Source organism: Nyctereutes procyonoides, unplaced genomic scaffold (genome assembly GCF_905146905.1).
Source record: "Nyctereutes procyonoides isolate TBG_1078 unplaced genomic scaffold, NYPRO_anot_genome, whole genome shotgun sequence".
NCBI lineage: Eukaryota > Metazoa > Chordata > Mammalia > Carnivora > Canidae > Nyctereutes > Nyctereutes procyonoides.
In genome coordinates, this window is record NW_026575155.1 from 14,263,377 (window position 1) to 14,316,805 (window position 53,429).

The 53,429-nt window shown below is 51.4% G+C and overlaps 2 protein-coding genes across 2 annotated transcripts in view; one reads left to right on the plus strand and one right to left on the minus strand.

The window, feature by feature from the left end:
- LOC129502020 (uncharacterized) overlaps positions 1 to 4,404 on the minus strand; it is an 8,268-nt gene extending 3,864 nt beyond the window's left edge. The window contains exons 1-2 of the mRNA XM_055313370.1: positions 4,393 to 4,404; positions 846 to 1,396 (exon numbers count right to left, since the gene is read on the minus strand). Coding sequence (XP_055169345.1) covers positions 846 to 1,396; positions 4,393 to 4,404 — 563 coding nt within the window. The remainder of the gene's footprint in view (positions 1 to 845; positions 1,397 to 4,392) is intronic.
- A 13,441-nt stretch (positions 4,405 to 17,845) lies between these two features.
- On the plus strand, positions 17,846 to 49,127 carry FAM3B (FAM3 metabolism regulating signaling molecule B). The gene is made up of 8 exons (XM_055313721.1): positions 17,846 to 17,974; positions 24,098 to 24,241; positions 30,965 to 31,088; positions 39,646 to 39,704; positions 40,622 to 40,672; positions 41,722 to 41,809; positions 43,360 to 43,492; positions 49,038 to 49,127. Exons 1-8 carry the CDS (start codon positions 17,956 to 17,958, stop codon positions 49,125 to 49,127), a joined length of 708 nt encoding a protein of 235 aa, XP_055169696.1. The 5' UTR covers positions 17,846 to 17,955.
- The last annotated feature ends 4,302 nt before the right edge of the window (positions 49,128 to 53,429 follow it).

A 53,429-nucleotide genomic window follows, 5' to 3' on the forward strand; every position in this document is an offset into this window, starting at 1 on the left:
CCCCAAGCACCTAATCTGCAGGCGCTTTGATCTTGGACCTCTAAGCCTCTAGGACTGTGAAGAAGATGAACTGGGACTGTTTACGCCACCCAGTCTGTGGCATTTTGTATTTTGTTACAGCCTGAGCTGGCTGATACAACCTTTTTGGGGGAGAAAATGCTCTGAGGGAGCTGAGTGATGTGAAGCCTGGACTTTTCACCAGTTCCTCATTTTAACAGGCCCTCATTCAGCGCACAGGCCAGGGCTGAGCGCTTGCTGGGTCCCCCCACCCCCACCCCAGGGCTGTGGCCGAGGGACAGAGAAAACACAGGCCCCGCCTACCAGGGCCCCGCAGGACCGCAGGTGCGTCTGCAGGCAAAGAAGTCATTAACCCGCTTCGTTCATTAACCCGCTTCACGCCAACTCTTCAGAAGTCCTGCGGGCCAGGGCAGGAGAACGGACTCAGCATTTCCACAGGAATATTTCAATATGGGGATTCGTTCTAAAGGCCTCCCTGGGGGGTCCTCATACTTTCAAAAAATGAATCACGATTACAAGGGGCCGAGGGGAGCAGAGAGGAAGCCAAACGCTGGCTTGCAGGAGCGGGAGCAGGTGTGGGCCAGGGGAGAGCTGGAGCCTGGGCAGGAGAGTTGACACCTGACCCACAGGGGCCCTCCCCTAAGGCCTGTCCTTTCCTGCAAGCCCCTGTCCGCCTCAGTACTGCCCTGTGGGGCCTCCTGCAGGGGCGGCGAGCTGGGCAGTGTCAGCACCCGCCTCCGGAAAGCCTAAGGCAGTTTGCGGGGTGCCCCGTGGCAGGGCCTCCACGGGAAGGCGGCTGAGGTCTCCCGGTGCCTCCCCCGGTCCACCTAGCCCGGGAGGTGGTGATGGGGCCCCGGGACTCGGGGCAGAGGGGCGGGGAGATGGTGGGGTCCCCGGGGCACGGGGTGCAGAGGGGCGGGGGGATGGTGGGGTCCCCGGGGCACGGGGTGTAGAGGGGCGGGGAGATGGTGGGGTCCCCGGGGCACGGGGTGCAGAGGGGCGGGGAGATGGTGGGGTCCCCGGGACACGGGGTGTAGAGGGGCGGGGAGATGGTGGGGTCCCCGGGGCACGGGGTGTAGAGGGGCGGGGAGATGGTGGGGTCCCCGGGACACGGGGTGCAGAGGGGCGGGGAGATGGTGGGGTCCCCGGGACACGGGGTGTAGAGGGGCGGGGAGATGGTGGGGTCCCCGGGGCACGGGGTGTAGAGGGGCGGGGAGATGGTGGGGTCCCCGGGGCACGGGGTGCAGAGGGGCGGGGGGATGGTGGGGTCCCCGGGGCACGGGGTGCAGAGGGGCGGGGGGATGGTGGGGTCCCCGGGGCACGGGGTGCAGAGGGGCGGGGAGATGGTGGGGTCCCCGGGGCACGGTGGGAGGGGTGCCTGGGCGGGGAGATGGTGGGGTCCCCGGGGCACGGGGTGCAGAGGGGCGGGGAGATGGTGGGGTCCCCGGGACACGGGGTGTAGAGGGGCGGGGAGATGGTGGGGTCCCCGGGGCACGGGGTGTAGAGGGGCGGGGAGATGGTGGGGTCCCCGGGACACGGGGTGCAGAGGGGCGGGGAGATGGTGGGGTCCCCGGGACACGGGGTGTAGAGGGGCGGGGAGATGGTGGGGTCCCCGGGGCACGGGGTGTAGAGGGGCGGGGAGATGGTGGGGTCCCCGGGGCACGGGGTGCAGAGGGGCGGGGGGATGGTGGGGTCCCCGGGGCACGGGGTGCAGAGGGGCGGGGGGATGGTGGGGTCCCCGGGGCACGGGGTGCAGAGGGGCGGGGAGATGGTGGGGTCCCTGGGGCACCGGGTGCAGAGGGGCGGGGGGATGGTGGGGTCCCCGGGGCACGGGGTGCAGAGGGGCGGGGAGATGGTGGGGTCCCCGGGACACGGGGTGTAGAGGGGCGGGGAGATGGTGGGGTCCCCGGGGCACGGGGTGCAGAGGGGCGGGGAGATGGTGGGGTCCCCGGGGCACGGTGGGAGGGGCGGGGAGATGGTGGGGTCCCCGGGGCACGGTGGGAGGGGCGGGGAGATGGTGGGGTCCCCGGGGCACGGGGTGCAGAGGGGCGGGGGGATGGTGGGGTCCCCGGGGCACGGTGGGAGGGGCGGGGAGATGGTGGGGTCCCCGGGGCACGGTGGGAGGGGCGGGGAGATGGTGGGGTCCCCGGGGCACGGTGGGAGGGGTGCCTGGGCGGGGCAGGAGCGCGGCGGTGGGGTCCCCGGGTGGGGGCGGGGGTCGGAGAGGGCGCCCCCAGCGGCGGGCGGGGTGGGCGCGTGCGCAGTGGGCGGGATGGCGCGGGCCGGACGGCGCGCACGGACCCCCGCGGGCGGAGAGGAGCGGCGGCGGCTGGGTGAGGGGGCCGGGCCGGGCCGGGGCGGGTGACCGGGGATGGGGGAACCCGGGATGGGGGGACCCGGGAAGGGGGGACCCGCCCGTTGTCGCGGGGACCCGCACCTCACGTCGGGGACGTGGCGCGAGGGACGGGCGACCCGGGCCGGCCTCTTCTCAGCCGCCGGGGGGCGCTGGCCGCGACCCGGGCCCCGGGCTGCCCCCACGTGCCCGACCCCACCGGGCAGCCAGGGACGCGCCCGGCCGGGGGGAGCGGGGGGGGGGGGGGTCAGGCCCGGCCACCTCGGCTTCCCCCTGACAGCGGGGCACCGCCGTGGGGACTGGATGCTCCGTCCCGGCGGGCGGGGGCGGGGGTGACGTCATCGGGGCCGGGGGGGGGGGGCGGGGGTCGTGTTGGGGGGTCGTGTTGGGCCGTGTCGGGCGGGCCCCCGTGTCGGGCGGGGGCGTCCTGTTGGGCGGGTGGTGGGGCGCCCGGAGGGCAGGGACTTCCCTTCACTCCTTTCAGCACAAGGGCCTGCGCTGCTCCGAGGACCCCCAAAAGGAAGTGCTGGGAATGACCCCGACCCGCCCCAGGCAGGGCGGTGGGTCGTCAGGAGGTGCGGGAGGGAGCGGGGTGCTGCGGGTGCCAGTGGGGTCCGGCCAGGGCAGCCCTGCACAGCTCGGGCCGCCTCCTTGCGGCAGCTGGTCCAACTTGGAAATCACTGAGTTTCACGAATAGTCTGTTTCCTTGCATTTAGCATTTGGGGACAGTTAATGCGCGTGTGGTTGAGATGGTTTGTTTTGTTTTCTTTCCCAAGGGACTCGCCTTTAAGAAACAGCCTTTCTCGGGGAGCCTAGGCGGCTCGGCCAGCTAAGCGGTCAGCTAAGCATCCGGTTCTTGATTTATGCTCAGGTCATGATCTCCTGGCGGTGAGGCAGGGCCCTGGGTCATCCAGTCTGTGAGGGGAGCCTGCTTAGGGTTCTCTCCCCCTCTCTCTCTGACTCCCTGCCCCTTCTTCCCCTGCTCATGCACTCTCTCTCTCAAAAAAAAAAAAAAAAAAAAAAGAAAGAAAGAAAAGAAAAGAAAGAGAAAGAAAGAGAAAAAGAAAGGGAGAAAGAAAGAAAGAAAGAAAGAAAGAAAGAAAGAAAGAAAGAAGAAAGAAAGAAAGAAAGAAAGAAGAAAGAAAGAAAGAAAGAAAGAAAGAAAGAAAGAAAGAAAGAAAGAAAGAAAGAAAGAAAGAAAATAGAGAAAAAGAATGAAAGATCTTTTCTCATTGGAATATCCGAGGACAGGTATCATACAGTGTCTGTGATAGGCCCTTACTTAACTTTTTTCTAAATCAGAGCTGAAATTCAGCTAGTTTTTCTCGTGATTGCTTATGACAGTGAGAGACCAAATAACCCATTGAAATAATAATAGTGACTGTGGATAGGGTGCTTTTTTTTTTTTTTTTTTACATCCCGCAGTGTTCTGGTACCTTGTCTGTATCTTCTCACCTCTGACGTGGGTGTTGTGGGCCCTCCTCCCCCCTCATTAGCTCACACCCAGCTGCTGAGAGACAGAACCAGGGGATCAGAGTCCATCTGATCCAATCTCCATGCTCTTCGTCTTGAGAGTTTTAGCCACTGCAGCCAGCAAAAATTGTTTCATAAAAAGTGAAAACCAGCAGCAAAGGGATTGAGTTTGGGTGTTGGTTTGCTTGTTTTTATTTCTCAGGGATCTTGTATTCTGGGTAAGGTGCAAGTAAACAGATCACACCGGGGATAAAGGTGAGGAGGAAGAGACGCGGGGGTCACACAGAGTCTAGGAGGTCATTGTGAGTGTGTGCGCACTCTGCCCTGGGCCCTCAAAGACCCTGGTGACCTCTCAGTTTGTATACACCTTCAGGAAAGGAGGCATGGCCCTCCAGGAAGGTGGGACACCTGACTACGGGGCCGGGGTGCTGAGACCCGGGTTCCAGCTTGGTGCTGTGTGCTACTAAGTTTATCCTATTTGTACTTTGGCTGTCACGCTGAGCAAGTGGGGCAACCACGGATCTGGGATTGAGCTCAAGGGAGCGTACGGCATCATCCATCTCCCGCACCAACTACTTAATATTGGTTTATGTTACTGGTTTATATTGCACTTGTGGCCAAAACCTCTTTTCCAGTCCCCACATGGACCCTCTCTTCTGACGAGTATGCTCCAACCTACCCTTGGAGCTGTTCTCACACTTTTGTGTCACTCGAGTGCATGAAAATCGGGTGTCTTTTCTCCCCACAAATGATTCATTCCCTGCATGAGGGCCTCTTCCAGGAGATGCGTGACTTCTGCTACAGTTCTTCCCTGTCCCAGGATGCTGACCATGACCAACATGATGACGCACGAAACGTGTAAGAAGCATTTTGTACGATGGGATATAAAACTCTGCAGTCACAACTAGGAGAAACACACTTCAAAAATTTGGACTCTTCCTCACACCGTAAGTGTCCATTTCAGGGTGGATTTGTGTAGTGAAGCATGTGACTCAACTCTTGGTTTCTGCGGGAAATGCCTTTTCAAATGAAAACCCCAAAGTCAACATGGATTATCTGCACAAAAGGATCTGGCACCTTTGAGATACTTGCAGAGAAACAGTCTGCAAGTAACAACTTGACAAGCAGAAAAGATGAAACCAGTTCAGAAGCTTAGACGTACTGCCCTGGACCCTCACCCACCAGTCCTACCCAAGAGCAATGACTGTTCATGAACAAGTGGCTGTGTGGTCAGCGTGAGACCTTCATGTGTGCGTTACATCCGGCCCACCAGGTCACTCCCAGAATAAAAGGGGCGCAGCCCAGAATGGCAGCTGAAAGAAGGGCAGACGGCCCCTCAATCTATATGCTCCTTTCACCTCTCCCAGTTGCTTCTGACCCCATTCAGATTCAGAGATTTCTAAACTGAAATCTGCCAACCCAGAGTTCACAGTCCCTGGATTTCTCCTCTCAACCTCTTGGAGACAAGGAAGCTTCTGACAAAGTTATGGTTTAGAAAAGGGTTGAGAGTTTTCACCCAAGAGTTGCCCTCTCCAACCTCAGGCTTCTTTTCCCTCCGGGGAAGCCTCATGTCCTGCTTGTCATCACCTCTACCATCCCTGGCCCCCCCAGCATCACCAGTGCCTTTCCGTATGACTCCTGGTACAAGAGCCTTGGGGGCCTTCCTGCGCACGCTCTGCTCCTCTTGGTTGCAGAGGGTTTTCCACTGGCATGCTCCTGACTGCCCGTCAGTCCTCCCTAGGGATCTGTGTTGTTATGAAAAGCTGCTTTGCTTTTCATAAATTTGCACTGGAAGGTGAGCTGCCTAAGTCCTGGGTCCTTGTCAGTTTTGTTCTCTGATGTATCTCTGGGGCTTAAATAGTGCCTGGTATCTAGGAGGTGCTTAATAAATGTTTTGTGAATTGAATTGAATTGAACTTAGACTTGCATCTTCCCTGGAGATCCTCTGTCTGGGTTTCTGGCCCTGTGAAAGATGGTGAACACCTCTTCCCCCAAGGTTGGAAGAGCTTGGAAGGGTAAGCCCTTCCACTGTCCTGTGGCCTTCCTAGGGGGCCTCCCAGGATGTGGAGAGCCTTTACTTTTCTTGTAGTTGGTCAGCTGGCCACGATTCTGAACAACTTCACCACCAACTCAGCAGAGTCTCTGGCTGCCTCAGAGCCTTATAGGACGAAGTGCAGAGTCCATAAGTAATGCAGTGTCTCAGCTTCAGGCTGTCTGTGCTAGAACACTCCAGATATTAGTTCATTTAATCTTAGCAGTTCTAAAAATGTTATAATACCGTTTAATTAGCAACCCCCCCAAATGAAATACGTAGGTGGAAATCTAACAAAATATGTACAAGATCTATATGAGGAAAACTACAAAGTGCCGTTGAACAAAATCAAAGAAACACTAAATAAATGGGAGAGATATTCCACGTTCATGGATAGGAAGATTCAATGTTATCAAGATGCTAGTTCTTCCCAACTTGGTCTGTAGTTTCAATGCCATCCCGATCAAAATCCCAACAAGTTATTTTGTGGATCTTGACAAACTGATTCTAAAGTTTATATGGAGAGGAGGAAGACCCAGAATCGCCAGCACAGTATTAGAGGAGAACGAAGTTACCAGACTAGGATTACCCAACTTGAAAACTTAAATATAAAATTATAGTGATTAAGACAGCATGGTATTGGTGTCAGAATAGACAAGCAGGGGCAGCCTGGGTGGTTCAGTGGTTTAGTGCTGCCTTCAGCCCAAGGCGTGATCCTGGAGACCCGGGATCGAGTCCCACGTCGGGCTCCCTGCATGGAGCCTGCTTCTCTCTCTGCCCGTGTCTCTGCCTCTCTCTCTCTGTCTTTCTCATGAATAAATAAATAAAATATTAAAAAAAAAGAATAGACAAACAGATCAATGGAACAGAATAAAAAGCTCAGTAATAGACCCACATAGCTCTAGTTAACTGATCTTTGACAGGGAGCAAAGGCAATACAATTGAACAAAGACAGCCTTTTCAACAGATGGTCTTGGAAGACTAGAACATCCACATGCGAAAAATGAATCTAGAAACAGACCTTATACCTTTTACCAAAATTGAGTCAGAACTGATCCCAGACATAAATGTAAAATGCAAAACTATAAAACCCCTAGAAGATAACCTACATGACGCTGGGTGTAGTGATGACTTTTTAAATACAGCATGAAAGGCGTGGTCCTGAAAGAAATCATTGATGAGCTGGGCTTCATTTAAAGTTAAAAATGGGAAAAAAATTAAAAAATAAATAAAAATAAAGTTAAAAATGTCTGCTCTTCAAAGTGTCAAGAGAATGAGAAGACAAGCCATAGTCCAGGAGAAAATACTTGCAAAAGATACATCTGGTAGGGATCTGTTAGCCAAAATGCACAAAGAACTCTTAAAACTCAACAAGAAGAAAACAAACAACTAATTTAAAAATGGACCAACGGCTTTAACAGACACTTCACCAACGAAGATATACAGATGTCAGATAAGCGGATGAAAAGATATTCCACATCATATGTCTCACAAGAGAAATGGGAGTTAAAACAATGACACCACTGCACATCTATTGGAATAGGCAAGATCCAGAACACTGACAACCCCAGATGCTGGTGAGGATGTGGAGCGAGAAGAACTCCCAGTCACTGTTGGTTGGAAATGCAAAAATGGTACAGCCACTTTGGCTGGTTTGGAGCATTTCTCACAAAACTAACTCATTCTAACTATTGTTACGTACGATCCAGCAAGCACGCTCCTTGGTATTACCCAAAGTTGTTAAAAGCTTATGTCCACATGAACACCTGCACATAGATGTTTATAAGGCTTTAAAGATAATAGTCAAAGCTTGGAAGAAACCAAGCTGTTCCTCCATAGGTGAAGAGGCGAATGGGTGCATCCAAACCATGGGTTACTCAGTCCTGGAAGAAATGAGCCCTCAAGTTGTAAAAAATGTGGAGGGAAGTTAAATGCATATTGTTAAGGGCTATTAACTGTATGATTACAGCTGTATGACATTCTGGAAAAGCCCAAACCATGGAGACACTACAGAGATCAGTGGTTGCCAGGGGCTGGGGTGAGGGAGGGATGAACAAGCAGAGCACAGAGGATTTTTAGGGCAGTGAAATTACTCTGTAGGACACTATAATGGTGGAAACCTGTGGTTGCACATCTATCTAAAGGCATAGAATTTACAACCTCATGAATAAATTCTAGTGTAAACTGTGGACTCTGGGTGATTATGACATGTCAGTGAAGATTTATGCATTTGTAAAAAAATGTGCCCTCTGGTGGGTGATGTTGATGGAGAGGCTCTGCGTGGGGTAGGGCAGGGGGTGAATGGCTATCCTCTGCTCTCCCTTCATTTTTTTGCTATGAATCTAAAACTACTCTAAAAAAAAAGTGGTTAATTAAAATAAAAAGACACCTAGTATCTACTCTGGCTCTAAGACATTGAGGTGTGGTTGCAATCATCATCTGCTGTGAATGTCCATTCGTGGCCCGAGTGTTGTAAGAAGAAAACCAAGGTGTGCCTTTATCAGCTTTAGTTGGATGGCTCCTTTCCTGTTTCTGACCCTCCTTCCTTCCCTCCCGTTGATGGGCTGTGTCCCTTGGGCAACACTCAGTGTGTAAACCAGACTCCTGACACTTCCCCTTGCAGTCTGCCTCCCCTCCTGACCTGTGTCTCCTTCAGTGGAATCATCGGTTCTCACATTAGTTCATGTACGCACGTGTTCACCAGAGATGTGTTGAGAAAGCCTTTGGCGTCGGGCTCTGTGCAAAGGCACTGGGGCCTGGCAGTGTGCAGGGTGACGCCCTGCCTTGGTAGAGCCTATATTCTCCTGAAGGAGGCAGACATAAACAGCTCCTTAGACGCGGAGGGGGGCCTGATTGGTGCTAAGGGCATAAAGAAGAGTAATAGGGGGAGGGGGTGAGGCTCTGGGTTTATTCTCCTAGTGTCCAGGGAAGGCCTCTCTGGAGAGTCCCCTTTGTGTGCAGGCGTAGATGTCGTGAAGGAGGCCTCATTATCCTCAGCTACCAGTCACAGGGGTAAACTCATCTTCCCCTTATCTTTTGTATCCCCTGCTTGCTGTGCATTACAGTCGACAGCACCCCTGTTGAAAATGCATTACTCCCTGTTTACCATAATACGCCTCTCACATCCCAGCCGCCTTTTGCCCCCTACTCCCAACTGAGCTCACCATCTGCCTTTGCTCCCCAAAGAGGCACCTCTGGGGTGGGGAGCATACCAGGAAACCGCATTTTATCCAAGGGCAATTGTTAATCCCCCAAATGAGCTCTGAAGATTAGGACAGTAGACCCTCCATGCAAAAAAATTGGGAGCCCAACTCCATCAGGGTAGACACTGACTTCAAATGAACAGCTCATGTTGAATTATAGCCTGTTTTTAATTGGCTGGGTCATCCATGAGTTTTCAAACCTTGACTGTATATATATTTTTATATATGTATATATATTTTTATAGATGGCCCCAGAGTGGTAATGACTCAGGCCCTGGTGAAGGCAAACACAGATTTCAGGACTAATTACTAAATTACTTTCACTGGCCTCAAGACATTTCTTTATATATATATAATTTTTTTCCCCAAATGCAATGCCCCATGCATAGCCAGTCGAGAAAAAAAAAAAAAGCAAAAAACTCCATGATCTAGAGTCAGGAACATAACTTGCAAAGATTTCAGACAAATTGTAATTGGCAGATTCAACTGTCAACAGACTAATTATGGTTAGCAAAAATAAAAGCAGGCTTTAGGATATCCTTAGGAAACAGAAAATTGTGAAAAACAATATAGCAGCTTTGTAAAAGAACCAAATTGAATTTCTAGAAATAAAAACGTGTACAGTAACAACAACAAATTCAAATGAACAGGTTCAACATCAAATCACATAGCGCTGAATATGTAATTAGTGAACTGGAGGGTAAAGTCAGAAAAGGCTCAATACAGTGCAGCACAGAGGAACACAAAGTTGGAAAATAAAGGGTAAGTGGCACTGAGACAGAATGATAGAGGTCTGACACCTGCGGAAGGAGAAGAAGGGAAGTTGGTTTCCAGAGATTTCCAGGCATTTTAACACATTTAGTCTCTAGCTTTGCGATAAATAGGAAAAACACTCGGCTTAGTTGTGAAGAAGCCAAATCTAGTTCTATAAAAGAACATTTAAAAAGTCTTAGCATTTTATGTGCTATGGATTTTTGAGACGGAGAATTAAAGTTAGCAGCCAGGTCATTCTGCAGATCCGAGTAGAGAGAACTTGGGGGTCGTGACTATAGAATATGGCCTTTGGGAGGCCTCAGTTGTCCTGTTGCTGTGATTTCAGCGAGCAGAACATCTGCTTGGACTCACGTGGACCCCTAGCTCGCTGACTGATGGCCTTTGTGACAATTTGATGCTTCACCTCACCATCTGTAAGATGGTTAAGGTGACTTCCCTTGGGGCACCTGGGTGGCTCAGTCGGTGAGGCATCTGCCTTCTGCTCAGGTCATGATCCTGGGGTCCTGGGATCGAGCTCTGTGCCAGGCTCCAGCTCACCAGGGAGCCCGCTTCTCCCTCTGTCCCTCCCCCTCCTCATGTTCTCTCTCTCTCTCTCTCTCTCTCTTGCTATCTCTCTCTCAAATAAAATTTAATATATATGGCTTCCCTTTAGGCTGTTGTGAGAGCAGGAAAAGATCTCTCTGTAGGGCCTCCAGAACAGTGTGTCCCATGCTGGGGCTCTGGGGCCATGAGCCGTGACCACGGAATCCCAAGTTAGCGTGTAAGGTGAAGATGCAAGGATCACTAAGAAATACCTGAGCAGGAGATGAGGCAGAGAAAACAGAATTTAAAGTCCAGACATCAAAACAAGTACACACGGGCCTTTGTATGATGAGGGGGCAGTTGAGTCAATGCTGGGAAACGATCCTTCCACAAATAGCGAGCCACTGGCTAGCCAGCTGGAAGAAAATAAGTTTGGATCGCCATGGAAATCTAGTATCAAGGGATCCAGTGTTTCAATCAAGAACTGAGAAACTAGGAGGAAGGGAACTGAGGCCTTTCCGAGCAAGATGAAACTCAAAAGCTGCAAAAAGAAAAATCACATAATTTTTTTAATCGTGCAAGGGGGAAACAGCCACGCTCAAAAATGGGGAGAATTTTTATTACCTATGATAAGGGACTAATTAATACAGAATTGTAAGAGCTGTCATATGCAATTTAGAATTGTGTAGCGATGTGTATAGTAGCAGGTGTCCATTAGTGTGAAGGGGGGGGTCTTACACCACATGTAGGTGTGTAAGAGCGCCCCCTCCATCCTCCACTCCTTGTTATTCTGGTTGCTTTGCATTTGAGTGTATCTTTTTTTTTTTGATTATTTATTTATTCATGAGTGATAGAGAGGGAGAGACACAGGCAGAGGGAGAAGCAGGTTCCATGCAGGGAGCCTGACGTGGGACTCGATCCTGGGTCTCCAGGATCACACCCTGAGCTGCAGGTGGTGCTAAACCGCTGCACCACCGGGGCTGCCCATTTGAGTGATCTTAAGGGGAGATCCATTTTAAATGGCAGTGCTTTCCCAAGTAAACAAGTAAGGTAAAAATCAACAAGAATAAAAATTAGGGAAGCCTGGGTGGCTCAGTGATTGAGCACCTGCCTTTGGCTCAGGGCGTGATCCCAGGGTCCTGGGATCAAGTCCCACATCCAGTTCTCCACCCAGAAAGCCCTTAAGATGAAACAAGTATGTGCAAGTGTTGCTGGAGGCACATCACTGAGTGCAGCAGCCATCCAGGTCTGTTTCGGCAAACTCTTTTTTTTTTTTTTTTTTTTTTTTTTTTTTAAGATTTTATTTATTTTAGAGAAAGAGAGAGACCATAGAGGAAGTGAGACCATAGAAGCAGACTCCCCACTGAGGAGAGCCTGACTCAGGGCTTGGTCCCAGGACCCTGAGATTATGACCCGAGCCGAAGGCAAACAACACTCCACCAAATGAGCCACCCAGGTGCCCTTGTTTTGGCAAATTGTTATCAAAATTATAGATAATACAAGCTCAGCAGTTCTAGGAATTTGTTTTATTTATTTATTTTTTTAGGGTCAGCGTGGGGCTTGAACTGACAACCCCAAGACCACGTGCTCCACCGACTTAGCCAGCCAGGTGCCCCCACACTGAAGAGGAGTAGTAGTAGTAGTAGTAGTAGTAGTAGTAGTAGTGTTATTCATTTCACATAAGTGAAACATTCTATGTGAAAGATTTTTGTCACAGTGTTAGTCCTAACAAGAAGTGGAAAAAGAATCCAGTGTCTATAGTAAGGAGCCAGCTTGAAAGAATATGGAAGAGCTCTGGCTACACAAATGACAGACTCTCCGAGATATCTTGACAAGCCAGATGTGGGGCAGGGTGAGAATATGCACCGGTTTGTTAAACACGTGTGTGTGTGTGGCGGAGGGATAGATTCTTATTTGGTTGGGTATTGTACAAAGAAGTTCTGGAAGGACATCCAAGAAATGAATAATTCTGGTTTTCTAATAGGTAAAGAGGATATGGGGATAGGAGGTGATTATGACCATTTACTTTTTAATACATTTTTTTAAAAAATTGGACTATATATATATATATATATATATATATATAAACCTACAAAAATATGCCCAAGCCATCACTTTAATGAAAGAGGCCTGCTTCTCCCTCTGCCTGTCTCTGCCTCTCTCTCTGTATGTCTCTCATGAATAAATAAAATCTTTAAAAAATAAACAAATAAAAAAATAAAAGTGTTGAATTTAAGCAGATGTTCACTCAGCAGGAAAATAACCATAACCAATCCCCTCTTCATTAAAAAAAAAAAAAGAGGCAATTAAAATAACACTAAGACTTTCTCCCCCATGCTACAGATTAGCACAGATCAAGGAGTTGGATGATGTGGTGCGTTAGGAACGGACACATAGGCATTCTCCGGTGCTGCTGGCGGGCATGTAAACTGCTGTCACTTCTCTGGAGATACCCATTAAATCAAGAATTCACACACTCTCTGATTCAGTAATTCACTTCCAGGCGTCTATTTTAAATCCGCCTCAGTATTTATTGCCCAGGTGGGTGCATGAAGGTGTGTATTCGTTGCAACGTCGTTAATAGTGCAAAAGGCTCAAAATGACCCAAGCTGCCCTCCGCACCTATTTTAAAGATATGTTCAACCAACAGTGTTAAAAAAAAAAAAAAAAGAAAAGAAAAAAAGAAATCCTGGGTGTGTTTATGTACGAAGCTTTCTAAGATGTTACAGCACAAAAGGTAGGTTGTGAAACACCATGCACAATCTGTCTTTTGTGTAAAAGGGCTGCGGGAAACACATTCAGGTCTGCACACGCAGAGGCTGGCTCTGAGGGCTGGGAACTGCTAGTAGTGACAGTGGCTGTCCCTGGGGAGGAGACCCTCGGTGCCGGGTGAGGGGAAGAGCTGGGAAGATGAGCTGGTGGCCCAGGGACCCACGAGTGAATTGAGGGGGGACCACGTAGTGTCAGTTTCACGTGTGCGCCCTAGAGATTCAGCGGCTGCGCGCCTTGCTGGGAGTTAGACCGCGCTCCCCACCGCCGGTTACCGGCTGCCGCCCTACAGAGGTAGTAAACTGTACCTTTCATCCCTGGGCCTTACTTATTTTACACGTAGACGTTTGTGCCTCTTCATCCCCTCCACCTATTTCCCCCCTCCTCCACCCCCCACACCCCTCCGGCGCCCAGCAGTTTGTTCTCTGTATTTATGAGTGCTTCTGTTTTTGTTCGTTTTGTTGGTTTTTTTTTTTTTTTTTTTTTTTTTTAGATTCCACATAGACGTGAAATCATATGGGATTTGTTTTTCTCTAACTTCACTTCACTGAGCATAAATATTCTCTAGGTCCATGTTGTCCCAGATGGCAAGATTTCAATCTTTTTTTATAGCTGAGGGTATTCCATTGTACACTCACACACACACACACCACATCTTCTTTATCCACTCCTCTACCGATCAACACTATGTAGCTTCCATATCTCGTAGTGCTTGTTTATTTAAAAGATTTGTTAAACGAATGTGACTTTATAGTTTGCTCAGGTAAATGCAGCCTTTTTGGTTTTTTTTTTTTTTTTTGCTTTCTATGTTTCCTTCTAGCCTTCGTATATGCATAAATGTGCACTTCTATTCCCACTTCTTCACTTAATGTGCATTTCATATATGTTTCCCATGTATATTACGAGTAATATATAATTTTTTAAAGATTTATTTCTTTTGGAGGGGGAGACAGTGCATGAGAGCACTAACGGAGGGACAGGGCAGAAGTGGGGAGAGAGAGAATCTTTAAGCAGACTCCCCGCCCAGCAGGAAGCCCAACGCAGGGCTCAGTCCCAGGACCCTGAGATCATGACCTGAGCCACAGTCCAGATCGGCCGCTCAATCAACTAAGCCACCCAGGCGTCCCTGTGATATGTAATCTCAGTAACAATAATTTTAAGTTCCTGAGTAGAGTTCCAAGAGTTTAAATAGTAATTTATTTAAATAATCATTCTGCCTTTTATTAACTTTATGATTACTTTACATTTTTCAGTTAATATACATAGCACTTCCTCTTTAAAAAAAAATATTCCTTAGTATAGATCAGAAATGGAAAGTATGTCTTTTTTTTTTTTTTTTTTTTTTTTTTAATGGAGCTGCTAGGGAGAATTCGAGTAGCCATGTTTGTTATAAACCTGCTGAGAATGGGCAATAGAGTCGGGATGCAGGTGATAAGAGCAAGATCAAAACAAACCCTAACTTAACCAAGAAAGTGAAAGCCTTATACACTAAAAACTGTAAAACATTGCTGAAAGAAATTAAGGAAATAACCAATAAATGAAAAGACATTTGGTGTTTGCAGATTGGGAGGTTTAGTGTCCTTACAGCTATTATTAATACCATCCAAAACAATCTACAGATTCAATGCAAGCCCTATCGAACTCTTGATGATTTCTTTTTCTTTTTTTTTTTTTTTTTTTTTTTTTTTTGCAAAAATAGAAAAGCCCAACCTAAAATTCCTGTGGAATCTTAAGGGACTCTAAATAGCCAAAACAATCTTGAAAAAGAAAAAAATTAAAAGGTTTACCCTTTCTGATTTTGAAACTTATTATAAAGCTACAGTAATCAAATGGTACTGGCATAAAGACAGATTCTGTATAGATCAATGGAATATACTAGAGAGCCCAAAAAGAAATCCTTGGATATATGGTCAAATGACCTTTAACGTGGGTGCTAAGACCATTCAGTGGGGAAAGGGCAGTCTCTTCAACAAATGGTGTTGGGAGGACGGGACATTCACATTGAAAGACTGTAGTTAGGTCCTTCCTAATACCATCTACAAAAAGTAATTCAAAATGGGTTAAGGACCTTAATGTAGGTCCTAAAACTGTAAAATTTCTACAGGAAACATAGGAGAAAAACTTCATAACATTGGATTTGGTAATGATTTCTTGGATAGGACACCAAAAGCACTAGCAACAACAACAAAAATAGATCAATGAGACTATGTCAGATTCAAAAACTATGGACACAATCAACACAATCAGGACACAATCAACAGAGTGAAAAGGCAACCTATGGAATCAAGAAATATATTTGCAAACAATACTGATATTTCAGTATTGTTTAATCTGATAAGAAATTAGCATCCAGAATATTTAAAGAACCCATACAACTCAGCAAGAACAATGAAACCAGACTACAAAAAATGCAAAGAACTTGCACAGACATTTCTCCAAAGATGATACACGGGTGGCCAACAAGCACAAGCGATGCTCAACATCAGAGAAATGCAAATCAAACTACAGTGAGATTAGGGTGACTCTATTTGAAAATTTAAAAAGCAAAACAAAACGTGTTGGTGGTGAGGATGTGGAGAAATTGGAATACTTGTACGTTGTTATTGGGGCAGCCAATACTCGTACTGTAATGGAGCAGCCACTGTGGGGAAACTGCATGCATGGTGTTTCCTTAAAAACTTAAAAACAGAATTACCAAATGACCCAGCAATCTCATTTCTGTGTATGTACCCAACATAATTGAAAATGGAGTCCGGAAGAGATGCACATCCATGTTCACAGCAGCATTATTCACAGTAGTCAAGAGGTGGAAATAACCAAGTGTTCATCAACAAATTAATGGAGAAACAAAATGTGGAATACGCATATAATGGAATATTATTCATCCTTTAAAAAGAATAAAATCCTGTCACATGCTACAACATGGATGCACCCTGAGGGCTTTATACTGAGTGAAATGAGCTAGTCATAAAAAGACAAATGGTGTATGTTCTACTTGGGTGAAGTTCTTACCTTTTCTTTTTTTGAATATTTTATTTATTTATTAGAGAGAGAGCAAATGAGCAAGCGAGAGAGCACAAACAGGGGCAGAGGGAGAGGAAGAGTCGACCCCAGGCCTCTGGGATCATGACCTCAGTCGAAGGCAGACGCTTCACCAACTGAGCCACCCCAGGTGCCCCTTGGCTGAAGTTTCTGAAGTAGTTGAATTGATAGGAGCAAAGTAGGATGGTGGTTTCCAAGAGCTGAGGGTGGGGGAAGGTGAGTTGATATTAATGTGGACAGAGTTTCAGTTTTGTAAGACAAGGTCTTAAGATCTGTTGCACCACAATGTGAACGTACTTGACACTACTGAACTCTGCACTTGAATGTAAATTTTTAAATTTTGAAATGACAGTAAATTTTATGTTATGCATTTTTTTGGGACCACAATTAAAAAGAAAATGAAACAGAACAGGACATAAAAAAGCTCAATCTCCAAAATCAGGTGAGCCAGACACAAGTGAGACTCTTGGTCAATGAGACCAAGACCTACTTTAATGGACTGATGCACTTGCTGTGATGGACGTGTTAGGAACAGCTGGAGAATGGCTTCTGAGTGTTGCTGTGGAGCAGCCCAGAGGTGGCATCCAAACTGAAATGTGCCATGCTCAGGCACATGTCTTGGGGACTGTGGGGACCTTGTCTTCTGAGCCCCCTGATTGGGGAGACAGTCGGGGGAGGACTGACCTGGAAGGGTAAAGCCAAGCCATCCACAGGACATGTGTCCCCAGGCTCCCTGGATGGGGCCACACAGGAGCTCCTTAGGAGGCAAAGACAGTGGTGAAGCAGGGTCACGGTCAAGTCCTTTGTGCCACCCCGCAGGGTGGTGAGCATCCTGGGATGAGGTAAGACCTCTGGGCTTTTCAGGGAAGGAGAAACAGGAACAGAGCAGAACTGCGGAGCCCGCGGGCTCTGGGAGTGGAGGTGGGTCTTTTGCAGAGCCCTGCCCACCTGGAACACTCTTCTGCAGAAGTGACCAACTGCCCTTGGAGCCTTAACTCGCCCTTGGCCGACGGAGGCCACTATGACTACAGTGTGTTCCAAAGAGCACCTGATGGGTGTCTGGAACGTAGGTCTGCAGGGAGAGCAGCTGGGGCAGCTCCGGGAAGCGGTCTTCAAACACCTGCCAGACTCCCACCCTGGTACCTCGGCCTCTGTGTGGACCAAAGGACCCGCAGGTCTGCGACCCTGACCGTGGGGCTGCGGGCACTGTCCTTGGTTTCCCCCAAACGGGCCCCCGAAGTGAAGGAGGAAGCAAGAGGTGGAGGACCGTGCGGAGCTGTGCAACCCACAGCGGGCAGCAGGACTGTTCTGGAGGAAGCAGGAGCCTTCTGACGCGGCCCCGGGGCCGGCCGCCAACTCGGAGCATGCGAGGACTCGGCTTAGGACCTGCTTCTCTTTGTAGCCATTTCCCCTCCGGAGACATTGCACTGGCGGCTGGGGCTGCGAACTATTAAGGGACACGGGGTCCTCCCCCCGGGGGACAGACCCTGTCCCTACTCCGGGCCCCCTGTCGGCGGGGCGGGGGCAGCATCCCTCCTGGGCCGCAGGCTGGTGGAGCTCGTGGGCGCCGCCCCGCGCACCTGCCGGCCCGCACCTGCCGGATCTGCAGGCGCCTGCCCGGCCAGCCCCCGCCCGGCCCCGAGCCGGCCTGCGCTTCCGTGAGGCCCCTCTGCCCGCCCTTTGCACCTCTTGTGCGCTTCGAGGGCGCGTCCCGGTCGCCCGCGGCCCCTGCGAGGCCCTGTGCGGTCGCCGGCGAGCTGCGCCCGAAGATGCGCCCCTGGACTGCAGGTGAGTGCGACCCCCGCGGCGGGAGCGGTGCAGAGCCGGCGCCCTGGCCCTCCCCGGGACCCCCACCCCCACCCCCGCAGGTCTCCCCGCCGCCCCGGGAGCAGAATCGCGGGCTCCAGTCCTGCGGGGCCGGTTCGCTGGGTCCCCCCGCGCGCGCAGGGTCCGGAGCCGGAGGCTTTGCCTGCAGAGTAGGTGTGGGGAGGGCAGGTGCGGCTGGAGCAGGTGCACGGGAAGCAGGGGGGCTGTGCCTGCCGGGATGCCCCGGGCCCGGCACCCCCCCCCCCACGGGGCTGCTTCGTGGGCTCCACCTGGCGCTGCACTGGCCAGACCAGCCTAGGAAGTTAGGAAAAGCGAGGGACACTGAGGCAGCCTTTTTAAGTGGCCTGGGGATGTGAGTGGCTGGCAAGTGGGGATGGATTCATGTGGACTGCTCCATTGACACCCACTGTAAAAGTTGTGCCTGCATCCCTTTCGTGAGGCCGCTTTTAAGTTTTTTTTCCCCCAAGTATCAAATCACTTGAGCCTGCACAAGGCTTGGGGGGGGGGGGGAAGGAAAAAGGGAAGAAAAAACAAAATGCTCATCCCGCCAGCCATGTGGTCTCTCAAAGCCGGCCGGTCCTGACCTCCGCATCTGCCGGCCACTGGCCTGCCGGCCTTGCTTTACAGGCTGCTCTGGGGTTCCCCGGTGGACCTACCCACCTTTGCCTTCCTGGTTCGGTTTGCTGTTTGCTTCCTATAATCTGAGGAATCCGGATTCCTTCTGGAGCAAGGGAGCATATCTTGTGCAAAAATGGGAAGTTCAGAAATGGTGAATTCTCTGTGGTGGCCACCTCCCCCTCCCAGGAGGGCAGCTGGTCTGCCGGGTAGGTGGTGGACTAAACCGCCTTTCGGTGGGGCACACTCCAGAAAGCTCTAAGTGCCACCCTTGCGGCTCCGTTCCCAAAGTTTGGGAAGACAAGAGTTTAAGGTTTTTCTTTATCGTGTGAAATAGTCATGTTCTCTGCAAAACTTTATGAATGGCACTGTTTTTGGTAACTCGTGTGGATTGTAGGATAAATGGGTGGAAATAGGTCTTTTTGGCGGGGGAGAAAACATCTCTCTTGGGGCACTGACTTTCATAGCTATTTTGGAAGATTTTTTTTCATTCTTCCTTTTAAAACAAAAAAAAGAATTATTCAAGAAAGATACACAGAGAGAGGTAGAGACACAGGCAGAGGGAGAAGCAGGTTCCCTGCAGGGGAGCCCAATGTGGGACTCAATCCCCAGACCTGGGATCATGCCCTGAGCCTAAAGCAGATGCTCAACCACTGAGCCATCCAGGTGCCCCTCATTATTTCCATATTACATTCTTTTTTTTTTTTTAAGATTTTATTTGTTTATTTATTTGACAGAACACAAGCAGCAGGAGCAGGAGAGGCAGGCTCCTCGGTGAGCAGGGACCCCGAGATCATGGCCCATGCCAAAGGCAGATGCTTAACCAATGGGGCCACCCTGGCACCCCTCTATTTTATATTCTTTTTTTATATATAATTTTATTTATTCATGAGAGAGACACAGAGAGAGAGGCAGAGACACAGGGAGAGAGAGAAGCAGGCTCCATGCAAGGAGCCTGACGCGGGGCTTGATCCTGAGACTCCAGGATCTGGGCCAAAGGCAGATGCCCAACCGCTGAGCCACCCAGGCATCCCTCTACTTTATTTTCTTTTTTTTAATTTATTTTATTTTTTTTAATTTTTATTTATTTATGATAGTCACAGAGAGAGAGAGAGAGAGAGAGAGGCAGAGACACAGGCAGAGGGAGAAGCAGGCTCCATGCACCGGAAGCCCGATGTGGGACTCGATCCCGGGTCTCCAGGATCACGCCCTGGGCCAAAGGCAGGCGCCAAACCACTGCGCCACCCAGGGATCCCCTCTACTTTATTTTCTTGAAAACGTTTTGCTGGTTACTTCCTACCCACACCTCTTTCTCACATAGCCCTTGTGAGTCGTTCATGGGCCATGTGGTCCTTTCACATAAAGCTTTGACCTAACAGCAGATTTGTGTTCATATGGACGTGTGTGGTTAGGGGAGAGTCACCTGCAGAAACTCGGAACCATGTTCCTTTGGATTTTGTGAGCTCAGGATTCGGCAACATTCTTAGAAGCAGCATTTTCCTGGGTCAGTCAGCCTCTGGGTCTGTCCCAGGTAGAAAGTCCACAGGAGGGACATTCCGACCGAATGGGTGGAGTAAGTTAAGCCACCGCCACCTGTGGGGCAGCCGCCTGGTAGCGGTCATCCTAACCCCTCCAAAGTAGGGCGTTGGTGTGTGAAACTTCCCAGGCAGGCTACCTTCCAAACCTACTGTGGCGTTCGGGCGTGACGTTTCCCAGCCTTTCTGCCGTGAAGCCTCAGCCAGCAGGAGGACAGTGACAGCAGTGCGTGCTGAGGCCAAAGCAGCCGAGTCTCGAGGAGGACGAGTAGGGCTCATCCACCCTCAGCCCTCTCGTACCCCTGCCGCCCCCCCAGGATAAGAGGTGCAGGAGGTGCAGGGCAAGGGGATTTGGGTTCATGTTGGCGAGGCCGCTGGTGACGGCTTCCTCACCCTGCTTCATGCTGAGGGAGATCCCACCAAAGAAAATGTGTTCTTGAGGGGTTCGGAGTTGCCTTCTTCAGGGTCCCCGGGGCTGGAGGGGTAGATGGTGCCCTGGGATCCCCCTACCTGTAGCCTGGCTTAGTGCAAGTTGGTCTTAGGACTGCTGTCTCCTCCAGCGTAAGTTCCCCTGGCACCTGGGCTACTTCTGCGACCGTAAGGCCTGCGCACTGGCTGCCGGTCTAGCTGGCCGCTGGCATGGGCCACCAAACTCTCCTGGTGGACTGGTCCCAGTCCATGCCGCCTGGTCTCTCCTTCCGCCTCGAGGTGGCTCTAGTTCTAGGTCTTGGCTTTTCTGGGCCAACGGCAGAAACCAGCTCTCCCCAGGCCTAACGTCACCGCTCACCCCTCACCTGAAGCACCGATGCTTTCCGCTTTCCCGGGAAGCGTCCGGGATTGGGAGCTTATTGCTTGCAAGGCAGGCCGGCTGAGGGCGCGTTCATCATGACCCTCCCTGTCACTTCCATTCGTGTGTCCTTGTTCAGCTGGGGACAGAGTCACGTCTCCCTTCCGTGTCGCTGTCTCTACACATTTGGAAGGTAGCATCATGTTCTGTTTCGGTGTCCTCCGAGCTAAACAGCACCTCTGCTCAGAGACCTCACCCGAGACGTGGCGACCAGAAGATCCTGCAAATGCGTCTCTGGTTTGCCCATTGTCTTCCTTAAATATGACACTTGGTTAAAAGAGTCCAGCTGCGATCTGACACACACAGGACACAAAGGCATATTGTTGCCCTTGAACCAATCGATACTGACTCCGTTTCCAGCAGGCACACCGCACTGCTTGCTCGGTGTGCCTCTGAAAGAATTTTCTGGAACCTCTGTGACCCATGCACTGTCTTGGTGTGCGGGCACAGCCCCGGAGGGGGAAGACCCTCGGTGTGCAGTGCCAACAAGACACGGGAAGGGCTGATGAGGGGCTGTGTGGCAGGCTGCGCCGAGGTCTGGGGAGCCCTGGAGGGACAGAGAGAAGGCCGGAGGTCACGGAGGAGCATGCCCTGCAGGCAGAGGGACAGACTCACACCAAGGTCCCTGGCAGGACAGGGCCGAGGCTCGCGGATCAGTGTGACCAGCGCAGAGCCAACAGGAGTTGTGGGGACGGAGTCAGCCAAGCCCGTGGCTCTCAGCTTGTTTCCTGTGGCTCGTTTCCCCAGCGTGGAGGTGTCCCTTCAGCCCCGCAAACTGCAGCGGCCACCCTGTCCTTACAGAAGCCACCCCTGCGTAACCTTCTAACAGGCTCAGGGGCCGCACGGTTTGGAATAATGGAGGAACCTAACGGACGTTGGCGTGCACGCTTGGAAAAGACCAGCTCGTCCCATGAAACTGAAATGTGCCATCCGAGGGAACACCCCCTGAGGACGGTCCACGGATCCGGAGCGCCAGCCATACGAGGAAGCCTCTGGGTGGAAGACTGGGAGGGCCCCAGCCTCGGAGTTCTGGGCCTCTGCCCCTGGGGTCATGGTGTATCAACGTCCTCACACACACACACACACACACACACACACACACACACGCACGCGTGCATTTGCTATCAGGAGGGGGCCCAGCATCGGGCTTCGGGAATCCAGAGTTCTTCGGTGATTGCAGAGCCACCTCAGGCTCCCCGTCTCGTCTCCTTCCTGGAGGTCAGAGGCCGGGCGGAGCCCTCAAGCCCTCCAATCCTCTCCCTTAAAGCCACCTGGGGACACTCCTTGACGTCTGTCCTGTGAGCGTTGGCTCAGGTGTGGCCGAAAGGGGCCTCTGGAGAATAACAGCAGATAGTCCTACCAGGAGGATACCAAGGGCTGTAGGCGGTCTGTGCCAGGAGATGGGACAAAGTCCAGAAACGACCTTTATCGCATCCCCTGTGGCGAGTCCACACACTGTGTAGAACGCAGCAGGGTGTGGGGTTGTTACTCCCCCCACCCCCACCCCCACCCCGCCCAACCCCCATCAAGAGGGAAGTAGTGATGGTGGTGGCCTGGGAAGGGGGGGGCAGTAGAGATGAAGAAAAGCCTGTGGAGGTGAGATTTATGGTGGAGGTGACCCCGACGAGACTGGCCGGCGGATCCCATCAGCGCCGGGAGGGAAACGAAGGAAGGTTTCCAGGTGTCTGGCACCTGACCCCGTCCATCCACTGAGATGGTCCAGATGTGGGCCAGGGGCAGATCTGGCGGGGCGGGGGGGGGGAGAATGAAGGGTTTTCCTCTGGGACGTGCGAAGTGTGAGGCCCCAACCTCCCAGGGCGCAGACGGCAGGTTGGCAGTTGGGCAGCCCTGTCAGGAGCTCAGAGGATTGTCTGGGTGGGCTAATCCTGGGGTCCAGAGGAGAGGCCCAGGCTGTGCCCTGGGAGGGAATGCCAGCAGAGAAGGCCGGGAGGTGCCCGCAAAGTGGGAGCGCCTTCAGGAGCATGGGTGTCATCCAGGGGGGACACACATGGGGGTGTCTGTCATCCGGGGACTGAGGACTTTGGAGGCCTTGACCAGCACAGCGGCCCTGAGCCAGGGGGTGCGAGGTGAGCCCCGGGGGCCGTGGGAGGGGATGGCTATTTCCAGGCACTTGGCCTGAGTGTGTACAGAAGTGAGGCAGGTGCAGGTGGTTGTGGGGTCAGGTGGGAGGTCCCTCCCCAGCCCTCCCTTCTCTTTCCTACCCCCCGTCCTTTGCTAGGCCTCCTGTGACCTAGGAGCGGGTAATGTCTTTTCCTTAAATATTGGGAAGAAGAAAGGCACCTGGCGACTCACTCGGCGAAGTGTCTGCCTTCGGCTTAGGTCATGATCCCAGAGTCCTGGAATCGAGCCCCACGTCAGGCTCTTCCTCTTTCTCTGCCGCTCCCCCTGCTTATGCTTCGTCTCTCTCTCTCTCTCTCTCTCTCTGTCAAATAAATAAATAAAATCTTTAAAACAAAAAAAATTGGGGGGAACATACCAGAGCCAATCAACCAGAAAGATTACCTCCAGGGATCTTCTGCTGCAAAATTTAGGTTTCCCTGTATGCTTGTCTGTGATGATAATGACAGGTTTGGTGCTTTTCCCAATGTTACGGGGACCCTTTGCATATTCACAGGATGCCAGGTGCTGTTCTCAGCATACACAAAACAATCCCTGCCCTCTGGAATTGTCAGTCTGCCTCCAAAAGGCTCCTCCAATCTGATTGTCTCACAAAGGAATGAGCCACTTTTGTCTTTTTAGGCCCTTGTTGGGTCACAAGGCCACTAACGAGTCACTGGTGTTAGCACTGGAGGAAGCTCTGAAACCCAGACCAGCAGCACGAATAAAAACTTGGTGCAGAAAACATTCAAACCTCGTTTCTATTATCTGCTGCTGTGACCTCAAGAGTCTCGGCACCGCCAGCCAAGTCTCAGGGCCTCGTTGCCCCGCCCCCCAGGCCCCTACCCACCTGCCACTTCCCTGGGAGGACCTGGTCCCCACAGCACCCTGCAGGCGCTGACGCAGGAAGTGGGGTCAGGGTGGCCCCCGTGCCCTGGGCCTCCACAGTTGCCCCGTGTCTGTCCCCAGGTACTTTGAAGGCCGCGTTCTTCTTCTTTGCCTCCATAAGCGCCTGGTATTCCGGGTACCTGCTGGCAGAGCTCATTCCAGAGGTGTCCCTGACCAGAGCTGTTTACGGCTTCCGGAGCATTGCTGAGAAGCCCCTCCTCAAGGGTGAGTACCAGTCCCAGGGGTGGGGTGGGGTGGGGTGGGGGGGTGCCCACTAACAGTTCTGCGGCTCAGCTGCAGCGCGAGGAGGGGGGGTCCCCGGCCTCAGCTCTGCCCCAGCTGGCCATGTGGTGGTGGTGGTGGTGGTGGTGCTGGTGAGGATCAGGGCAGTGAGGAGGAGCTGGGAGGGGAGGGAGGAGGAGAAAGGGGAAGGGGAAGAGGAGGAGGGGAGGGGAAGGAGGGTTGGGGAAGGAGGGGGAGGACAAATGGGGAGGGGAGGGGAAGAGGGGAGGGGGAAAGGGAAGGGAGGAGAAAGGGGAGGAGGAAGGAGGGGGTGGAGAAAGGGGGAGAGGAGGAGGGTGGGGAAGGGGAGGAGGAAGGGGGAGAAGAGGAGGATGGGGAAGGGGAGGGGAAGGAGAAGAAGGGAAGGAGGAGGAGGTAATACCTGCCCCTTCCGTTCCCACACCCTTCCAAGGTAAATACCCCTGCTCATCCCTCTGTGAGACCCCAAGGCAAATTATGATGTTAGGAAAACAAATTTAGGGCAACCCTGGTGGCTCAGCAGTTTAGTGCCACCTTCAGCCCAGGGCCTGATCCTGGAGACCAAGGATCGAGTCCCATGTCGGGCTCCCTCCTAGGAGCTGCCTCTGTCGTCTGAGAAGGGGCTCATTCGTTCCCCCCAGGGTGGGCCAGGGAAGCCTGGACACCTGCCCCTGGGACTGGAGCGCTGTATGGTTACCGGAAACCCAAAGGTGGCAGGAGCGGGGGGGAGGGGTGGCTGCGGCTGGCATGAGGGCTGTGTCCTGGCTCCACTTTGGAGGGAGCCAGGGTTTCCTGGGCGTCTGGTGGGCTCGGAGTTTGGGGGTTGAGCCTAGTGAGTTATTGGTGGTCCTGCGCTTATGTCGATAAGAGTAAAGCGGGCTGCGTCGCCCTTGGCGCTCTGTGGCTCTGGGGAGGGCTCATTTCATGCCGTTGTCAGTGCCCCAGAGAGTGGCCCCCATGCAAGCACAAGGCCTCTTTGGCCAGACGCTGCCTGCACAGCCCTTAGCGGGTGCCTGGACCCCCATAAACACCTGCATTCCTCTGCCCATGGAGCACAGGGTACACCTGGCTTTGGACAGGGCTCGAGAAGGAGCATAGGTCATACTGTTGGCTCAGCAGCGTGACCCTGACGCCTCCCTGGGAGTGTTTGTCCTAAATGTCCTCAGTGACCCCTGGCGTCTGGTCTGATCTGAAGCAAAGGAAGGAGCATGTTGACATGTGAGATTAGTGTTGGGCACAAAAGAAAGGGGCCGAGGAGCCAGAGGCCAGCACGGAGCACTCCCCCACCCCTCCCGTGGCCGAGGCCGCCTGGACTGAGCCCACCTGCGCTTGGCCCTGACGCCCGCTCCCCTACCCCTTGGACTTTCACCTTAATCCTTGGGTTGCTTTTCTGCTTCATAAACTATTCTCTTAAAGTGACTCAACCCCCTGTGCGGCTGCAGAGGCCCTGTGAGGCTGGCTTTGGGCTTTCCCAAGGTAATTCTTACCCCGCGGGTCCGTGCCCTCCTGGGTTCACACCGCTGCTGGCCTGTGGAGCTGAGGACGCGTGGGGTGTTCAACAAGTACTTCTGCAGTGCGTGTCTATGAGATGGGGAGTGTGCGCCCGCGGAGGGGTGAGTCTGGTTGGAAGCCACGTACGCCCCCCACCCGCAGCTCGCGACCCTAGACCTCGAAGGTCGGTTTCAGGGGAGAGTACGTGGAAGGAGAATCCTGTTGAAATGTTCGCCCGTGGGCCTCAGCTGTGCGGTCATCGAGTCATTCTCTTAGAAGCCCTCGTGCGATGGAGCCAAGCCAACCCGATCTGCCTTCCTAGACTCTCAGCCAAGACCCAAGGAGCTAACAACCACTAAGTGGCTGCTGTTGTGGCAAAAAGCTGGAAAAACGACTTTCAATTCTAATTCTGCCACTAGCTAGTTGTCATGGCCTCCGACAATGACCCAGAAGGGACACGGCACACGTCTCTATGTCAGAGGCTCTTTCTAGTTCCAGATTGGCCCCTGCCTTGCACGGTGCGAGGTCCTCCAAAAACCACGGTAGCCGGTAGGGCCTGAGCGCCCCACCTGGCTCCCGTGTCCGTGCCCCCACAGTGAGGGCCCAGAAGCAGGAATCGGGGGGGGGGAACGTGGGGACAGGGGCCCACGAGGGTGACAGTGCTGCGCCCGCCCCGTCTCTCCGTGGGGTTTGGCATCCTTCCGCATTGGTACCGCCGAGCCTGATGGAGCGGAGCGTTGACAGTCTGTGCCACCTCACAGCCCTCGGGGCACCCAAGAGATCATTGTCGCTCCTCATCAGGGAGACCGGCACTCTTTGGGTGCCTTCTGGCTTTTATTTCTGTGGACTGGACTTTAATCTCATTGGGAACAATGAGGCGAGTTGACATGGCTGAAATGTGGTCAGACGCACACCCAGGGAGCACCTTTCCTGTTTGCCTGGCATAAACGGCAGGATCACATTTCTAGAGTCACCTTCCTCGTCTAAAGGGGTGAGCGTTGTCATGGTTCCCAAATCAGGAAGTATTTCAAAGAGACAGATTCCTGGACCCCACTCCAGGAAATTAAAAAATCTATGGGTTCGAGGTGGCGCCTAAGAACCTATATTTGTTTTAGCGAATGCAAGGATAAGAAATAAGGCAAGACTTCCCTCAGCAAGAAAATGGTTTCTAAGACCAAAATTCGCAGCACGAGGCCCGCTCTTTTGGAGCCACAGCGCCGATCGGGGCTCAGGGTCTTACTTACACCAACAGGCAGGTGTCTCAGGAGACGGGTAAGCAGGACCCTGAGGCACAGGCCTCTTCCTCCTGCCTGGGCATCAGTTCCCGCACCGTCACGTGGGCTTTCCTATTCGGTCTTTGGGGAAAGAATTTCAAAAAAAATGCAGAGAACCTAGAGGCAACGCAGTATCTGGTACTTAGCAGATGTTTTTTGAGTAAATATCTGTGTAATAAGAATCCCGTGGGGGATCCCTGGGTGGCACAGCGGTTTGGCGCCTGCCTTTGGCCCAGGGCGCGATCCTGGAGACCCGGGATCGAATCCCACATCGGGCTCCCGGTGCATGGAGCCTGCTTCTCCCTCTGCCTGTGTCTCTGCCTCTGTGTGTGTGTGTGTGACTATCATAAATAAATAAAAATTAAAAAAAAAAAAAGAATCCCGTGGAATTAGGGAGTGAATCTACTGGGGTATATGATGGACAAGAGGCGGGGTTTGGCAAGAGCTCTGTCTTGTGAGATGTGTCTACCCCGCCACGGCCCCATCCTAAAGAAGGAAAGACACACAGAGAGAGGCAGAGACGCAGACAGAGGGAGAAGCAGGCTCCTTGCAGGGAGCCCGACGTGGGATTCGATCCCAGGACCCCGGGATCACACCCTGGGCTGAAGGCAGACGCTCGTCCACTGAGCCACCCAGGTGCCCCTGATCTTTCTTTGATCCCATAATAACATTTTGTGCTTCCAGGGAATGGGTAGAAGGTTAAAAAAGCCTTTTTGAGATGCCACGCAGACTCCCCAACCATTCTCAGGCACTTCAAGATAATACCTCCTCCGTGTCATCCCTGGTCACGAGAGCCACCTTCTCCTTGGAGAATCTGATGAGAATCAAGCACCTCCCTTCTAGAAAGTGCACCTGTGCCTATCCACAGGAAGGGCACCCACATTTCCCCGGGGCCTCTGAGCGGCAGGGCCACAGGTTCAGAAGACCTGCCCTCAGCACTCCTGGGAAGGCACAGGGTCCTGCTTCCAGCCCACCGCAGCACCCAGGGGAGCCGGCTGCTGTGTGGACAGCAAGGCCCTTGCCTGGTTGTGCCACTGACCATCCCCCCTGCCCGGGATGAGGGGTGATGGGAGATCATCCATAGGGACCCCCAGGGATGGGCGCCCTGGGAAACTCCAGCGTCAGGCCTTGGGGTGAACATCCAGGGCCAAGAAGGCCAAAAAGGCAGCAGAGACGGGCAGGTCAAGTCTTGTCCATCCAGTACTGTGCTTGCTCCGCTGGGCCGGCCGCCTGGCTCCTGTCCCTGAGGCCCAGGTGCACGGGAGGGATCGCCAGCAGGAGGAAGAATAAGGAAGAGCTCAGGTTGGGACCCAGCCTGCGCTGCCCCAGTCCCTTCGTTTCCTCATGACCTGCTTCACCCAGGTCCCACCCCCATGTGGACTCCTGCCTCCTGGCTTTCAAACAAAGCAAAACACCTCGTCCTGTCACCCTGGCCACCTTTGTACCTATGTGCTGTCATTCCGTCTCTGAATCACCCTACCATGTGGGGGTCAGGAGGCACGATGTGCCCCCGCGGCCTTGTCTCGTAAGATCCGTGGGGTACGTGGGAGACCGTCCCCCTCTGCCAGTCAGCACGGCACACCTGTCAGCCCGCCCAGCGCTCGCCATACAGATTAACGTCCTTTCGGTTGAGAGCGTCACGCAGCCAGTGCAGCCCTACGGCCGGTGGCAACGGCAAGAGGACCTGGAAACGATGTTTTCCCAGACCAGAGGGCGGGTTCCAGGTCCCCGTGACTCTCATTCCATCTGTGCCAGGGTCGACAGCAGGGTCCCCACAGAAGTGAGGAAGTCTGTGTGCTTGTAAAGGGGACAGCGTCACCTGTACTCAGGCAATGCAGGTAACAGGTAGGATGAAGGTGGATCTCACTTCAAGAGTATTCCCTCTGGGGGCGCCGGGGGGGGGGGGGCCAGTGGCTTACGCAGCCGCAACCGACAATTGATTTCAGCTCAGCTCATGATCCCAGGGTCGTGGGATCGAGCCCCACGTCGGGCTCAACGCTCAACGCTCAACGGGGCATCCGCTTCTCTTCCTCTTCCTCTACCCCTCCCCCGTCTGTGCTCGCGTGCTCTCTCTCTCTGTCGCTCTCTCAAATGATAAGTCAATCTTCACGATAAATAAATCAATCTTTAAAAAAAAAGGGTATTCACTCTAGAAAGGCCATATATATATATATATATATATAGGATGTCTGCAAGTCAGGAAACAGGACACGTGCTTTTCATCAAAACGTTACATTTTCAGATATGCTCGCTGTGTTTTCAGGTAAATTACCTCTACATTTAACATAATGGATATTATTAAATTAAAAAGAAAAAAAGCTAAAATCCAAGACACTGAGAAGATGCTGTATTTGTAGCACTTTTTCATGTTGATGGTTGGGCCCTTGGCTTTAAGTTTAGGTGTCTGGAGATTGAGAAAAAACATAGTGAATGTCTTACTTGAACATTTACGTAAGTACCATACGGCCTGAGTATGTTTAATCTGTGCCTACCAACCTCTGTATGCACAGAAGAATCTGGAAGAAAATATGCCAAAAGGTAAAACAGTAAAGATCCTTCAGAGTGACAATACATGGGATTTTTTTCCCCTTTAGTTTGCTTTCCCGTTATGTTTAATTTTCTTCTGCAGAAATTAAATAAGGAAAGGGGAAATCTCATGGGCTTTCCTTGTTTAAAACAAACAAACAAACAAACAAACAAACAAACAAAATAGACTACTAGGCAGAAAAATCGGTCAAGGTGGACCAGAGCTGCAGGCACAAGCGTTCAGAAAGTCTCGCTGTCCCTCTTGGCTGTGGTGTGGGGCTCGGGGCCGGGGCAGGGTTCAGCGTCTGTGACATTGGGAAAGGAAGTTACAGGATATTAGAGCACTGAGCGCCAAGACAAAGGAAAGAAAACCGGGCAGCTGAGCCCCGGCCGGGCAGGTGATGGGGGGGGTGAAGGGTGCGAAGGGGTGCGAGGTCCCCGGGGAGCTCCAGGCCCCGAGGCCAGGCAGCACGCTGGGCCTTCGCAGGGAACACGTACACCCCGATTCCCCCCAGCAGGGCCTGCCAGGGCTGGTGTGCATGTCCTCGCCACCCGACCAGCTTCCTGGATCAGAGAAGCACAGCTCGTCTCTGGTCAAACCGGACGACTGAGAGCACCTCCTGAGCTCTTGTCCTGGGGACTTGGGACTTAGAGCTGACCTGAGCCCAGCGTAGCGGGTCCTGTAGACAGTGACGTGAGCTGGGGGTGCACGTGGTGGCGATGGCCACGTCGCACCCGGCGGATGTGAGGGAGGACCGTGGGCCTGTCTGGTGCCAGCTGGGGTCCTCAGGCAGGCCCCCCATCCTCCCTTGATGGAAAGCCCTGTAAAACGGGGGTGCTGGGGAGACATCTCCCCGGCCTGCTGACCTCATGGCACCCCCAGTAGAAAAGCCCAATGCCTCAGGCTCAAGTGAAAGGAAAGGGATCAGTGGTGGCCAGAGTGGGCATCCCGGGTGTGTGTGTGTGTGTACGTGTGTGTGTTTCAAGTTGCATAAACGCAGCCTGGAATGATGCCCCATACGTGGCTGTTCCTTCGTTCGCCAGCACTCTGAGATCCGAGGGAACTTTCTTTAGTTCCGATACAAAACCCACGGTGGGTGCCAAGAACGTCAGTGAGCTGACCAGCCCTGGGCAGGGGCTCCCACCCCTCCTGGAATTGTTACGCCCACTCAGCACCCCCGTCCCTTCGGCGTAGTTGTTACTTTAAGACAAACGCAGGCGAAATCAACTGCGTCTTCAGGGGAATTTCTGACGCTGCTGATGACAAGTTGTGACCCTCTCGGGACTCTCCAGTGTGAAGTCCCAGGACGGGACGGCTGCCAATCACGGCCGGGCAGCAGGGTTCGTCGGACAGACACCTGCGTGATGCTGACTGTTATATTCTTGTTTGTTGCAGCCCCAACCCCTAAAAGGCAGAAATGCGACCACTGGACCCCGTGCCCCTTGAACACCTATGCCTACCGCTTGCTCAGTGGGGGCGGCCAGGACAAGTATGCCAAAATCTGCTTTGAGGATGAGCTGTGAGTACCCGTGTGGAAGAAGAAAACAGCCACCCCACCCGATTGCCTCCCTTCCCCAGGGAGGAACCCCCGTTTGACGGCAGGTGGGATAAGTATCCTGTGCTTTTTATTGCACGTGTGCCATAACCCTTCCAAGTGATGGAAACACCAAAAGTCCGCAGACACAGTTGTGCTTCCGTCTTACTGTGTGACCCTCCCGGGCAGGGATGAAAGCAGCTGCTGTTCTTCTCTGCAGCCCACACCTCCCGGGTCTGTGTGTCCGCGTGACCCACGATAGCCTAAGTCAATCCTGGCGCCTGGAACTGCCCCCAGCCTAGTGTTTGCAGCTGCGCAGGCGGCCCTGCCAAAGCTCCGCAGACCGGATGCTGAAACAACAGACGCTTATTCTCCCGCGGTCTGGAGGCAGGGCGGCCAAGGTCAAGATGTGGGTGGGGCTCGTCCCCTCTGAGGGCTGCGAGACGCATCCCCACGGGGTCCACCCTCTGTGTGTCTGCGTCCTGACTCCCCCGTAGAGGATGCCAGTCTTAGGGATTAGGGCCGACCCTAAGGAGTTCCTTTTTAAAGGCCCTGCCTCCAAATATGGTCACGTTCTGGGGGATCTAGGGTTTAGGACATGAGCCTATGATTTTGAGACACTACAGTTCAGCCTGTACCACCTGGCCTAAGGATGCGTGGGCCGCACAGCAATTCCTACACGGGAGAGAGAGCGCTGGCTGGTCCCAGCACTGGGGAGGAAGCCTTTCCCAGTTACATACCCCTTTCTCCAAACTGGGTGCACCTTTCTTCCACGTAGTCGGCTGGGTCACCGCGGTAGCCCTCAGCCCTCGCTGCCCGTCCCTCTCCACCACCGTTAGTTCGTATGTCTCTGCGCTTGCCTTGTCCGCACCCCCCCCCCCGCCAGGAGGGCGAGGCACACCCAGACACGAGCCACCCTGGGCTCAGCGTCCCCTCCTGGCGTGGCCTTGGCACATCCCCATTCCGTATAGGGAGGTGAACGGAAACCATACCCCCTGTGCAGGTCCATCGCTTACTGAAGGCCTACTTCACTCCGCCAGGATGCTTATCGGTAGACATTCCTTCAGGTGAACCCCCAGGTGGCTCGGGGGGCGAATAACAGTAATAAATGTGGCTCTTGTGCTCAAGGAGCTTATATCACAGCTCAGGGTTCTCCACCTCAACACGGCTGACCCTGCAGACCAGTGACTGTGCTGTACAAGGTGTGTTTTGCAGCATCCTGGGAGCCTCCTTGCTGGATGCCTTGGGCCACCCCATCCAGCCATGACAACCACACATGTCTCTAGACACTACCATGTGTCACCTGGGTGGCCAGATCACTCCCTTCCCCTCCAAGAACCATTATACTTGGAGAAACATATTTTCCGGACGTCCATGGTGAATGCTATATGGTAATTTTGGGTGGGGCTGTGGAGCTTCAGAGATGAGTGTCCCGTTGAATGCGATGGTCAACGAGGTCTGTGGATGAGACCAGTTTTCAGCCTGAAAACTGAGGATCCCATAGTAAGAATGAGGGGAGACCTGGGAGCCGGTGGGACAGTGGGATGGGGATGCTCATCAGAATCATGTGGCCAGAAGGGGCTTGTTCTGAGTCAGACCCCAGAGCCCGGGATTTCCACTGTTGCACAGTGCCCAGAGCCTGTTGCACAGTCCCCTGACCATGGTGTCACAGCAACAGCATCATGCTTACCCGGTACAGACTAACGCGCCCACGTATCAGCCTCGTGTGACTTGCTGTGAGGTATACCATTTGTCACCCCCACGATGCAGACAAGGAAACTGATTCACGGGCAGATCCAGTCACTCGCCCCTCGTCATGCAGCTAGGTGGTGGCAGAGCCAGGATTCCGTCCTGGCGTCCTTGGACGTGCTGGGTAGACGGACTTGAATCCAGTTGTCTAATGGAACACCTAACGATATGGCTATGTGGGACCCAAACGTAGCTTGCCTGCCTTCAAACAGCGTTCCAGATGTTTTTTGGAATACAGTGCAATGGAAAGCAAGGTAGACCCGAATAAAAGCAGGTTAAAACCAATAGAGGAGTGAACATGAGCAGAGACCTAAGGAGGGTCACTCGCTTGGGTTAACCTCGCGTTCTGCTGTGGTCAGCTCATGGAGCAGAAGGTGCTGGGCTGTGTCCGTCTCACCATCCTATAGAGAAAATAGACATTCATGTAGAAAGACAACAGTTTCCCGTCGCTCATTTCCTTTGTGCCACCAGCCCTCCGTGGGGACAGCCACCTCTGCCTTCAGCCTCTCTCCTTCCTTCCCTATCTCCAGATGGCAGGCCCGTGCTCGCACTTCTCGGCTTTCCCCGAGTTGGGCATTATCTGTGGACTGGCCACTCGGTGGTTTCACCACCAACACTCCCGTCCTCTTCCTCACCCGGTCCTGATTCGGTCATTGCACTGACTGTGCCATTTCAGTCTGATCAAGGTCCAGCACTTGGGTTATGAAGACCACCTAAAGAAAATCCAATGGGGTTTACTTGGTTTGAATGTTTTACTGAGTGAGGAACAGTTGGAGAACAGGAGCGGTCCCAACAGACAGGGGTCAGAAAGCCCAGAGCCCAGTAGTCACGGTGTAGGAAGCAGGCATGAGTCAGTGCATTGTTTCCTGGTGTGACTTGTTATCGAGATTGGCGATATTCGTTACCTGTTCATGACTGAAAAGTCATACTGACACGGGGGAAGCTTATGTTTTAAGGTCAGAGTCAGCTTGTCGGTTACATGACTGAGTGCATGGCCCGGTCACATAAACAAATGGTGGCCTCCAGGTTTGTTTGCTTTTTTAACATGGTGAAATTATTATTAATTTGTTTTAAAGATTTTATTTATTTATTCATGGGCAGAGGGAGAAGCAGGCTCCAGGACCCTGGAGTCACGACCTGAACCTAAGGCAGATGCTCAACTGCTGAGCCACCCAGGTGCCCCAAAAACATGATTTCTTCAGTTTTCTTTTTCTTTTTTTTCAAAATTATTTTGAATATTTTAGAGTCTTTCCATATCCGTATGAATTTTAGGATCAGCATATAAATTTCTACACAAAAGCCTGTTGGCTTTTGAACAGGATTGCATTGGATTTCCAGATCAGTTTGCTGAGAATTGACATCTTAGCAATATTGCATCTTTTACACAAGCATAGTTAGCTCTCCATTGACTTAAATTTTCTTTAACTGTGTCAAAGATGTTTTGACGATATTCAGAGTACACATTTTGGAGCTCTTTTACTGTATTTATCTCTAAGTATTTCACTTTTGATGCTGTAGTATATTATATTTTTAAAAATTTTAATTTCTAACTCTTCATTGCTAGTACATAGAAATACAATTGATTTTTCTATAATTATCTTATATCCCACAACCTTGCTAAGCTCACTTTTTAGTTCTAGTAGTTTTGTTTTTAGATTGGCTTTTCTATGTGGATGATAATGTCAGCTAACGGCCCCCCACCCCAATAAAAGGCAGTTTTCCACTTTTTCATCTGCATGCCTTTGCTTTTGTTTTTTCTTGCCTGATTGCATTGGATCGAACCTCCATTATAATAGTGAATCGAAATGAGAGTAGACATCATTGCCTTTTTCCTTGTCTTAGAGAGAAAACATTCTATCATTCATCATTAAGTATGATGTTTACTAGGGATTTTTCATAGAAGCCCTTCATCAGGTTGAGGAAATTCCTTCTATTTCATGGTTTCTGAGAATTTTTGATCAGTGATGGATATTGGATTTTGTCAGATGTTTTTTTCTGCATCTCTTGAGGTGATTCTATGATTTGTCTTTTTTAGCCTGCTCATGTGGTGAATTACATTTCTGAATGTTAAACCAACCTTGCATTTTTTTTTAAGGTAAAAGCTTTCCTTTTTTTTTTTTTTAAAGACTATTTATTTATCATGAGAGACAGAGAGAGAGAGGCAGAGACACAGGCAGAGGGAGAAGCAGGCTCCATGCAGAGAGCCCAATGCGGGACTCAATCCCAGGTCTCCAGGATCATGCCCTGGGCCGAAGGCAGGCGCTAAACCACTGAGCCACCCAGGCTGCCCCAACCTTGCATTTTTGAGATAAATCCTGCTTGCTTGTGATATATTATCCTTTTTATATACTGGATTCAATTTGCTAAAATTTTGTTAAGAAGTTTTGTATCTACGTTCATGAGAGATATTAGTCTGTGGTTTTCCTGTTATTTTTTTCTCTGGCTTTGGTATCAGGGTCGAATATGTTGGTGAGTATTCTCTCCTCGTCAATATTCTGGGAGAGTTTAATACAGAATTGGTATTATTTCTTTAAAGGTTTGATGCAATTCTCCAGTGAAGCCTTCTGGCCTGGAGTTTTCTTTGTGAGAAGACTTTTAACTACAAATTTCACCTTCTTTAATAAATACAGAGCTACTCAAGTTATCTGTTTCTTCTTGGTGAGCTTAATTATTTTGGGGTGCATTAAAAAAACTATTGTTTTCCTTTATGCTACACACAGTATTCTGAGTGCATTTGTACTCTGGTTATCAAATGTGTGGTAGTTATTCCCCCCCATCAAGCAATTATCTTCACTGCCAACTGGCGAGGGGGGTGGGACATCTACAATTCAATTCAATTCTGATACTGTCTACTTGAAGATGGCCTCAGACCCCACAGGTTAAGGGCTTTGTCTCACAAGACACTCTTCCTCCAGCTGGCTTCAGATGCCAATCACAAGTCCCAGATTGTCACTATCCTTCTGACTGCCTATAAATCAGAGTTCCCATGTCCCCCTCCTTGGGCTTGGTTATTTGCTAGAATGGCTCACAGAACTCAGAGCAACACATTTGCCAGATTGTTATAAAAGAATAGGGTAAGGGATACAGACGTATGCATAAATATACTCATATATAAATGTACTCATCCAGGTATATATCCATATCCCTGAATGTGTATTAATTATACACACACAATTTGCTCATTTTTTGACATAAAAATAAATACTGGGAGGACAAATCAGAAACTAAAACTATAGATTTTTCTATAATGATCTTATATCCCACAACCTTGCTAAGCTCACTTTTTAGTTCTAGTAGTTTTGTTTTTAGATTGGCTTTTCTGTGTGGAGAACAGAAAAGCCATTGATGGAGATGGGAACAGGGGTTGAAGAGAACAAAGTGGAGGGTGTAGGGAAGATTTCTTTGGGTCTGATTTTATTTCATACCGTAATGGTGACTTTTGAACCATGTGAATGAATTGCATATTTACTTTAAAAAAAAAAAACCCAAAGAAAAACAAGAGAAACTCTAGAATTGAAAACAAGCTGAGGGGAATCCCTGGGTGGCTCAGTGGTTTAGCGCCTGCCTTCGGTCCAGGGTGTGATCCTAGGGTCCTGGGATCAAGTCCCAGATCAGGCTCCCTGCATGGAGCCTGCATCTCCCTCTGCCTATGTCTCTGCCTCTCTCCCTCTGTGTCTCTCATGAATAAATAAATAAAATCTTTAGAAAAAAAAAAACTGAAATAAGTTCACCTGTACATCAAAGGTGTCATATAATTACATGTTTGTTGGTGCACATGTGCATCTATTTCAGTTAGATATTGTTTTGGGGGATTGTACACCTACCCTCAACTTTGATCTTCTGGAGGGACTTTCTAAGACTCAGTAACAGCTAACACTTGCAGATAAGTAAGGTTTATTACAGCAAAGGATACAGAACAAAAGCTTCTGTATGGTCTGCTAGTGGTGAATCGTCTCAGTTTACGTTTCTCTGAAATATCTTTATTCCTTCTTTGGTACTAAAAGATATTTTTCCAGGTTGTGTTTCAACCCTTTTGGATATCATTCCATGGTCTTTTGGCTTCCATTGTTTCCCCGCAAGAGTCAGCCAACAATTGAATTGCAGATACAATGAAAGTAGCTGCCTTTTTCCGCCTCCTGCATTGTCTTTAAGATTTTCCCCTTGTCTTTGGTTTTCAGCACTTGCACCCTGCTGTGTCTGCTGTTACTGCTTTATCTTCTTCGGGGGTTCATTGTGTTTTTTAAATATGTACAGATTGAAGTCCTTCATCACATTTAGCAAATTCTCTGTCACTGCATCTCCTGCCCCATTTGCCTTCTCCTGATCATCTGAGGCTCCTAACAAACATATGTCAGATCCTATTATTATATTCTCTATAGCCCTCCATTTATTTTGTATTTTCCATCTTTGTATCTTTCTGTCTTCCATCGTAGACAGAGCTGTCTTCCTCTGAACTGTTGCTCAGTTCAGCAGATCTTCTACTGGGCCTCATCTGCTGCTAAGCCCTCTGTTAACTACTGATTGCAGTTGTTACATTTAGATTTAGAGCTTCATTTTGTACTTCTTCTAATCTTCATATCACTTTTTTTGGTAGTTTCCAGTTTGAAATGTTTTGCTTTTATTAATTATTTTCATAAGCATATTAAGTATAGTTATTTTAAAATATTTTGGATAATCTATTTAGAGCCCTTATGAGTCTGTCACTGTTATCTATTATTTTTGGCTGGTTTCATTGACACTTTTTTTTTTTTTTGAGAACACTACCAGCTTTATTTCTGGATTATTTATCTATTTAAATTTTCCTCATTCTTTTTTTTTTAATTTTTATTTATTTATGATAGTCACAGAGAGAGAGAGAGAGGCAGAGACATAGGCAGAGGGAGAAGCAGGCTCCATGCACCAGGACCCCGACGTAGGATTCGATCCCGGGTCTCCAGGATCACACCCTGGGCCAAAGGCAGGCGCCAAACCGCTACGCCACCCAGGGATCCCATCATTGAGACTTTTTTATGTTGACATCTCTCGTTATGTCCTAGGTGACATTTGATAGTGTGACAGACGGTGCATTTGAGAAATTGTGGGTTTTTTAAAGATTTTATTTATTCATTTATTTGAAAGAGAGCACAAGTTGGGGGGTGGGGGTGGGGAATGGCAGGCAGAGAGAGAAGCAGGCTGTCTGCTGAGCAGGGAGCCCCATGCAGGGCCCGATCCCAGGATCCCAGGATCATGACCTGAGCCGAAGGCAGATACTGAACCAACTGAGCTATCCAGATGCCCCATGGGTTTTTTTTTCTTTTTTTTCTTCAGTTTAAGGTATTTAAGGTATTAGATGGTATCTTCTTTTTCTGAGGGTCTTTGTTTTTAACAGGGACTTAGAATCATTAGCAGAATAGAATGATCTGAATAAATATTAAGGACTGAGATTTGGGGGGACCCACCCAGTTGACTTAAAACTTGGCTGTGGTTATTCAAGTTCAATTCAACCTATTTCTGGCTCATTCTTATTTTCAAGATTCAATCATTTTTTACCCCAACCCCTATAATATTGGAGGATTTAACATGGCCTTCCTGTTGGTGGGCCTGGCTTCCAATTTTGTCCCTAGCCTCACCTCACAAGGTGCCAGAAGCGCTACTCATCGTCATTGGCACTTTTTCTGGAATTAGCCAGTGTTCCTGAGGCAAAGTAGCTGTGCTTGCTGGGCTCCCCCACCTGAAACTCCGTGTTTTCCCACATCCTGGCTTCAAAACTCTTTATTTCCTTGCTGTGTCTCCAATATGGTCAAGTGGATGTATTCTTTAAATCCCATTTTTAAATTTTTCTCTATGAGAGGTTAGATTCAGATCACTCCCCACTTTCCACTGTCATAAATGGAAGTTTCTTTTTCCCTTTCAATATAGTACAGAATATTCTCTAAAATTGTCAAAAACCTACTGTTCCAAAAAGGACTTAGCCTGGGAATCCCCCGGGGGAGTTTAGATAAATGTGTCCAGAGGAGAATGTTACAGAGCTATATTCACTATTCCCAAGCATGTGAAAAGGAGGAAAACTTACAAATTCTTTTTGTGACACTAGCATATCACTGATTCTAAAACTTGACAGAGAATGCTTGCACATGCACACACGCACGCACACACACAATTCCAGGATCCTCAGTAATAAATACCGTCTCCAGGAAAGTCAGTCTTCTTACTGGTTTTAGGGCACAGTGCATTTGAAGTTGAGATTTATTCTCCAATTTAAAAGTGAAAATTAAGTGAAGTAATAAAAGGTATTTGTTTGAGGAGGTAAGCTGGCATACACCTTGTGGCGAGATAAAAAAATCGCCAGGAGTCCAGCAAAGCCTCCGTTAGTATGAGAAGAGAGGGTGTGTACGTGGATACCAGACTTGTGTCAGATCCATCCCAACTGATCCACTTCTTACAACTTCTTATCTGTAAGGTGGAAAAATGAATGCTTGGGAGCGGGCTGAGTGTTCAGTGAGAAAATGTGTGTAAAGAGCCTGTGGTAAACAAATCCTAGACTTTCCTCTCCCTCGCCATTTGTCCAGATGATAAGATCAAATTCAGTTTCCAGGTTCCCCGAGGGACTGAGTCTATAGAACCTTGGGGGTGGGTATATGTCGAGTGACTTTGGAGGGAGCTGGGTCAAGGCCTTTGCGTAACTTCGAGGGAATGGTAAGTGCCAATGGTTGGAGGAGTGATTCTCCCAAGAGAAGAGCTCATGGAACAGGGAGCCCTACTCATTGCTTAGTTAAGAACAGGATTCTTTGACTAACTCTTATTTACATTTCAGGCTCATCGGAGAAAAGACTGGAAATGTTGGAAGAGGAATAAATATTGCCATTGTCGACTGTGAGTCATTAAATATTGTCTTTCAAACTTCTCTTAAAGTTCCACAAATGGATTTTCAAGTGACCTTGAGTTTTTGATGATTTTTGCAAATGATCTAGTCTAGGCTTGTATTTTAATGCACTTTAAAATTATTTGATTATTTTTATAATGCTTCACTTTACGGATTATTTATGGTTCCTGCAAAAAACAAAAACAGTCCAGGGTTCCTGGCTGGCTCAGTCAGAGGAACCTCCGACTCTTGATCTCAGGGTCGTGAGTCGAGCCCCGTGTTGGGTGTAGAGATTACTAAAAATAAATTAACTTAAAAAAAAAAAAGTCAAATTAAATAGGCTTTTGTAAAAACAAAAAAAGGGGCCAGCAGAAGGCAGGGGTAAAATCAGATAAGCAGGCTGTGGGGGCACAGACCATCCTGGAGCTGCTCTTGGATTCCCGGCGGCCCCACGGAGGGAGAGCCAGCAGCCAGGTCCCCCCTCTGTGAGCAAAGGCCACGAGGGACAAAGCTTGGGGAGGACATCCCGGCATGATTGCCACTGGGGGCCCGTGACCAGGAGAGCTGTCAGGGCTGGGGAAGGTGCCGTGTCTGAGAGCACATGGAGTGTGCAGCCCCCTGACCGCGGGGCTGTGGGGACCGGGGACCATATGTGCCCACTCTGAGAATCCCCCTGGAAAACCCAAAGTATGAAGTGGGGAGGGCCGAGGCGGGCGCTCTGGTGTTCCTGTGGGAGCAGAGGGGTGGCGGGAAAGAGCGTGGGCTCCAACTAACTGGAAGCAGACGGGAGGAAAGCTCTAGAGCAGCCCACCAGCCGCCTTCCCGGCCTGCCCACGGGGACAGCCGAGTGTGCTGTTCTGAGCACGCATGCCACATGTGCCCCGAGTCCAGTGAACTTTCTTTTAAAACCGATTTCTTTTCTTTTCAGATCTGACTGGAAAAGTGAGAGCAACACAGTATTTTAATATGGTCGAAGGTGGTAAGAAAAGGAATTTTCCTATGAAAATTAAAATGAATTAGGAGCATTAAGATAAAAAGACCCAAACAAAAGTGTCAAACACTCTTATTTTGTCTACTAAAAAAGTTGCCAGAAGCTCAGAGGAATGTTCTAGAACAGTCTTCCACAAGCCCTTCCGGTCTCTAAGCGAGTTCACGTGATCGAGCTGGAAGGTGTTATCTAGAAAATGTCTTCTCTGGTCACACTTGCCCTTTTGGTCCTTCCTCAGATAATGAGAAAGAGAACTTTTTTTTTTTTAATCAAATATATGTAAAAAATGTGATCATTTTTTCGAGCCCTGAGCGTCGTCATTGCCCCTGTCCTGCTCATGGTGCCCTGCTGGGCTCAGCACACACATCCTGGGACACACGGCGCCCCTTCTCCTTCCGGGGTCTCTGTGCTCTGGGCACTGGGCTTGAGCCCACTGGGCAGTCAGGGTATAGCAGCCCCTTTTGTCTTTATTGAACTGTGAGAATTATTTAAAAATTTGATTTCTCGGGATCCCTGGGTGGCACAGTGGTTTGGCACCTGCCTTTGGCCCAGGGCGCGATCCTGGAGACCCGGGATCGAATCCCACGTCGGGCTCCCGGTGCATGGAGCCTGCTTCTCCCTCTGCCTATGTCTCTGCCTCTCTCTCTCTCACTGTGTGCCTATCATAAATGAATAAAAATTAAAAAAAAATTTGATTTCTCGCCCCCATTCTGCACGTTAGTGTCCTGGGGCTGCTCTGCTGTCAGGCTTGGTTAGTCGTTGCAGAAGATGCCCTGCCTGTGCCGGCCAGCGTGTTGCTGGTCTCGGGTTCGAGTCCCAGAATCTGCACAATCTGCTCGTGCCCCTCACCCCCGCTGTTCCCACCGTGGAGCCCCGTGGCCACTCACTCGTGGAGCTAGAGCACCCTGTGTGTGGTCGCGGGACGAACTCCAGGAATCGAAGGTTTCAGGGAGGACATGGCCCCTAAGAGCAGAGGAGGCACAGCGTCCAGGGCAAGTGAACAGAGAAGACCCTAAAATTGATTTGCTTTGACCCTCTAGATAACTCTGGACTGATGGCAAGCTTCATTCGGAGCGCACCTCCAAAGTCCCTGCTCTTCATGGTGACCCAGGATGACGGTGCCAGAGGGTGAGGTGTCTGGGTTTGTCACGGTGGGGTGCGTAGGGGAGGGGGGGCTGGGGAAGCTGGCTGGCAGAGAGACCAGGCCTGGGGGGGGGGGGGCCTCAGGAGCGTGCTCTAGGAAAGAAAGCAAATCCAAGGAGCAAGGTTTTGTTTTGTTTAAAGATTTCATTTATTTATTCATGAGAGACACACAGAGAGAGGCAGAGACACAGGCAGAGGGAGAAGCAGGCTCCATGCAGGGAGCCCGATGTGGGACTCGATCCCAGGACCCCCGGGTTACACCCTGAGACGAAGGCAGATGCTCCACCGCTGAGCCGCCCGGTTGTCCCACGGGATGGTTTCTTAGGGAGAAGGAACAGGAGCCCCATGACAAAGCAGATGGGGTTTCCAAAAAAAAAAAAAAAAACCCACAAGTAGCCATCAGGGTTCGTAAGGACTAGAAACTGAGGAACATTCCCAGGTAGCAGACGGAGCCACCACTGACCATAATTAGGACAGAAGAATTAACACTTGGTGCAGAAAAGCCAAACCCAGGGTGGGACTTCGAGAAACAGGAAAGGCCATTGAGAAGAATTCTCTAGATGAGTAGCGATAGGATGAAAAGGAAGCGCGCACACGCAGCTTTCTGTAGGGAGAAGTGGGTCTGGCCCCGTGTGTCTCGGAAGTTTGCTCTCCTGAGTAAACACGTGTGTGTTCGCTGCCAAACTTCCAAGAACCAAAGAGTCTTTGTGTGGCCTGTACGCTTTCCAGGGTGGCTCCTGAACACGGCCTTCTCCCATATAATTTGACCTCAGATCCTGTTTTCAACAGAGCACCTCGCCAGACAGAAGTTATTTGATAACACGCTTGGGAAAATTCTGATTTGACTCCGGAAAATTGGAAGCTCATTTTTTTTTCCTTTTCCCTTCTCCTCCTTCCTCTGCTTACCCTAAGCTGCGTGCTTTTAGCATTGTTTCAGAAGTTTGTTTTCTTTTCTTTTTTAAATTTACTTATTTATTCATGAGAGACCCAGAGAGAGAGAGGCAGAGACCCAGGCAGAGGGAGAAGCAGGCTCCATGCTGGGACCCCGATGCGGGACTCGATCCCGGGACCCTGGGATCACGCCCTGGGCCAAAGGCAGATGCTCCACCCCTGAGCTGCCCAGGCACCCCCATAATTTTTTCTTTTTTGATACTCACCTCTCTGAAAATGAAAAGGACCATTTTGACCTTTCCTTTCATCTTTCAGCAACTTCTGTCCGCCACCTTTTGTGGCCAGTGAACAGGAGAGACAGCAAAGACCAAACGTAATGTTGGCCGAACGTGAGGAGGCAGTTGAACCCCAAGACACAGGGCTTTTGAGAATTGAGAATTAAAACCCTGTGCCCAAATCTGAGGCTGAAAGAGGCCCTGATGCCCGTTACATGCTTAACTAGAAATCTGACCTCCTCCCGCTGTCTGCCCCAGGAGGAGGTGGGTTGCTGGGGAAGCCTCTTGCCTCAGACACGTGCGGTGTGACACACCGGAGTCCCCACAGGCCACGCTCACACTCCCTCCCTCCTCCTCCCCCCCCTCCAGGCTGAAGGAGGACGCCAAGAAGGTCATAGAAGCACTTGGAAGTAAACAAATCAGGAACATTCAGTTCAGGTCCAGCTGGGTATTTCTTACAGCAAAAGGCTTCGAACTTCCTGCAGACATTCAGAGAGAAAATGTGAGTGTTTTTTCTTTCTTTTTTTTTTTTTTTATCAATGTCGCTTCCCACGAGTGGTTAGTAGTAGAAGATGCCCCGTGATGTGAAAAGCTGTGGGCTGGTGACGGCTTCCTGCCTCCACGACACTCCTGCGCTAAGCGCGGGCCACACAGGGCCACACGGAGCCGGCTTCCCCGGCTTTGAGCCCTTGCTTCTCCCGTGGGAGAAGTCCCTGTGCCTGGGACTCTGCATTCCCGCGTCCGGGGTGAATCTCGCCTTCCACGCAGTGGGTGCTTGGTACGTCACTGTTAGTAAAACAGTCCATCACAAGGTGCTTGTGACCTTGCCCATTCCATCAGGAAAAGGCACTCGACGGAAGGTCGAGTCGATTCTTTATGGGCTGTTGGTCCCACTTTTCCGTCGTGCTGCCGCCAACACAATTGGTGGCAAGCCTCCGGTGACCCGCCTCTGTTCGGAGGCTGGTGACAGTGCTGGCACTGTGCGTGCGGGGGCCAAACACAGCATAAATGTGCACCGTTGCCGTAGCTCGATGCATGATGGATTGTTAAGTCCCCCCCTCACCACCACCACCATGTCCTCTTTACGGAAGAATAGTAAAGAGCAAGAGAACAAATCTAACGGATTAACTTGGTCACCTGTGAAGATTCCAGCTGAGCACTGGTACACGATGTCGGAGTTACAAGCTGGCACCTCTGGGTCGGGTCACACAGCCTCTTTCTGAGACGCTGCCTTTTAGGAGACGGGACAGTTTCCAGAGAGGAAGGGTTACCAGCACTGCCGTGGGGTGGTCACCGACTCTTTCCAGGAGAAGGGCTTCCTTTCCAGGAGCCAGAAACTCAAAGGAGGCAGGGAATGGACGTGTCCTGGCCGTGCGAGAGGCTGCTCCCGACCTGAGGCTGGGACACCTGGTCCAGGTCCCCTCCCGGCACCATCTGCTGTGGTTCTGGGTCTGGGAAGGGAGACAGAAACAGCAGCGGGACCTACCCTTGTTGGCAGGACCACCCTCGCTGGGAAGGGGGGTGCATGAGGTGGGATTTCAGTGTGGCCCCGCCCCAGATAACTCATGACCAGCTCCCAGGGAAGGCCCACGGCTTCTGTGATGCCCCTACTCTGGGAGTTCAGAAATCAGGGTTATTTTAGCACACATCTAGAAAAGCATGTTTCCCCTTGTACCTCTCACGTTCTTCTGCAGACAGGAAGCCAATCATACAGAACACGTTAGAAGCATGTACCCGGTGCCCTAGCATAGACTTCTCGGTACTAATGAGCGGTGTGGACACCTGGTGTACAGTTGAGACCTCAGGGACTTGTCCTAGTCAGAGAGGCATTCCCCAGGCTCTGCGTGGTACCACTGTCACGGGCCATCACCGCCTGGACACGCACCTCGTGGTGAGGTAGGCCAGGCACAGCAGGGCAGGGGGGCTTGGCATCCAGTGTCAGGTTTGCCAGGGGCCACTTGTGATCCCACACCCCCAGCCACTTTACCTCTGCGGGCCTCGCTCTGGTGCCCCGGGCAGTGAGGTGAAAGCTGGGTAGCTCCTCGGGGCTCAGCGGCTGTGATGCGGGGATGCGCCTCACGGACCCGTGGCCTTTGTCAGGCTGACCCCGTGTAGTAATGCAGCGTCTCCTCTCTCACCCCCGTGCATGATCAGTAGCAGTCTGGCATGTTGGGGATCTCCAGGCTTTACCCACTCAGCTGTGTGGTCCTGGGAAAGTTACTCGACCTCCCTGTGCCAGAGAATCATCTCTAGCAAGGAAGGAATGAAAACTGTACCTGTCACATAAGGGTCCCTGAGGGTTACATGAGACTAGCATGCAGGGCCCAGCAGGGAAACTGAGCAGAGCCCTGGAACCCAGGGCAGATTCCTGGAGCTTCCCGTGCCCCTTCCCACCAGTCCACCCCCAGCCTGCCATTCCCAACCCTACACTGGCCCCCTGAACCAGAGCCTCAGGGTGGGGCCTGACTGGTGATCCTGATGCACCCAAAGGGTTGGGCCCATTGCTCTGATTTTCACGACAGGACGACAGGACAGAGGCCTCAATTCCTTGAGCACATCCCAGCTTCCCCCTAACATCACCTCCTGGCCTCTCTGTCCCCCCTCCCCCAGCTCCCTCGGCCTCTCCCACCTGCCCCAGGTCAGGGACCCAGCAGAGCACAGGCCAGACCCCGCAGGAAGTGCGGCCCCCATCCCTGTGCCCTCTGGCACCCGAGCATCCACAGGATCAGAGAAGCCTGGAGTGAGGCTTGAATCCCTTTTTAATTCAGGGTTAACATCTCAACAGACAGGTTCCCTATTAATGTTCAGCTGAGACACTTAAAATAAAACCTCATTTGAATTGCAAAGTAGCAGTAGTCCTTTCTCTCCTGTCTCCTTTAGAAGAGAGTTTCTAGGAGAGGAATCAAGGTGAGAGTGGGTATCCAAGCGCTGCCCGGAGTTTAGAGGACCAGAGTGTTTTGGAACGGGGGCTCTACGGGAACGTCGGGAAAATGCTTGTCTTGCCTACATGTGTGGGCTGAAGGTTCTTGTCCCAGTTGTTACAAGAGCATGAAGATGAGACCTGAATGCGGTGAGCAGCTTTCGTGGGAGCTGTTAGAGCTGTGGCTTGGGGCACGAAAGGCGGTTTGCCTGGATGTTGGTGAGGCCTGAGCTGGCGCACCAGGGCCTCAAGCCAGCCTCACCCAGAGCTCAGGTCAAGTGCTATTGGAGGAATCAGTGTGTCTTCCTGTTTGGGAAATGCAGACTCACTGCGTGGACTTCCCCGAGGGTGCTGTGTGGCTGTGTGGGGTGGGCCTCCCAAGCCCTGGCCCCAGCCACTGTCACATGCATCCCCCCCCTGTTCCCAGAGCTGGCTTGCCAGGCACAGCCCACATGTTCACCAGCCCCACTAACCCACTGAACTGAATTTTAACATGTAAGGGACTTGCTTTTTTGTCCACACTGTGGACCCTCTGAAGGGTCCAGACAGCCTTGTTCTGCCTTCCTGTCCTAACTTAAAGGGAAACTGTCACAGCGTCCAGAGCCCTTAAGGAAGAGGATATCCTAGAATTGCTTGCAGCAGGAACCCACGTGGGGTGGCATCAACTTTGACTTCCGAACGCACAGTACGTCCAGGGAAGGAAAAGTGACCGCATCGACATCATGGATCTGAGGAGAACCTGGGAGAAGCTTCTGTTGGCAGCTCGTCCCATTGTTGTCATCGAAAACCCGGCTCATGTCAGACTTTAAGGCAGATTCCGGTTTTATAAAGGAGGAGGAATCTGAGACCCACAAACTAAGAAATGAAGGAGGATAGGAGTCGGAAGCAGTGTAGCCTGGGTTTGGACCTAGACTCTGTCCCGCCGAGCTGTGTGACCCAAGGACTCTGATGTCATGTGTCTGAGCCTCCTTGTCTTCACAAGAACCGTGGGTGGTCAGCCTGCCCCGCGTAGTGCACTCAGCACAGGGCCATCATTAGCATCCCCTCTGGCATGGTCTCCATCTTGGTCCCTGGTGATCTGGAACCAGAGCAAAGACCCCTGCAGCCCAGCCAGTCCTTCCCTACTGGTATTTCCATGCTGCATACGCTCCACACGCCAGGGAAGCCACTGCCGCTCCACTCTGCTCTCCTCTACACGTCACACAGCTCTCCCATGATGGGCCCAGGGGAATGAGTCATGTTTGCAATAAGTAGCACTGAAACAACTGGATATCCTCATGCTGAACAATAAATGTTGACCCCTACGTCACACCCTAGACAAAAATTCAGTCAAAATGGGTCAAATATCCAGATGTAAGAGCTAGAACTACTAAACTCTCAGAAGAAAAGAGGCGTAAGTCTTTGTGACCTTGGGTTTCTTTGATATGACACCAAAAGCACAAACAACAGAAGAGAGCACAGGTACCATCCAGAAATTGCAAAGGTAACTCACAGAATGGGAGAAAACATGTGCAAATGAAGGACTTGTATCCAGAATATATAAAGAACTCTTACAACTCAATAATAGAAGGACAACCCAATTATAAAATGGGCAAAGGATATGAATAGACAGTTCTTCAAAGACATGTAGATGGCCAACAAGCCCGTGAAAAGATGCTCCTCTTGGCCATTAGGAAAAAGCACATAAAAACCCCAGTGAGACACCACCTCCCACTCACTAGGATGGCTGTAACACACGAAACAGTAAGAAATGTGGATGAGGATGTGGAGAAATTAGAACCCTTGTGCACGGCTGGAGGAAATGCAATATCCAGCTGCCTTGGGAAACATGCTGGCAGTTCCTCAAAAAGTTAGACATACAGTTACCAGATAACCCAGCAATCCTACTCATAAACATCTACCTGAGAGAATGAAAACATATGCTCACCCAAACTTGTACAAGAATTCACACAGCAGTATTACCCATAATAGCCAAAAAATGGAAAACAGCCAAATGTATTTAAATTAAATAGAATTTAAAATTCAAATAGAATTGAAAAGTCCATGCAGTGAGTCTGCATTTCCCAAATGTCTGATTAATGGGTGAAAACATGTATAATAAGATACGGTATAGCCAGTCACTGGAATATTCCACAGCCTCGTAAAGAGATGACTTGCCAATCCATGCTACAACATGGATGATGAACCTTCAGACATGCTAAGTGAAGAAAATCAAACACACAAAAAAACAACATATTGCTATTATCCCATTTATATGAAATTTCCAGAATAGGCAAAATCCATAGAGATGGAAAGTAGATGAGTGACCACCCAGGGCTGTGGACAATGGGGAGTGACTATGGACAGGTATGTGCTTGCTTGTTCAGATGATGGAAATGCTCTTAATTGATTGTGGTGGTGGTGGTGGCATACCTCTGTGGACTATTGAGTCCACAATACTAAAATTATTGAATTATACACTTTAAATGGGAAAATTTCATAGTATGTGAATGACATCTTCATAAAGCTGTTATATAAAAAGGAATGTAAACCTAGAATTCCATCGTCCTATAACAGTGCAGATTATCAGATTATTCTTCTTCCACATGAGGTCAAGGTACTCCATTATGGGTGAAAGTATCAAAGATATGAAGGACGAAAGCCCAGTCGGTATGAACACACAGTTGCTGAGCAAGGGACTCTATAGTTTCCCTGAAAAAAATACAGCCCTCTACACAGAGAATTGAAAATTAAACATTCGAGCTTTGCTGTCCAATATGGCGGCCCCTAGCCAAATTTGCATTGACATTTAAATGTATTTAAATTAAATAGAATTTAAAATTCAGCCCATCAGTCACACTAGCCACGTTTTAAGTACTCACGAATCCAACATGGTTGGTGGCTACTCTACTGGACAGCGTAGATTATACAACATCTGTATCCTTGCAGAAGGTTCTAGAGCCGTATTAACACCTGGTTCAAATATTAAGAAACATGTCGCGGAAAAAAAATCAATTACCCAGAGTAGGTTAGAGCAAATCCCACTCTAGGAAGTGATGCTCTCTCTGAGTTTGCTCCTAGCTGACATGTTAAATATTTGTTGAATAAAATAGTGGATAAATCAAATTCTTTTCTCTTCTTTACACAGATCAACCACTCTGATAATGCAAGAAACAGATACTCGGGCTGGCCCGCAGAGATCCAGATAGAAGGCTGCATACCGAAAATGCCAAGCTAACGTTGCACAACCTTAATAAATGTGTTAATGTGTAGACCAGTGTGGTGTGGACTGGCCCAAGAATCTTAACCAACAGTCAATATTTGATGAGTATTTGATGTTTGTCTTCAGGCAAGCAGTATTTGCTAGTTGTGTGCAACCTCAGCGCACAGTCTGTTTATGCCAGAATTTCTGTAGCGAAGGCGTTAGCAAGCAGGAAGAGTAGAAGGGATGGGAACTGTGAGGGAAGGAGTGGATGGGGTCTGGAGAGGACAGGCTGGGGAAGGCAAGGCCTGCTTGTCCGGCTGTGGACCTGCGGTGGGATGGGACCTGAGCGTGAGCCACGTGTGGCCCAGGCAGCTGTACAGATAAGGCCTCCGTTGCATTACCACCAAGGCCACCGTCCTTTAGGACTGCCCTCTCCTGAGGGCTTGGCAAAGCTGCCTTGGTCAACTCCCACCGAGCCCTTGAACGCTCCCGGGGCTCCGAGAACTTACTACTCCTTCACCCCACAAATCTGGGCATGCCTGGCCCCTGGCACCAGCATCATGATGGTGGAGAAGACCCAGGCAGATGCAAGGGTGGCACTCCAGGCGTGGCCTGTGTGTCATGGGGTGGGCCGGCAGGCTCTGCTCTCAGGAGGACAACTGGATACCCCATGCTTCCCAGGAGACACATCATAAGATCCGAGGGTCCAAGATATCCACGCTTGGTGAAGGGTGGTGAAGGGTGAAGGGTATCCCACGACGCTTGGTGAAGGGTGTCCCACAGTGCATCTGATTTGGGGTTGGGGAAGTCATGCCATTGCCATTAAAAAAAAAATTATTTATTTGAGAGAGAGTGTGAACATAAGCAGGCAGAGGAGCAGAGGGAGAGGGAGAAACAGACTCCCCGCTGAGCTGGGAGCCCAACGTGGGGCTCGATCCCAGGAACCCGGGATCATGACCTGAGCCGAAGGCAGACGCTCAATTGACTGAGCCCCCCAGGCGCCCCATCAAGCGCCCATTCCAACACCCTTCCCGAGCCTGGCTCTGAGGTCGGATTGGTGATGCCTCCTGAGCCTGTTTCATGTGGGAGAGGGATGGGCGAATGCGTTCAAGCATCTTTATCAACAGGACTCCTTTCAAAAACCCAGCAGCACCAGGCACCTTGAGTTTCAGCGCCATCAAATCTGGTGCTGAAGTCATCAAACACCCCAGTCTGGGTGGCTTACGACGTCACGGATTTCTCCTTCATCTGACAAGTGAGTCGCAGCTCGACCAGGGCTTGGCCGCTGGGTGCTGGGAGCCAGAGGAGGGTCCCTGTCAGCAGGGAAGCCAGGAGGAGCAGAAATCCCAGGTGCCCTCAGAGCTCCGGTCAGGACACGTGTGAGCCCAGGAGGTATCAAGCATGTAGAGGAAGGTGGCTGTCCTCCCTCAGGCAAGGGGTGAGTCTTTGTGAGCGGGATACGCTGAAAGCCAAGCATGCTCTGGCCCAGGGAGGAGCTGGCACCTGCAGGCCCGCTGCCCTGAGCAGCAGCCCCTCGGGGAGCCAGGGCCTCTCTCTGCAGAGAAGTCTGCAAACCACAGGGTAAGACTGTGGCTCAGACCCTGTTAGGGACTAAATTAGGTCCCCCCAAAACTCCTAAGTTGAAATCCTAACCCCTGGTGCCTCAGAATGTGACCTTATTTGAAAGTAGGGTCCTCACTGTGTAGTATGTCGGAGGGAAGAGGGTGGACCGCAAGCCAGTGTGACCGTGTCCTTATGAAAAAGGGGCACATGGACACAGAGCATAGAGGCAGAGGTCCAGGTGATGCTTCTACAAGCCAAGAAACCCCAAAGACGCCAGCAAAGCCCTAGAAGCCTGGGAGGGGCCTGGAATAGATGTCCTCTGGAGCCCGTGGAGGGTGCACGGCCCGGCCAACGCCTTGCACTTGGGTCTCCAGACTGAGGGAGAATAAATGTCTGCTGTTTAAGCCGCCCGGTCTGTGGGGTTTGCTATGGCAGCGCAGGGACATGGATACTATTTTTACTCTGGCGGGAATTACTACATTTTCATAGTCCCATTGATTTTATTTTTAAAATTTTATTTATTTATTCATGAGAGACACACAGAGAGGCAGAGACGCAGGCAGAGGGAGAAGCAGGCTCCGTGCAGGGAGCCCGAAGTGGGACTTGATCCCAGGACCCCAGGATCATGCCCTGAGCTGAAGGAAGATGCTCAACTGCTGAGCCACCCAGGCATCCCAGCCCCGTTGATCTTAGTTCACTGTCAGGGATGAGGTCCCAGGGCCTCCCGGCTGGGAGCCCTCGGCCTCTGCTGGCGCCCGCGGTGGCCCTCACTGGCATGTTCCTACCTGGCGCACAGGGACCCTGAACCGTCCGTGTCCTGTTTCCTGCCCACGAGAGTGCTGAGTGTGGACATGTCCCAGCCTCCTGGGCGCCAGCACCCGGGAGGGCCCCACGCTTGTTCTCACTGTGCCACCTGCTGACGCTCGCCTGCCAAGCTCACCGCCTGCCAAACACGCAGCTTCCTGAAAGCATCCTCCTCAGCGACGACTTTGGCCATTTTCCCTGCGTCAGGCTTATGTTTTCACCCTAAACTTTCATTTTATTCCATTAGGTAGTACGGCCTTCAGTGGACTGGCTTCCGCGACATTAGCACATTGGAGGGGTCAGGCCCGGGTCACCGCTGCGGGTTATGGCCCGGCCACAGCGTGTTCTTTCTGCAGGTCTTGTGGAATGTTCCTGAAAGCCATTCACGGGGGAGTTCACAGCCCGAGAGCAGTCCGCAGCAGGGCGGCTGTGCTGACACTGTCCTCGGCCCTGAGCTGGGGACTGTTCCCTCCCCAAAGGGCCCGGTGCCCCCACTGGGCACCTCGCTGTGTCCTGCCCTTACTGGGAAGCCCCTTTGGCCCCTAATTCTGGGTTCTGGGTTCTGGACCAGGCAGCTGGGGAGTGTGAGTGTGGTCAGTGAGGAGGCAGCAGGGGCCAAGGGGCTGGGGGGCCAGTTGGAGCTCAGAGGACCTGGACCTACCAGAAGGTGGATGTGTGTCATCGTGCACTTGCCCAGACCCTCAGAACGCCCATCCCGGGGAGCGAACTCGATGTTAACCATGAACCCTGAGTGATGACGCGTCGGCGCAGGTGTGTCGACTGTGACAAAGGTACTACTTCGGTGGGGATGTCCGTGGTGGGGGAGGCTGTGCCTGTGTTGGGGGACGGTGGGAATGGGAAAGCTCTGTAACTTCCTCTCAATTTTGCTTTGCACCTACAACTGCTGTAAAAAAATAGTCTAGTTAAAAAAAAAAATCTGCCAATGACACAGAAATGGGCAACCAGCCCTGAGCGTCCTACTGGCCCAGCCCCCATTGGGGTGATCCTAAGCCCCCCTCCCCAGGGCACAGCAGAGGCGAGCTCTGCAGGGAGGGGTGCAGACCCTGCCCCTCCCTATGGCAGGTGCAAGGACAGTTGCAGGGGAGTCCGGAAGTAGCTGCCCCTCGCACGGAGGGGACCAGGGTCTCAAGCCCCTGCCCACGGCGCCGTCCACCAGCTGCAAGGACCCCACGGCACCGTCCTCCAGCAGCAAGGACCCCACGGCACCGTCCTCCAGCAGCAAGGACCCCACGGCACTGTCCACCGGCTGCAAGGACCCCACGGCACCGTCCTCCAGCTGCAAGGAACCACAGCACCATCCACTGGCTGCAAGGACCCCACAGCACCATCCTCTGGCTGCAAGGACCCCATGTTGTCATCCTCCAGCTGCAAGGACCCCACAGCACCATCCACCAGCTGCAAGGACCTCATGGTGCCATCCTCCAGCTGCAAGGACCCCACAGCACCGTCCACCGGCTGCAAGGAACCACAGCACCATCCACCAGCTGCAAGGACCCCACGGCACCATCCACCAGCTGCAAGGACCCCACAGCACCGTCCCCCCGCTGCAAGGACCCCACGGTGCCGTCCCCCGGCTGCACGGACCCTGTCCCTGCAGTTTGAGTGTCTAGGTGCCCCTTCTCCCTCCTGGAGAGGCCACCAGGTGAGGAGCAGGCAGGAGGGGCAGACGGAGGTCCCCAGGTGCTCTTGCAGCCCCCCCCCCCCCCCCCCCCCCCCCCCCCGGGGTTGAGCCGCCCCGCCCGGCTGCCCCAGGGCCTGGAGCTGCGGATGCATATGACACCAGTGGTGAAACACAAGAGCCTCACACTGCAGGCAGCTGCCCCGCTCCCCGCGGGGGTTCCGGGGTGACACCGCTCAGCTTCCGACCCCCCAGCACATAGATCTTGAAGACCATCACCCGAGACCTCCCAAGGCCCTGGCATGTTCTAACAAACATTCAGCCTTTAA

Coding starts and splice junctions, on each gene's coding strand:
- FAM3B (XM_055313721.1), top strand. Junction 24,242..30,964: donor TGAGAAGCCCCTCCTCAAGG/GTGAGTACCAGT, acceptor TGTTTGTTGCAG/CCCCAACCCCTAAAAGGCAG. Junction 41,810..43,359: donor CAGGATGACGGTGCCAGAGG/GTGAGGTGTCTG, acceptor CCCCCCCTCCAG/GCTGAAGGAGGACGCCAAGA.